The 69,486-nt window shown below is 45.6% G+C and overlaps 1 protein-coding gene across 13 annotated transcripts; it reads left to right on the top strand.

Annotated features, from left to right (window-relative positions):
* Positions 1 to 15,024: 15,024 nt before the first annotated feature.
* KTN1 (kinectin 1) lies at positions 15,025 to 68,151 on the top strand. Of its 13 annotated transcripts, none has more exons than XM_066189078.1 (43): positions 15,025 to 15,483; positions 17,211 to 17,348; positions 19,685 to 19,852; positions 22,128 to 22,258; positions 24,590 to 24,706; positions 27,087 to 27,227; positions 29,085 to 29,191; positions 30,511 to 30,643; positions 31,686 to 31,773; positions 32,075 to 32,241; positions 32,862 to 32,930; positions 34,528 to 34,565; positions 35,143 to 35,233; positions 35,465 to 35,533; positions 36,234 to 36,271; positions 36,388 to 36,478; positions 38,764 to 38,832; positions 39,908 to 39,942; positions 40,073 to 40,163; positions 41,538 to 41,606; positions 42,477 to 42,514; positions 43,171 to 43,261; positions 43,422 to 43,490; positions 45,029 to 45,066; positions 45,533 to 45,623; positions 45,727 to 45,804; positions 46,683 to 46,720; positions 47,422 to 47,509; positions 47,611 to 47,679; positions 48,044 to 48,081; positions 49,010 to 49,100; positions 51,055 to 51,141; positions 52,971 to 53,060; positions 54,069 to 54,149; positions 54,713 to 54,802; positions 54,886 to 54,978; positions 56,430 to 56,501; positions 56,944 to 57,027; positions 57,234 to 57,317; positions 59,558 to 59,641; positions 60,923 to 61,015; positions 65,603 to 65,722; positions 67,621 to 68,151. In XM_066189078.1, exons 1-42 carry the CDS (start codon positions 15,066 to 15,068, stop codon positions 65,705 to 65,707), a joined length of 3,960 nt encoding a protein of 1,319 aa, XP_066045175.1. In that variant the 5' UTR covers positions 15,025 to 15,065; the 3' UTR covers positions 65,708 to 65,722; positions 67,621 to 68,151. The 13 variants fall into 13 exon arrangements, with proteins under 13 accessions (XP_066045175.1, XP_066045170.1, XP_066045168.1 ...); XM_066189073.1 differs by having other exon boundaries at positions 15,025 to 15,588; positions 19,751 to 19,852; XM_066189071.1 differs by having other exon boundaries at positions 15,025 to 15,588.
* The last annotated feature ends 1,335 nt before the right edge of the window (positions 68,152 to 69,486 follow it).

Genomic DNA, 69,486 nt, shown 5'->3' with positions numbered 1-69,486 from the left:
TGTGGAGGCACAATTAGAACTTGCATAACATGGTCTGCAGTCTGAGGCATGTGAGAAGTGCTGGCGAAGGGGTTGGGTTTCAGAAGTTTTAAAGGCTTGTGAAAATTCTTGATCAGATGTTTCCATTACAATCCTGCCTTTTTTGGCCCCCCCTCTTCCATCTCCAAGTTTCTAGCTCTTTTCCTATGCTGTTTGTGTGCCAAAAGAAGAATTTTTTGGCTTCAGGTCTGGTGTACCTATTTCTAAGTAGATTTTTTTAATCTCTGCTTGGCATTACAGGCTACTGGAGTAATAGTTTGAGATGTAACTTAAGTTGGAGGCAAATAAGTTTAGAGCTATGTGGTTGCAGTGAAGTGTTTGTTCAATTCTTGCATGGCAAAGGAGGAGCAGATTGTGGGACAGCAAAGCGAAGGGAGTGAGAACCCAGAGAAGCGTGAGAGAAATGACCTCAATTACTCTGCATTTTTGTTGCTGAGCATTTTTAGGCCTTTTTAACAACCTGGCGTGTTCTTGAGTTCAGATCAGTGCTGAGCGTGTTGGGGCGGGTGTGTGTGTGTGCTTGTGTTAGGCCGTTTTGGGGGCAGAACTCTGGGATGTTGGGTTCTTGCCTTGAACTCAAAACTCTTCAAATATGCATTTCACTGTTTCCAGTTTCTTTAGGAGGTTCCTGCAGTCTTGGTCCTTGTGGTCACAAGTGGAAAGAACCAGGAAAACTTCAGGGACGTGCTTTGAACGTGCCTTTTGCAGGGTTCTCGTGTGGTGTTGCCCAGCTCAGAATTGCACTCTGTGTGGGGTTATGCAGGGAACTGGGACCAGTAAGGAGGGTTACAGCATCCCCTGGGATTCTGCTGCTCACAGGACCATTAGCAACCCTCAGCATCACTCACCTGGGGCATCAACAGCTGCATGAGGAAGGTGGTAAAAGAAAGCTCCTTCACCATGTGGCTCAGGTGTGATTCAAACTTTAACCAAGTCTGCGGAGGAGCTGGAGCTTTTTCCCTGCAGCTGGAGAGGAGTCTGGTCCTCTCCTCCGGGTGTTTTAAGAGGCAAATACTGCCTCGGGGTCTGCTGAAACGCTGCACTGATTCCTGAGAACATGTGACCTTCCTAAGCTGCCTGCCAGAGCCTAAAGGATGCGGGTGATGACACCACGAGATGACACCAGCTGTGTATCATTTCTTCAGCTGTGGGTGCCTTCAGCAGACTGGTCAATGAGGCACAGAGAGGTTAACAAGGTGAAAAGAAGCCTTGTGGGGAGGAATGTGTGGTGCTGCCGTTCAGGAGCACATCTCCTTGTTGTGGAAGGTGGAAGGATGGGATCTCGGTGGAGCTGTAGCCAGTGGAATTTTTGTTGAAGTGCAGGAGGTGTTTTGGATGGATGATGAGGTGAGCTCTTAGTGCTGCCCTCGATAAATGAGAAATGTGCAGTGTCTCAAAGGAGAGTAGAGAGAGGCCTTAACACTTCACCTGCCTCAGCAGGGAAACAACCACAGTTCATCAGCAATTTCTAAAACTTCATGTTGTGCTTTTAAATCGAGTTAGAAGTTCCTGCTCATGATGCAATTCATACTTTGAAATGCACTGGTGTAACTTGTATGGTGCCAGTGCTGCAGGGATTGCTTCCAAAGCCTCTTTTGTTCCTAAACCATTTTGAAACTTTATTTCTAACAGCGTTAACAGCATCATATTCTACAACGTGAGGGATCTGGCTTGGATATAGAGGTGCCTGTCTTTATGCCTTCATGATAATTTAGGATAAATGTTGAAGGACAGCTTTGCTATGGAGCAGTCAAACTAATTCATGTCTACTGTGAAAGTTTTCATGATGGAAGTTTGTTCAGCCTTCAGCTGGTGCAAATTTCTGCTGGAGCAGGAAGTCATAATATCAATGCTGTCGGAAGCCCCATCACCAGCAGGACCTTCTGTGGTCCCAATTCAGTCCTGAGCATACCTCTAAACGTTCCCTGTGTTTGGAGGGTTTGTAAGTAGAGTGTGAACAACGCTTTAATCTGGCAAATGATTTTGAATTTAATGCACAGTTGAAATAAAATCCAGCCCTCTTTGGAGGTGTCGTTCCTAATGTGACTATGGATTAAAACTCATTGATTGCTACCAGCAAAAGACTGAGATAAAACACAGTGCCCCTGCTCTATGCAGAGGCTACAGATTGACCACTACAGCCCTGAGCACCTTGCTGGATTGAGGATTGAGACTGTTTTCCAAACTTGCAGCCAAAATGCAGCCATGGCCCATTGCTGCCCATTTGTCCCCACGCCAGCATTGTCCTCTGGCTTCAGCCCCTCCCTGCAAGGTGGGAGCAGAGGAAGCTGGGCAGGGTCCTGTTCCTTGGGTGCAGTTCAGGGCAGCAGAGCTGTTCGTGCACAGAGGAAGGGAGGGTAGCAAGTAATGCCTGCTCAAGCCTGGCTGTTTGGATTTTCCAGAGTTTTTGTGCCTCTCTGACCCGCGACTGTGGTGTAGAGTATTAAAAGTAAAAATAGACCTGCTGATGCAGTGCTTACCAGGCTGCGTAGGCTGAAGAGGAGGCAGTTCCAGCCTCGTAGTACTCCCTAAATTCTAGTTCGGTAGTTGTGCATGTTGGTGATAATTTCATTTATGATACCTCAGTCAGCTTACAGGAACTTTGATTTCTCTGTGTTAGTCTCTGTTCCTTCAGTCATCCGGCCTGAATTGAAGCTGCCCTTTTAAAATCTTGGGGTTGAGAAACTAACTGCATACCCCTGAGTTTTAAACTCTTGGCACGTTTGAAAATTCATTATCACTGTGTGAACTTTGGTTGTTTAACTGATGGATACTTTTAACTGTTTAACTGATGGATACGTTTTTCCCCCCCTGTTCTTTTATTGTGCTGTGTGTGGTGGCAGAGAAGAAAGCTCTTCCCTGTTGATTCCTCTCTGTTTGCAGCTGAAGAATTAACAAGACTCAGTCTGGTGATGGGGTGCAGCAATCGTGTTTCACTCGCTGCTTTCTGATGCTCTCATTTAGCTACATCTGTGCCACAGTGACAGTAATTTTGATACAGCAATCACACGTTTTCTCTTTAGAGACAACTGAAATCACTCAACTGCGAGACGTAATGTGTGCACTAAATAATGTCTTGAGACTGCAGGTAGTTAGAAGAAACCACATGAAAGCATCTAGATCTGATATGATTCACAATCACTGAAGTTTTGATTTCCCTCTGAGCTAACAACTCTCCTCTGCCTTGCAGCCTGTTCCCAGTGCAGCTCAATTTCATTTTCCTCTAGGAATTCAGATAGATGAGAGTGCATCAGTCTGCTGCTGGCTTCTCCTTTTGTCCATTGCTGTTCAACAATAGGATTGTTGAGTCACTGAGAGGTTAACGAAGCCTTTTTTTTTTTTTTTTTTTCTGTCAGTGGTCCAACCTCTTTGTATAGCTGTGTGGAACAGCACACTGAACAGAAATAATGGGAAAATCTTGTTGCTGGAATGACTGGGGTTGTCATTTTGTGATACCAGGGTAAAGACCTGTTTAAGCTTCAGGCTTCTGGCTGTGCTACGGGGAGGCTGAGCACAAATCCCTCTGCAAGAACATTAAATATTAGTTCCTCTGTGTCTCCTTGCATCCAGCAGTGTTGGAGCAAGGGGAGGAAATCTGAACGGTTGCAGTCGGTTCAGCAGTAGCTCCCATTTAGTGTCCAGCATGGTTTTGTTACGAGCCTTTTGGGGTTTGGCATTGGAAAAAGGGTGAATTGTAGCCCTTAATTATGAAGTGTGGGAACAATTGGAGCTGGACAGACAGGCAGCAGTCCAGCTCCTCTTCCTGAGCGAGCAAAGCTTTTGTGCTCTGCCATCCCACTGCACAAATGACCGTGCCAGGCTGTTGCTGGATTGATTGGTTTTGATCCCTTTTAGGAAGGGGTTTGGAAGCTCTACTTTTGGGTTTATCAAAGTAGTCAGGCTCCTGCCCTGTTGCTCTAAGCATGCCTGTTACCGTGGCTGCCCCAAAGAACTTCGCATGGGGGGGGGGGGGAACGTGGGATTAAAAACCAGTTGTTAAATCCAGTTGAACTGGGACATCAGTGACTTGGCTGGTGTGGGTTCAGTGGCAAAGTAACTGCAAGGAAAGATGTGAAGGTGCTGTATTTTGTGTTTTGCTCTTGCAGGGAATGGAGAGCTTTGAGGGGGGAATTAAGCTTGGGATGGACGGCACGTGGGTGAGCTGTGACTTGCTGGATGTCACCTGGGACACTTTTCTTGCCCTATCTCTTATCAGCTTGTGGTTGAGGGCACCCAGCAGAGCAGGGTGGCAGTGGGATTTACAGGAATGTTTGCTGGTGGCAGTGCTCCAAGAAGCTCTCACCTTTTCCCTCCAGAGCACCTCTCCAGGCTGGGTTTTCCCTACAGTTCAGGCAAAGTGCACCTGTTATCACTCAGGCCTTGCTGCTGGCCCCAGCCGTGCCTCCTTTCCAGGCTCTCATTCCAGCAGAGCTCATGGTGAAAAATGGAAAATACAGAACTCCTCTTTGGGACACAACTTCACTTTTTTTTTTTTTTCTTTTTTATTTTCCCCTCCCGGGAGCTGCTGAGCCTCCGTGGCGGCTGCTGTATGCATGGCCCTGCATTCTCCTGTTGGGAATGTTAAAAATACCAGCTACAATTTTCCCTTTCCACATACCAAAATATATTAACGTGCTGCTGCTTTGATTAGTCATTTCCTCTTCTTTTGTTCCTTTCGCAACAGGGTAAAGGACAGCGTGTGCACACTTGAGTAAAATCTTGTCTGGTTAAGAAGTCTGAAGCTAAAAAGATTCTTTTGGTTAATACCTGTCTTTGTTGGCAGAAGAGTTCTGTTCTCATCCCTTCAATATTCTTTCAAAAATAAGTCCGGATAAAGTCACTTTTATGATGTTCAGACTAAGAATATCTTGGTGTGATTTATTTTTGTAGTGGAAAGAAATTTTAATATGAACAAGATTAATATTCTTGCCATGAATTGAATATATTCTTGCAGGAAGACCTTTGGTGATACACTGCTATGGGAATTTTTTTCCCAATCCGCTTATTTTGAGGTTTCTCGTCTTCTTCCTGTGCCATCACATTCCTCCTTCCCCGAGCTCCTGTGAGACCTCATTCAGCGTGGGTGGAAACTTGGTGAAAGCAGCAGTGTGACACTGTTGGGCTCAGTTTGGGGTAGTTCTGGCAGCCTCTGCACCTCGGGGTGTGGGGGTACAAAGGTTAATAAATGCAACTTAGGAGGACCTGCTAAAGTCGCCCTGAGCGACTTGCCCTCCTTTGAAGGCTGGGTATTTTTTGCTTCTCTTTTGCTTTGGCTGCCTTAGTGAGAAATCTGGGAGAAAAGCTTTAGCACCAGGTGGTCTGGAGGGCTGCGGAACAAAGTGGTGGCTTTAAAACTTCTCTTGTGTGTGTGGAGGAATTCAAGTGAATAAGTTAAAAAGCTGCCTGGAGAGTCTAGTTAAGGGCGAAGCTGAGTAGAGAATCGAGCAATAAATTAAGACCGCTCTCTTCTCGGTTATGTCCAAACTTTAGAAACACAACCCATAAACAACATGCCATCCTCTTTAGCAATCTGTCGTGGTTTTCCTGTCGCTCTGGCGCCGAGGGCGTCTGCTGTGCCCTGGATTCAGACGGGGCACAGCTTGTGCCTGCCCTGAGAGAAAGCTCTGCTGCTGGGGATGTGCAAAGCTTGCAGGAAGGGGATTTTACCTCTCCTGGGGTGCACAGGCAGGTAATACACTCGAGGCTTCTCCTTGGCTCTTTGCAGCTCTTGTATATAAAAACCTGGGTTTTTTTTTTTTTTCTTTTGTTTTTTTTTTGAATGAGCATTAGCCTCCCAGTAGTCGGATGCCGTTCATACTTTCACAGAATCTGCTCAGGCAAAAAAGAAAGGAAAAAAAAGCTGGACCAAAGGGCTTTGCTTCTTTTGTTTCTGTCTCCTCTTATTTTGCATTTATTTTATAAAATATTAGCAAGAATTCACAATACAGGAATGTATATTTATACAGTTATATTTGCTATATACACTGGGAAAGGGAAAACGTTTCATTCCAGCTGTTTTCTCTTTGCAGATTGCTGTGAAGGTATGAGAGGAATTTGAGTCCTGAGAAGCTACTGCTCATACCTGCTTTCCTCTTTTACAGCATCATGGAATGATTTGGGTTTGGAAGGGACCTTAAAAACCATCTCATCTCCACCCCATGCCGTGTGCCTTCCACTAGACCAGGCTGCTCTAAGCCCCATCCAAAATGTGTTTGAACGCTTCAGGAATGGGGCGGCCGCAGCTTCTCTGGGGTACCTGTGCCAGGGTCTCACCACCCTCGCAGCCAAGAATTTCCTTCCACACTTGGAACTGGATGTAAGGAGATGAAAGGGATGTAGCAGCCCTAAATTTCTCAGGAGATGATCTCATTTTTTTGTTGTTGTTGTTTTGCTCGGAAGTTGGGGCTCTGCCTTCTTTGTGAGCAGAGGGTGGTCAACTGCATCATTCCCATGGGTGCTGCAGACTTGGAGTTAAATAGAGCATGGCAGGGGTAGGTGCTGAATGAACATACTTACACTAATGCAACTTCTTCCTGCGTCAGAAGGGGATTAAGCTGTGTTAGAATGAGCAAACCCAGCTGGGCTCAGACCTGTATCTTACCTGCCCTGGCTTTTTAGGGACTGGTAGCTGCTCCCTGAGGCTTTCTGTGGGTCCAAGGTGAAGATTATACTGGGAATGTCTATTTATACAACAGCTGTCTAAAGGCTTTTGTTGGGGCGCACTGCGGCTTTAAAGCCGCGTGAATGGCTTTGTGTGTGGTAAAGCTGAGCTGCCGTGCAGTGTCACAGCAACCCAGATTGTACAAACCTCTGTGAACTTCCCAGACAGCTGATTAGAATAAAGACAGGTGTGGCCTGGTCCCTCCCTCCTGTCCAGGTGCTGGGCAGAAGCAGATTTCAGGTGTGGTTGTGTGTGTTTAATACTTTTGCCTGTCTGACCCAAGAGTCCTGGCTGGAATCTGTACCTGGCTTGTGCTTTTGGATGGGCTCATGCTGCAGGAGATCCCTTGATGCTCAAAAACTACACGACATATGGAACTGCTGCTCAGACTGGGAACCTAAACTCAGCTTTGGCCACAAGTCTGCTAGATTTGGCTCTCATTTGTAGTATTATTTTGAGAAAATTCTGTGATCTTTTTTTAATGCCTTTCCTATTTTGAGAAGTATCGCTTCCCAGTTCCCTGTGCGTGGAAGCAGGTGGCGATTGAAGAGCAAATGTCTGATCTGGTCCCTGCCTGCGTGGAGAGCAGGGAAAGGGGAAATGCTTACCCAAAAGCCTGAGCTGGCTGCTTGGGTGTTTAAATGCCTCTCAAATAGTTCATGGTGATGTGGGCAGAGCACGTCTGTACATGAATGCGTGAAGGAAGGAGCTGGGGAAGCCTCAGGGACTCCTTGGAAGCAGCGATGGGAAGATGCAAGACTTGCTGAGTAATTCCTGCTGGAAGAAAGAAACCTTTGAGTCTTTGCAGGCACTTTGGAAAAAGGTAGTGTAAAGATAACAAATTATCTTCTGACTCTGGAGATAATAGGTGTGTGTGTTTGTGTGTTAGCTGCTAGTGATTTAAAGGGGAAACTTGCAGTTTCGGGAGTCTGGTGGAGCCAAGGACGTTTTTTGCTGGTCCTGAGGCATGCTGGCTTTTATCCCAAGTAACATCCTCTCACAAATACTGCAAGAAACGTTTTGGTTTCCTAAGACTTTGCTGTGCTGAACAATATAGACTGATTTAGGTTGGAAGAGCCCTGTAAGATCAAGTCCAACCATTCCCTCAGTGCTGCCAAGGCCACCGCCAACCCGTGTCCCCCGGTGCCACATCTGCGTGGCTTTGAAATCCCTCCAGGGATGGGGACTCCACCACTGCCCTTGGCAGCCTGTGCCGGTGCCTGACCACCCTTTCAGGGAAGAAATTTCCCCTAATATCCAATCTAAACCTCCTCTGGTGCAACTTGAGGCCATTTCCTCTTGTTCTGTGGGAGCAGAGCCTGAGCCCCTCTGGCTTCGCCCTCCTGGCAGGGAGTTGTGGAGAGCGAGAACATCCCCCCGAACCTCCTTTTCCCCGGGCTAAACCCCCTCAGCTGTCCCTGGTGCTTCAAACCCTTCCCCAGCTCTGTTCCCTTTTCTGGACAAACTCCAGCTCCTCAACTTCTTTATTTTCTTGAGGGGCCCAAAACTGCCCCTGGGACTGGAGGTGCTGCGGCAGTGCCCAGCGCGGGGGACAATCCCTGCCCTGCTCCTGCTGCTATTCCTGGTATCAGTGCATTTGTGCCCATGCTTTGGTGAACCCAGGGGGGTGCTGCTGTGTCTGTGCAGGTTCAGGATATTTGTGTGAGCTGCCAGGGAGGAACGAGGAGCGTGGTTTTCCCGTGCCAGCAGCAGGTGTGCGCGCATTTATCCCCGGCTGAACGCGAGGCCGCTCGCTCCACTTTCACTGATGCTAATTCCAGTTCTGGGCTTTATCCTACAGCCCAGGTGGTTTCAGGGCGTCAGCTGCTGCCTGGTGAATCCCTGCCCTGCCTTATCTTGTAGGAACTTGCCTGAGCAGCCGGGCTGTGCTGGAACCTCAGGCGGGAGGTACCTGTGTGCTCCCCGCTGCTGGGACAAGATCAAGGACATCTGCTGGGTGCTGGTGGCAAGGGGCTGCAGCCATATTGTGCTCCCGGCTTCCTCTTGGTGCTGCTGCATTTTGTCAGGTGTTGGCTCTGAAGCCAGAAACCCCTCTGAAAGCGAAGGCTTTTGTTGAAGCAAAGCAACTCTTTCTGGAATTTAATAAAGAGCTTGTCTGTGTTAACTAACATCAAGCGACTGAGAGCAGACAGAGCCCAGCAGATGGTACAAACAGCGGCATGTTTGGAATGGAAAATATTTACCTAGAGGGGATTTGAAGCACCGAGCCTGTGCTCTGCAAATGGCTTAATTGTATCAGTGAAATAAAGTGGGAGAGCGAGATTTATTGATAAGTTTTGCTCTGCTCTTGCTGTCAGCACCTTGGAGGGGGTGTCAAGCACTGTTGAGCTTCCCTTGAACTGGTCTCCTTCCTGAGAAGAGTGGTTTTAACACCTGAATGGCTCGGTTGGTGTTTTTGAGTGTCTACAGCTTTCTCCTGTGGCTGCACAAATCATGCTGTCAGGGCAAGTATTGAAATGAAAAGTTCAAAGCTTGAAATGGTGTTTATTATGCTTCCCCCCCCCCCACCCCAGTCTTGGGTTTGGGAGGATTGGTGTAAACAGAGCATGGAAATACAGATATAAAACTAAAACTATATTCTTGAAAAAGAATACAAATATGTAGGTTAAATTTTACCCTGAGTAGTATGTGCAGTTTGGATGCCACAATATAAGAAGGTTTTAAAGGTATCGGAGAGTACCTAGGGGCCAGGGAAGTGGTGAAGGGTCTGGAGGGAAAGCCATGAGAGGAATGGCCAAGGTCACCTGGCTTGTTCAGCCTGGAGGGGATGAGGCTGAGGACAGATTTCATCCTGGTCTGCAGCTTCCTACAAGGGCAAGTGGAGGGGCGGATGCTGATCTCTTCTCCCTGGTGACCAGCAGCAGGACCTGAGGGAATGGCTGGAGCTGTGTCAGGGCAGTTATAGGTTGGATATTTGGAAAGGCTCTTCCCCCAGAGGGTGCTGGGCGCTGCCCAGGCTCCCCAGGGAATGGGCACAGCCCTGAGGCTGCCAGAGCTCCAGGAGGGTTTGGACAACGCTCTCAGGCACGGGGTGGGATTGTTTGGTGTCTGTGCAGGGCCACAAGCTGGGCTCATCCTTGTTGGGTCCCTTCCAACTGAGAACATTCTGTGACTCTCTTCTGTAATTTTCTGATCTGCCACTGGGATCAAAACTCACAGGTCCATTTAAACCTTCAGCTTTTCTGGCTGCTGAGTACCTCATGCCTGACTTTAAACTGTGCCATTTGAAAAGTGACCCGTGAGAAGATTGTGTGTGATCTTACTGGAAGCTGTGCCTTTTCTTGACGTAGGTGTCAGGTGAGGTTTATGTGCAATACCTTAATTCTCCTGTGAAAAAACTGCTCAGGCGCAGTCAGCTCCTTGGTGGTGTTCTCTGGACTGGGTGTTTTTGGGAAGGCTGAGGACTGCAGGGGCTCCTTCCTTCCCAGTGTGGCTCACCTGCTGAAGTCAGCCAGGTGTCAATGAACTCAAGGAAGTTTGATGGGCTAAAATCCCTGCCTGCTCCAACAGCTCTTTTGTGTCACATCGCAGCAGCTCTGCTGTTTTTTTTGTCTTGGGGCATGAAAAACCCATCTTGTTTTTTCAATAACACACAGCACTGCTTAAAAACCCCAAAACTAAACCAACCTAAGCTGTACTTAAGCAGTTTTCCCATATCCTGTACCGACACTGATGTTTAATGAAGTTCCCTGAGGTTTTTCTGGCAGCCCCCCTTCCTAGAGCTTGAGCCCAGCAGTGCTTTAGTCATGTAATACTGAACAAGTCACAGAGAGCTGGTTGCTCTTGCTGTGTGAATATGGAATAGGCATGGAGAGGCTGAACTTCTTGTTTAATTTCATACCTTTCCTGTGGCAGATCTGGCTTTAGTTGCCCAAGTTGCTGGGCATCATCTCTGGAAAAGCTCTGGGGGAGGATGAGCTTGGGAGTGAAGCTGTTTTCAAGAGGATCCTCTTTGCAGCTGGCTGATACGGAGCCGTGTCCCATACTGTGTGCAGATTAGGGAGAACAAAAATAGTGTTATCTCTTTGAGGAATTTATTGAATCCAGATACTGCTCTGAGGCTTCTTGCTGTGTTCCCTGTTGGGTGCGAGTTTGCTTGCCAGCTTGAGAAAATCCCAGGAAAACATCCCAATTAAAGGAGCTGTTGCCTTGGCTGAACCATACGTGGTATCTCTTAAACTGCTTAGTCTTTCAAAAAAGGCACCTTGGTACCTGTAGTTCCCCCCTTTCATGTTAGTTTTTCAAAGAGGCACAAATCCCTGAAGATGATGTGCATTTTGGGACCCAAGCTTTTCTAGAAGCCGTGCTTCTTGTGTGCTGGGACTAAGCTATGAGCGACTCATTAGCCAGATGGAGCTATAATTTATTTCTATTTTCTCAAGTAAGTTAATCCCCTGGACCTAAACTGAATGAATATCCTGTGAAATGTGGTATCTGCACAGGGTGAAACTTGAGATTTAAATTCAAAAAGGCAGAGAGGGGTGGGTTAGAAAATCCAGGGCAGTGTGAACTGGCAGGGGAAGTCAGGTGCAGGCAGTAATAGCCCACTGGAGTTCAGAAATAGTTATTTTTTTCCGTGGCACGGGCTGTGTTCAGGGAACAAAAGTGCAATTCTTTTGTTAAAGGCGGGATGGGAACAGTAAGCGGGTCTGTGCACGGCCTGGGACAGATGCAGCTTGTTCCCCTTTTTCAGAATGACTAAAGGGATGTTGTGAGGTCTGGAATTTACGGGTGAGACGGGAGCATGTCTGCAAGGGGGGAGCCTGGCACGGCTGCTGGCCTCTAGAAAACGTGATCAAGAGCAGGTTGAATATCAAATACGAATGGAAGGTGAGTATTTCGCCAAATACTTTGAAATTTGGATGTAGCTCAAGTCGCCGTGCCTCCGTAGGGAGGGGGAGTGCAGTGTGCTTGCTGCTGTGGGAGTGCCTTGGCTGGGATTGTGGGTTTGGGTGGGTGGGGAATCGGTGCAGCCGCCCTGGAGAGTTCTCTGAAGGAGCTGTAAGTGATAAAAGTCCCATTGCAGCACTTCTTGGGGGGGGGAAAGGCTTTTTTTCCTTTTTTCTTTTTTTTTTTTTTGAGAGAGTGTCTCCTAACCGGGGTGGTAAAACCAAATGGAGCAGTTAAGCTGGTAGGCGAAGGTGTGTCAATGTGGCATTTGCTTTTTTTCTGCTTTAATACGAAGAGTTTCTTCATCCCGTTTCTTTCTGCGTGGCATAGAATTTCCCCCCCCCGCCATTGATTGGTTCTGTTTTTTTCCTAGATGGCTTGTCAGTGTAATACAGAAAAATAAATGGAAATGATGGAACTGTTTTAGTAATTGTCGATTGTCAGAGGACAACAGGAAACTGTGTGTGAGCCAAAACACTGCCAATTTACCCCATGGCAAGGATGCCACTTTATAAAGACATTATGACAGGGGGTGGTGTGATGGATGTTGTTTTGTCATTCTGCGTAGAGCCAGCGGCAGTGGGATCCTCCTAGAGTGAGTTTTAAGTACCCTTGCTGGGCTGAGATGAGAAATTGGTGTATGGCCATCAGAGCAGAGCTTTTGCTTGCTGTTCCTGTGTGCTTAATCAATTCTAGTTACACCCTGAGACTTCTGTTTAGATTTAGGGTTTTTTTTTTTTTTTTTTTGAACTGTGCTTCCATGTGAAGAACTGGATTTGTGTATGGAGTTCAGAGATCAGCTCTACCTTCCTCTGCTCAGTGTTTGGGGTGGGAAGGTCCATGTGGCTCGTGTTTGGCTTTGCCCTGATGAGCAGGAGGGGGACAGGAGCAGGAATGGAGCCTGGGGAGGCTCTGGACCTCATCACTGCAGTGTCATGCTCCAGATCTGGGAGATGATCCCGTTTTTGGGGAAGTGCAGGGAGGAGGGAGCAGGGCGGGGGACGGAGTCTGGCCAGAGCTTGTCCAGCTCTGAGATCAGACCTCAGCCACTCCAGCACTCATTCCCCACCCCGACTAGCTGCTGTAATTATGTATTTATGGCTCCTCTGGAAGCAACTGTAGCTTTTAAGCGTGTCTCCCCTCTCTCAACAATCTCTTTGTGGAGCATGGCGTGCCTCGATGGCCATCGTGCCCTCCTGACCCTGGAGCCTTGAACCTCTTTACCAGCAGCACATGTCCCCCTGAACCTGTGGTTTGCCCTGAGCATCTGGTGTCAGATGCTGGGAAATGTGCAGGGACTGACAGGGTGTGACTGTCCATCCCATGAGTTCATGGCTGGCTCCGTGCTGGTGTCATCAGCTGGGCTGTGCTGGGCTCCCTGTGCTCGGGTATCGTAACTGTTGCGTTAACGTATTGTAATGATCAACTTAATTACACTTGTGAAAAAGCTGCTTAATTACATATTTACTTTGGGGATTAGCTTTTCCCCGTAAGCATTCAATATTGACTTTGGCTGAGACAAATTTTCAAGATCTGCTTCCTTCAAGAGATGACTAATATTAGATCACTTAGTGCGGGGAGCTGGGTTTATCAAGTAGCTGTAATTAATCATTTTGAAAGCTCCAGCTTAGTTTTGAGCATCTGTGCTTTTTCTCCCCAAAAGACAAGCTTTTCTTCCCATCCCTCTCAGCCCTTCCAAAACTTTCTATGCTGGATGTAATTTTAGACCCTGTAATTGTCAGTGAGCTGTGTGCATGCAGAAAATAAATACAAACTGGGAGGAGACTTAATGTTAAGACAACTGGTGAATAATTAGTGTATTGAAGCCTTAGTCTTTTATTTGGATAACTTAATAGCCAAATTAGAGTTCCCAAGCCTCGCTTTCTGTGCTGCTCAATGCACTGTACAAATATATTATCACAGTAACCCCTTTCTGTCCAGAAATTATTCTATATAACAACTATTCCCTCTTGAGCCGGAGCCAGACTCCGCACCGAGCTCTCTGCAGTGTGGCAGGATGGCACAAGCCAGTTGGTGAGAGCAGCTTCCAAAACAGTCAGGAATTGAGGTAAAACAACTTTAAATGAGTAAATCTTCTGCCCAGAGGCAAGGAGAGCCTGTCCTCTCCTTGCACCACGCAGTTTCTGCGTGGACTTTATTCCCTGTGCCCTCGGTAGGCACATCTGTTTTCATTTTTCAAGTGGCAGTGGAAATATTCCGAGAAACCCGGGTTAAATCCCTCGCCTTTCATTCCCAGGAGGATGGGCGTCCCAAGGGACACTCGAGTTGAAGAGTCATTTTTTTCTTTTGTAAAGGAAAATGTAGTTGTGGTGTGCGCTTCCCATGATGGGTTTTAAACTGAGTTGGTGGATTGGGAATTGCACTTGCCTAATTAGTTTGGATTATGTCTGGATTATTTTTTTTTTTCAATATTGGGTGGTGTCTGGTTTTTTTGGGTTTATTTTCCTTCTTGGAACAGACAGTCTGGAGAAGATTTGGATTCTTCCTGCAAAAATCCAAGTCTGTTCATAGCAATCAGTTGTGAAATGGGAAAATCTGGCTTTTTTTAACCCCAAAGTTGGGTTTTTTAACATAGTTTTGACTTTTTCTTTAACTCTGTGGTTCCTGCATTTTAAAAAAGAAAATATATATAATGTTTGGGACAAAAATATTGTTTTCAGCAAATTATCCTGGAATCATCTGGTCTGTATAAGTGCCCTGGAAGTTTTATCTTTTGAACATCACATGTTCAAAATAAGTAACAGATCTCCCTGTTTCTCCATAAACGTATGGAATTTTTGTGAGTGTAAAGCTGGGTTTTAGACTTCAAAAAGCAGTTTTGAAAATACCTGATTCTTTATGGGTGACTAAAATTCGGGGCTCTCTCCTGTCTTCACCTCATTCCACTTCTGAAGCTGTCATAAATCTGGGAACAAAAGGAAGGTGAAATTTAACTCCCACTTGCCAGGATAAGAATCTTATTTCATGGAGAAAAAAAAAAAGAAGTGGTGTTCTGCATATACTGGTGGCTTACTTCACAGCCTCTGGAAGTGCTGTCTCATGTATTTCCGAAACCAAAAGCTTTAACTTTATGGAAGTGATGTGGGAAGGAAGAGTGAGGAAGATGAAGAAAAGCAGGGGAAGGGAATTATTCTCTCCCCAGATCAGCAGTCTGGCTAACTGCACTTCTTCCCATCCAGACCAACAACTTCGGAGCGAGTGGTAAATGATTCCAGAAGCTGTTCCATGGCTGATGTAGTTTGGTAATTTTATTAAAGCTACTTTGAGGCTACTCTATGACAATGAGAAATTTTCTTTTATTACTATAGTTGGTGGAGGAAATAACGCTGAGGGAAAAACTGTTCAAAACCTAATTTTTCTTTTTTTTTTTTTTTTTCTCCTTTCTCCTATAGGTTTTTTTTTTTTTTTAAATCATAGCTAAGAAAAAAGCACAATGGAGTTTTACGAGTCCACCTACTTCATCATCCTCATCCCTTCTGTGGTTATCACGGTCATCTTCCTCTTCTTCTGGCTTTTCATGAAAGAGACTTTATACGACGAAGTCCTCGCCAAGCAGAAGCGGGACCTGAAGTTCCCGCCCACCAAGGCCGACAAGAAGAAAACCGAGAAGAAGAAGAACAAGAAGAAAGAGGCTCAGAACGGGAACATCCACGAGTCTGACTCGGAGAGTGCCCCTCGGGACTTCAAGCTGTCTGATGCCCTGAGCACGGATGAGGAGCACGTCGCTGCCGTCCCCCCGGGCGTCCCTGAGGCCCCCGCCGGCCTCAGGGAGAGGAAGAAGAAGGAGAAGAAGCACAAGGCCAACCAAGATGATCACGTAACTAAGGACTCGGAAGGATCCAAGTCTTCAGGCAAGAAAGTAGATCCAGTCCCTGTTACAAAACAGCCCACTCCACCATCTGAACCAGCAGCAGCTAAGAAGAAGCCTGGGCAGAAGAAGCAGAAAAATGGAATGGGTATCTGATGTTGCATATGCTTCTTGCACAGAACGCCAAAACTGTGTTCTGCTTTTTTGCAAGGCCACAGAGTGTCTCTCACAACTGTTCTGCCTGATCTCTACGGGGCAAAGCTCCCTTCTAACCTTCTCCTTTTTTACGAGCTATTGCTTTTTTTCCCCCCCTGTTTTTCATCTGGCAGCAGTGCTCTGGTTTTCCTCCTCCCTTCCTTGCTTTCTTCTCCCAAAGATGAAGTGAAACAGAGTAGCTTGTTCCTCTGCTTTGCTCTGTGGTTTAGCTGCTTTGCTCTCAAATCCAAATTTTGATTACCTGAGAGAAGTCAGTAGATTTTTTTTTTTTTTCTCTGTGCATTCTGAGCCAGGCTGTGAAAAAGTGGAATCCTAAGAGTGGTTGCTCTGATAAGGGAGGGCATCTCAAGAAACCTCACAGCAGTCTGCAAAATAAATCACTATATGAGTGCAGGCTTAGTGCACAGAGAGGTGTTTGGTGGCTGATTCATGGATTGGTGGTTGATTCATTGCTGCCCACCTGCTACACCTCTGTAACTGAATAGAACTGATGCTAAAACTGGTCTGGCTGTTGTGACTGAAATATCCAACCTAGAACAGACCAAAAACTCTTCAGAATCACTTCTGACTGTCTTGACCGTGTCCTCAGCAGATGACATGTCTCACTGTGGTTGTCTTGACTAGGAATAGAAGTGAAAAAAAAGAATAAAAATACCCAGTTCTAGAAATAAATGGAACCCAAGATATTTGCAGATCCCCTTGTGAGATGCAGGCACAGCAGGTCTGCACAGGGAGTGAGGAAAAAGAATGACATTGCTGCTTGATGTGGTAGATTTTTTTCTTTTTTGGAAAAAAAAAAAAACGGGGAGAAAAAAGACCCACCCACTACCAACAGAGAAAGTATCCAATCTTGTTTGTGGGTGTTCTCCAAAAATCTCTGTGGCACAGTTAAAATGTGGTCTGCAAGCACAGTTCTGAGGGCAGCCACAATGAACTCTTATCCTTGATTACAGGAGCTGACACCAGAGCCCTGTGCTGTGCGTGTCACCTCTGACAAGAATCTTAATATAGCACAGGCTGTCCAAAATGATAAAAAAAAAATCTCACTAGAAACTGCATTTAAAAAGAACAGCTCCCTAATGGGGAAACACTTATTTTCTGCTTCTCACAGTCCCAGTAGCTATTGGGGGTGTGTGTTTAAAGTGCCCAAGTGGGTTCACGGAGGGGTAAAGTGCACTTCTAAATAAAAAACTAATATGGGTAATATGTGCTGTCTGCTCTGTCACAGTGAAATCTGGATTGGAGTTGTTAAACTGTTCCTTGCATTGCCGTGTGTTCCGCTTGCACATGAGACTCCTGTCTTAAAAATCACTGGGTGCTGTAGCTCTTGACTCTGCTAAACCTTCCTGTTGCTTTGGGGTCTCTCCTGATCTGGGAATTGTGCGCGTGAGTCTCTGTGTGTGTGTGTATATGTGGATAAATTCATGTTCTGATTTAAAAGGTGTGAGTTTGTTTTCCTGGGAGTGGAGAATTTGGTTATTACAGATCTGCTGGTTGAAAAGTAATGCTCAGAATATACAGAAGAGCATATATTGTCTCAATTGTCTGTTGCAGATGATCAAGACAGTAAGACTGATTCTGTTGTGTCTCCTGCCAAAAAGCAGGAGCCAGTGCTGCTCCACCAGGAGATAAAACAAGAAAATGTGTCGGGGAAGAAGAAGGTCTCTGCAAAGAAGCAGAAGGTTGATAATGGTAAGAATTCAGTCTGTGACGTTGCTCAGTTAAACCTTTTTGCCATCCATGCTTCAGTTTCTCTTCCTTTGGAAAAGGAACTCGTAGAATAGTAACTCTTTTGATTTGAAAAAGCAGGAATTCCAGGTAGAAAAGATGGCTGAGCCTGAGCTCCTGTTGAATTTTATGAACATCTGGTACCACTGGAGCATGAGATAATGAATGTTGTGAACCTTTCTGGGCTCTCTTGGATGCAAACATCCACGCTTGAATGAGGAGTAATGTGCAGACTTAGAGTAAAAGCTGAGCAGGCTCTGTGCAAGGCATGTCTGGCGCTGCTGCAGTCATCTGCCCCAAACAAGATTGCAGTTTTTTTCAGCCAGTTGCTTTGACCACATTCCTCTCTTATTGTCCTTTTGTTGGCTGGCTCTTGCTCCAACATAAACTGTTCATCTTTGCTGTCAAGGCCTTCAGTGTTCGTCATCCCTTGTTCTCTGCCAAGATGCTGCTTCTTGTGTCCTCTTGGCTCACTGTGCCTCTGTGTGTGTGTGTTTTTCTCTTTTTTTTTTAATTTTTTTTACAATGAATGCTGTTGTGTCTGGCTTTTGGACACAGTGTGACCATGAAGTTCTCTGAGGCCACCTTGTTAGCTTGTCAAGTCTTTCTCTGCTGGGGCAGCTCTGAAGTTGGAAGCTCAGGGGCTGCTTCTGGAGGACACACTGTTGCCCACTGTTCCCTTTAAACTTCGCTCAGGTTACCAGGGTGCAGATCTGCACTGTAGGGTTCCTGTATAGCTGAAAAACTCCTGAATGGTTCCTGGAAAAAGCCTACTGATGGGGAACTTAGCATGGCATCACCTTTTATGGACGTTCTTTCGCTTTTTCTGGTGGAAATGGGTGCATTGTACTTTTTTATGGGCCATATACTTATCTGTACGTGGCAATAAATATCAGTGCCAGCTCAGCCGGCAGCAAAGCTGAGCTGTCAGTGCTATAGGGCAGTAACTCATGCATTATTTGAATGCAAACTGTTTTCTTTTCAAGCCAGCTCTCCCAAATGACAGAATAAAAATGAGCTGTGGTGGCCACCAGGACTGGCCAAGACATGACTGTGGGGATTTCATGCTGCAAAATGTCTCATTGATACAAAAAAAGGTTTTGAAAGGAGGGAGAAGTTAATAAGGAGAGAAAGGGAAAATAAGAGGAGAGCAGCTGGAGTAGCTGCTGGTTGTTTCTGCTAGAGGAGAGCTCTCCTCTCTTCTGAGCTTGCAGTGGACCTGCAGGTGTTTGCTGGCTGCATAAGTGGAGAGACACCAGGTGACACAAAAAGGTCCATCTGGCCTGTTCTCCTCCTTTGACAGCAGCCAGAATTTAGGAGTGTTTTATAGCTGGCTCTCAGGCAGCATACTTGTTCTGCACTGATGCCCAGAACCCTGCATCCCACCCAATTCCTCCTCTCTCTATGCTGCTACCTGGCATCTGTTGTCCATCAGCCCTGCAGTCTGGGCTGGCTGGGGCAGTGATTTTCCTTTTGGCCCATGCTCAGCCTCTGGCATCCTGCAGGCAGTGTGGAGCAGGAGCTGGGCAAGCAGCAGCTGCAGCTCTGGCTGTGCCCCTTGCCCCGGGTCTGTCACTCCTGCTCTCCCCTCACCTACTTTTGTCTCTGCTGAAGAGCTCTTTGGGCAGAGGCTGCTCCTCACCATGGTGATCCAGTGGTGTGGGAGTGGAGACCTGGGGTTGGGCAGTACCTCTGGGTAGCTCTCTGCATGTTAATGATGCCCAAGGCCTGCTCTGACAGATGAGAGATCTTCATTAAGTGCAGTGGAGTCTACGTGCAGAATAAGCTCGATTGCTGCCCTTGCTGCGTGTTCTGCCTAAGTGGTTGTGTTCACAGGTGATGTAATCCATGAAAATGCTGGCAGTGAAGTGCCAGCTTTTAACAGAATAGAGACAAAAGGCTTTACTCATATTTTAGGGATGCTGAATGATTTCCTTCCTGCACAGCCACAAGTAAAACCGTCGCATTGATGCAACGTGCAACTTTCTTACTAAAGTGAAATGAAAGTCAAATGGGAAGGTTCTTCTGTTCTTCTTGTTAAAATGCTGAAAGACAGCTTTGGAAGTAGAAATTTAATTGAAGCTATTAAATTACTATGCATCAGAGACCTTTATTTAATGGACTTACCTGAAGACCTTTAATGAGTTAAACTGTGAAGGATAGTAGAAATGGAGAGTATAACTAACCATTGAGGTTAGAGATGCTTTACTTCAACTCTTAATATGTTAGGCACCTTTTCTAAAAATGTTGGTGTCAGTTATTACAAAGCTTTAACCCATCCTGTGGACTTATGATTACAGTTTTGGTGGATGAACCTCTTATTCAAGCAACTACTTATATTCCTTTGATGGATAATTCTGACTCAGGCACTTTGGAAAAGCGTGAGCCGGTTGAAGTTGTAAAACACAATGTGAATGAGGGCATCCAGAAGAGCAGTGGCAAGAAACTGAAGAACGAAACAGATAAAGGTAAGAAACTGATCATTCAGTCTGTTCCTGGCACAGCCTGCTTGCAGACTTCAACAGGGAAGAGGGGAGGGGGATCCTCTCTGATGTCATGTGAGGAAGGGATCTGGGGAGAACATTTGTGGCTGCAGGATGCTCTTCTTGTGTGTGCTCGTTTCTGCCTTGTCTTTGGCACTGTGGAAAGGGCTCTGTGCCATCTGAATCCTTTCAGCTCTGACTGGGCTTTTGTGTCCCCAGTGAGCAAAGGGGTGATCACAGACCACACAGATGCAGCGAGGGAGTTCACAGTGGGGAGTTCAGACATTGCTCACAGGGATGGACTCCCAACCCAGGGTGTTCAGTACAAGCTCTTGGAGTCTGCTGGAGGCTGGGAGGGCAGCCTGCATGCTCTAGGGCTGTTCATGGAGCTATCTGAGGCTGACCCAGTGCAATACAGAGTGACCTGAAGCAGATTGTCAGTGGAGAGAGTCTGGCAGTTTCCAGGGAGACTCCTGAATTTTCCCTTCAGTGCAGCTGGAATTGGTTGGGACAGGGAAACTTCCTTCATACTCTCCCACAAATGCCTGGAGTGATTAATGAGCATTGTGTTCCACTCCGAAGCTTTAAATAGGCCTCTGACCATCTCAAAGCCTGACAAACTTACTGAGCCATGAGGTGAGACCTCAAATTTGTGAGCAGCCAGAGAGAAGCCAGGCAGCTGAGCAGTGACACCCAGCTCAGGTTTGGGCAGAAGGCTGATTCTTCAGCACTGCCTGGTCACTCACTTTACCCTTTGGAACCTCTCTTTTTCAGTCTTGTCTTCTAAAATCCCCCCTCAAAAGCTTCCTGGCAGCTCTTTAATTGGATTCCCACATTCCTGAGGCTCCTCATGTGCTTCTGGCTCAGTGGCTGCACGTTACTGTCCTGCAGCATCAAAGCCCCTCACGTGCAGCCGTCCCTTCTCATTTCCTCTGCACGCTGTGACCTTCTCCACGAACTCCTAATTCTCCTGTGTCAGCTGGGATTTGCCCTCCCGATATAGAAATCTTGCCCTGCTCTAATTGTAAGCTCCTTGGATGCGAGGGCAAGGTCTCTGTGCCTTCAGGGAGCGCAGGGCTGGGGCAGGTCCTGGCCCAGCTGTGATCAGTTCCAGGCTCACCGGGCTGTGGTCTCAGGATCTTGGCATATTCCTGGAAACAGCATCACTGATGATGTCAATGCAGCACTGATGTGAGCCGAAGTGAAGGCTAAGTTGGATATAGGACTAGGAGAGAGTGTGCTAGAATTCCTCAGCACTCCCTCCCCATGCTCTGTCATTCAGTGATTTTATGCTTGATAATTTCTTTTAGGGCATAGTGTCACTGCTGCTTCTTTGTTCTTTGCTTATTTCTCCGACAGATCTTTGGGTTTGATGTGTAACTTGGTTTCAGGGGCATGTTTAGCACCTGTGGTGAGAAACTCAGACCTGTCTCCGTGTTCTGTGGGACAATTTCTGACCAAGCATCACTTCTAAGCTTGTGCTTTTTTTAATTTTTCCCATCCCTTCACATACTTTTGGACACTGGTGAATATTTGGCAGAGGTATGGGGTGCCTTGGTCTTGTGCTCCCAATTCCTGGAGTCAGAGGGCCACCTAATGACCTGTCTGTGAGCAGCCTGTTTGTGAGCAGTGTTTTCTGTTAGAGAATAGTTCGGTTGAATTGTCTTTCCTTGTGTGGGTCTTTTTAAGCACTTGGTCAGCCATTAAAAGGGATCTAACTGATTTATCTTCCTACTGCTGAACTCTTCTTGCAGCAGTTCCCTCAATCTAAATTTGGAAGTTAATATTTTTGTCTTCCATATACTGTAATCAAAAATGTGCCAGTTTTTAAATTAATTAACTTCTCATGTGCATATTGCTTGCACAGCCAGGCTGTCCTCCAAATTGAGAGCTCAGTTTAAATTACTGTCATGATACACTGGAAAGGACTCTTCAATTTTTCACATTTATGCTATTTTTCTCCTCCAAAAATCTGTGTTATGCTTTGTCTTCTTGCTAGCAACACTATAAACGTTACCAACTGTGCAAACAAAGTGGTGGGATTTTCTCTTTTCCCAAAACTATCAGCTGGCAGATTGTTATCGGGTTTAAATTGGAGAGATGTTGTTTTTGCTGAATGTTCATGACCTCTTGCTTCTTGGCATTTCAGACTGGAATTAAACATAATGCATAATGATACCCCATCACATGCTGTTTCAAGGCAAAATAAATAATTCTGTATGGAGTCCAAAGTAAATAAATCCTCCCTTCTGTGTTGCAGAGAATGCTGAAGTAAAATTCAAGGATTTTGTAACATCCATGAAGAACATGATCTTCTCTGAAGACGAGGCCCGTTGTGTAGTGGAGGTGTTAAAGGAAAAATCTGGTGCAATTCACGATTTCTTGCAAAAGGTGAATGACTGTGGAGTGTGGGGGAAATTCAAAACTTATTGAACAAACAGAAATTGGAAGAGGTGCTGTCAGATCAGCTCTGTCAGCATTCTGTTGTGATCTGGGGACTCTGGAAGACTCTCTCCTCTCCTGCTGCTCTGTGCTTGCCTTGCATACAGGAATGAGCCTTTGAGCTGCCATGTGCCATGCCAGGGGTGGCTCTGGCCACTTGGAAAGACCAGGAGACCAAGGAATAAAGCAGGAATTCTGCTGCTGACTCGTGTGTGTTGGCACAGGGAGGGATGGCCAGTGACTTTTGGGAGTGGTCTTCCCCGAATGCCTACATAGGATAAAGCTGTGGGAGGAACTCAGAACAAGCTGCTGTGGCTGTGCTCTTCATCAGCTGATTCTGTGTTTTGCAAGTCTATACAGTGTAGTTTGATTTCTTTGGATATTTTTCATGGGATTGTAGGGCAATTCAGGTTTGGAGTCCAGCCTCATAACTTCAAGCAGGACCAGCTCTGAGGTCAGCCCATACTGCTCAGGGCCTTATCCAGTCTGGATATCTTGAAGCCTGCAGGGAATGGGTCTGCAAAACCCATCTGGGCAACCTGTGCCAGTGCTTGGCAGTTCTTTTTAATTCTTGTAGTTAAGACAGAAGAGAATGATGTCCACCAATATCTTACCAATGCAGAATCACACAATCCTTGGGGTTGGAAGGGAGCTTTGGAGGCCATCCAGTCCAAGCCCCTGGCCAAGGCAGGGTCAGCTGGAGCAGGTGACACAGGAATGTCTCCAGAGAGGGAAACTCCATCTCTTCCCTGGGCAGCTGTTCCAGGTCTCTGCCATCCTCCAGGGAAAGCAGCTCTTGTGTTTTAGTTTGTGGCCATTGCTTCTCGTCCTGTTTCTGGGCTCACACCTACTCCTCCCTGCCATGACTCACTGTGGGTGTCACTTTGTGCTTGTCACATCCCGTGTGTCACACTTGGACTCTCGCAATCCTGAGTTCCTCTCCAGACACAGTACCAGAAATGCAGAACTGGCCTGTGTCAGTGCAGTTAATGCAATGTATCAGCATAACAACACAATTTGGGCAGGGAGGGGCTTCAGGAGGCTGTGCAGTCCAGCTGCCTGCTCAGAACAGGTCCAACACTGAATTCTGAGCAAGTTGCTCAGGGTTTTGTCCAGTTGGATCTTGAAAACCTCCAAGGACAAAACTCAGTAGTGCTACCCTTGGAATGGAGTTGCCTGTTGGAGCAGCCACCCTGCTTGCTCTGGTTTTTTTTTTTCTTTCTTTTAAAGGAAGGTTTGGTGTTAAAGGTGAACCTTTAGGATGAAAATGAGTTCCTGGGTTTGTATACAAAAAAAAAGGGAAGTTTTTTGTAGGTGGAAGTGTGAATTGTGTTCTCTCTGTAGCTCGTGCAAGTCACTGACAGTGTGGTTGTACTGCAGGCATGCACATTACCACTAAAGGAGAATTTCCAAACAAATTCAGGGTCCGTTTATGGTACTGACACTTCTTTCCTTCTTCAGTTATCAGCCTTCAATGAGGGAAGTCCAAGTAGTCCAATCTCTTCCTCAAAGCAGCACCAGGTCTGAGGTCAGCACAGGCTGCTCAGGGCTTTATCCAGTCTGGGCTTGAAACCTTCAAGGGCTGAGACTGCACAACCACCCTGGGCAACCATCACACTTCACTGGGTCCAATCTGAGCACAAACACACAGAATTTGTGCTCTTTATGGCATTTATTTCATTTGTAGGACTAGTATGCAAGTAGCAGGACCATGGGGGTTGTCCCTCTAGGTCTATTCCCTGGAGTATCTCTGAAACTTTGCATCAGTGTGCCAACAGAAACGTAATTGCATCAGCTGGAGGCTCTCCTGGGAAGTGGAAGGAGATGCCAGATCCGTGTTTTCTTTTCCCTTTGTGGTGAGATATTTCAAGCAATTACATTTGTTGGATTATACCTGCTCTGAGCATGCACCAGTTGATCTTGGAAGTCCTTCCCACCGCAGCTATTGACTGATTCAGCATCCCTGCATCTTTTCCCATTATTTCTCTTAATGGCTGTTCTTTATTTTCCCCACTGCCACCACAGCAGCTCTCTTCCAATGGGAAGCACCTTAAGAGCCCATTTACTCTCTTAATTGGTTTCCATGCTTTGCAAATGCATTTCTTTGCCTGGTGAAATGGGATCCATTAGTGGCAGAGCTGGGAACGGTGGTGCCACGTGCACCTTGCAGATGGAAAATTTGGGGGCAGGAGGGGGTGTTTCCTCCTCTCAGGTTTGCTCTGCTGCCTTTTAGTGTGCTGTGCCACTACTTGTGGTTATTTTTATGTCATCCTGCTGCAGGCCAGCAAGGCTGAGACAGCTGCAGCTCTGCACCAGCTCCAGGACAAGGAGAAGATGCTCGCGGCGATGAAGGAGGAGGCAGCTGTTGCAAAGGAGCAGTGCAAGCAGCTCTCCCAGGTAAATGTTGAGGTGTTCATGGGCATGGAGAAGAGCATGGAGTTGTGGGACTAGCAGCCAGCAAATGCTGGTTTACTGAGTTTAGAATAAGCCAAAAGGTGGGATATTTTTACTGAAAAAGCTTACCAGGACACTACGTTTGGTTTTACAATGTATTTATGCAGTTACTTTCCAGTAGTTTTTCCAGGGAGTTCATTTACTGAGACTTGTAAGCTGAGCCTGTTTTTCTTTTCAAATGGTTACTTTTAAAGCACTTCCTTCACTGCTACGAGACTGTTCTGTGGATGCAAATATTAAATGTCTTTCCTGCAGTGCGGTTTTAATTTGGTCCATATCGTAGCATTCACGCGCCTGTGTGCTTCTAGGCACAACAATCATTGGTTTTCTTCAAGAAGGAAGATACAGAAAGTGCAGACTGCTTGCTTAGCCCCTGGTGCAGCTCTGATTGCTTTGGAGTTGGATGCTGATGCGTCACTGTCAAAACCAGTTTATAAGAATTTGCCTTTTTATGAACGTTTCAGAGGAAAACGGTTACGGTAGACCAAATAATGAGGCAGATACAGACTGAATTTTGGAGTCTTGGGAAGAAAGATTTATGTGTTTTGGCTGGTCTGGAAGCACATGAGCATTAGACTTGGGCACAGAAAGCTGAGTGGCCAAAGGTTGGGAGCAGAGTGGCCAGAGGATGCAGGAGTTGGGAGCCTTGGGAGATGAGAAGGGAAGAAGGGAGTGGGTATTGTGCACGGTCCTGTCAGGGCACAGATGTTTACAAGTGGGATCAAGAGGTTTGGGATAGTCACTGTGTAACTGTAGGGAGAAAGGGGCTTGTAATGTGTTTGGAGGGAAAAAAGAAACTGGCTCAGGACTGCAGAATCAAATTGGAGAGAGGGAACTGCTGCTGAAGGAGCAGAGGGAATGGTTGAAGGAATCTGAGTGTCAGGAATGCAGATGTGGTCGGGGAAAGAACATCTGCAAAGTGGTGCTTGTAAAGGAGAGGCAGGAAGTGTAGAGAGGTAGGAGTCACCAGGGGTTTTTCCCATCTGGACTGGGGAGGGGAAAAGCTGGGAGAAGATGGATAAAAGCTGCGTTGCTGAAGTATCAGAATAAACAAGGGATAAAGCTCAGCTTGACTGATAAAAGCTCTTATCTTCCAGTTGATGTGTTTCTCTGAAAACACTGTCAAAAGCTAAAGGTGCTTTAAGGTGCAGAACAATTCCTGGAGGGATCTTGATAAAGATAACACCTGGAGAGGATAAATGAGAGCAAGAGCTGAGTACCTCAAGACTCAGGGCTATTTGGCCAAACACATACTGAAGAAAAGTTTATCTTCCCAGGATCTCTGGTTCTGCCCTGACACGGGGTAGCTGAGTTACTGAGAGCTGCAAATGAATGGTGGGATTGGTGTAGGATGGAGGAGGCTGCAGTGTGTCCAGATGCTTTTCTTTTAATTGCATCTTGGTTAAAAAAAAAAAAAAAAAAAAAGTTTCAAGCTGTCTGTATTGTATTTGCAGAAATGCCTTGGAACTTGTTTGATCTACAGGACAGAATAGCTTTTATTTAAACTAAAAGGTGAAAAAGACTATAATTACTCCAAAGAGATGGAAGGTATTCAGGCTAATAATTTAGAGCACTTGAATTGTGTCAGGGCTCCCTGGCAGTGTTAGGAGCTGTGTGGCTGGAAACACCTGAAGCTCGGGTGGTACAAATTCCTATTTGTGTGATGGGAGCTGCTGAAAGCTGCACTTAATGTTTTTGCTTACTACAGCAAGTGCATTTATATTGCAGAGGAGCAGCTCTGTGGATTTCTCAGGTGTCTGGGTTGAATTACTGGCTAATAAAAGATTCAAAAGCAATGTGTATTTTCATCTGAAAGCTCTAATATGGCATCATGCTGGTGGGATTCAGGGCTTCTCTGGCCTTTGTAGTGCACTAATAGCCCATCTCCTGTGGCAAAGCTGTTGGCTTTGCAACCCGCTGCAAAGCAATTATTTTGTTCTAAAGTGCTCTATTTTGCCACGGTTCTTTACCTGTGTTCTTCCATTTTGCTAAACCTGGGATGAAAATCTAAGCTTTGTCCTCTGTCATATCAGTGGTTTAACTTGTTAGGACTCTGTGATTTGGCCAGACCTGATAGAAATAAGACTCCCAGCTCTTCTGAGACAACGCAAGACCAGTGTTTAAATTGGGATTTGTGGTGTTACAGGATCAGCATAAGGTTTGGGAAGTTTGGTCTGATTCTGTAAATTTGCTGAGCGAAGATTTGACGCTGACTTCTGTTTGATACACACTTGCTGTGTTTTTAGTTCTCTTAAAGACTCTCAGCCTTCAGAAAGCAGCAGTGGGTGACTTGTTTCCCTTTTCCTGTCACTCCCCACGCCAGGAGCTGGTTGCAGAGAAGGAGAGGAATGGTTTGCTCACGGCCAAGATGCGCGAGCGCATCAACGCGCTGGAGAAGGAGCACGGCACCTTCCAGAGCAAAATCCACGTCAGCTACCAAGAGTCTCAGCAGATGAAGATAAAGGTAAATAAATGCTTTGCCAAAACTGCTGGATGCTCATGCACGAGCAGATGGGTGCTGGGAAATCACCGCAAAACTTTGTGGCAGCTTGCTGATTTGAAAGAAAGGCAGGGAGTTCTCACAGGTGACTTTTGTGGTGTGTAAAGCCCAGTGCTGGCCTAGTTACTTTTCCTTCCTGGTGTTCTGCTGAATTGTTATTCAATTAAAGTGTGAAGTCTAATTGAAATACTCATCTTAAGGGAGCCACTAATGCTGGTGATCATTTAGCAGCAGATAAATGTCTCTGAGATTATAGTACAGAGTGACAACATAGCATAATACACATGAAATATCATTGCCTGAGGGAGTGCTTTGCTGGAAGTATTTGAAGAGCAGCCACTCGTATTTTGTTAAGACTCCTGTTACTTTGTATTGTAGTTGCTTTATGGAGTGACCTTAGGAGGGTTTGTTTCATCAGATTAAAGAGTTTAGCTTAGAATTTTCGAAGGAAAATGGCCCATCTTATGCTGAGATTTCATTCTAGTCATTCTTTCCTGTGTGGATGTCACAGCATGAAGCCCAACGTGTGAACTTCCCAACTTCAAAACTGTATTTTCTGTCTTGGCCCTTTGGAGAGTAGCATCTGTGCAGTTCTGGAGCAGAGGAAACCTCCTTGGAACCTGTGTAGATAACTGGACAAGGAGAGGGTCTTGCTGCTGGCTGGGGAAGGGGGAAGGAGACCTGGGCACACCTGGGAGACTTCAGCAAGTGCTGCTGTCTCAGGCTGAGCTGGAGAAAGGAAATACAAAAGATCCAGTTTGGTCCTGCTCCCTCTGCTGATGTGCTGCAGCATGGCAGAGGAACTGAAAAAGGTCACAGCTTCCAGATGGATGGGGTTTGCTTCTCTTGGGATCTTGTTGGCATTAAAAAACTAAACAGGTGAGGAAAAGAACCCCCAATAAATGTCCAAGGCCCAGCTTGTTACATTTGTTGGGGCAGAACTGGAGGTGACTGCCCTACAAGGGACTGCTCCCTGCTGCTGTGGTTCTTACACAAACATTTATTTGGATTTTCCAGTATAAGAAATGCTCACTGATGAATCAGCCACTTGATGAAGCTGCGTTTTGGAATGGTGTCAGCCATATCTACAAACTGGCACTGATAAAGGGAGAGTGTTGTGTGTGCTTGAGGATTTTCAGAGCAGACTTTTGGGCTCCAAGACCAACTCTGCTGTGTTTGCATATACACAGTCCATTTTTTCTCCTTTAGAGAAAAGATTCCTGTCTTTTGATTTTGTTCACACTATTCTGAATTGTTATTAGGGCTTCTTTTTGCCTCAGTTTGGAACCTTCCTGAAAATCAGGATATAAGATGAGGACTAGCCTTTTGCAGTTTGCCTGCTAAAATCTGAGGATTGTTAGTTATTTGTTGCTTTTCCTGGTTTATTGAAAGGAACAGCAAGTGAGGATTGTCTGATGATAATTCACAGGACATTTGTTTTATTTCCCTTCAGAAAAGCAATATATTGGTATCCAGTTGATAGATATCCTAGGTTATGTAGCTGAGCTATTGGTATTCTGAATAACATTTACATAGTCTTTTAAAACAATAGAAAAGGTTGCCTTGATAAGGCTGATGCACTAATATAAAAGGAAACCTGTGCTTTGATTTGAGCACGAGGGTCTCAGCAGCACAGTTTAATTTAAAAAATGGTGTGTGAGGAAGGAGCAAAGCTCCCCCTCTTTAAAAAAAATCCACTTAGTTTTATGTACTGAAACTATTGTGATACCTTACCTATTTCTACAAGCTTTTCTTTGTTTGTTTGTTTTTATTGGTCCTTAGCTTAATCTTTTATGGAATTGATCTTTCTTTCCCCATCAGTTCCAGCAGCTCCGTGAGCAGATGGAGGCAGAAATAAGCCACCTGAAGCAGGAAAATGGTATCCTGAGAGATGCTGTCAGCACTTCCACCAATCAAATGGAGAGCAAGTATGTTGGCAGCTATTTGGAGCTCTGTGTGTTTTTGAGCCTCCCCTGAAGAGTTGTTCTGGCTTCTGCTTCTTTTGTTTCCAAGTCCTTGGCTGTCTCTGAATTAGTGGTTAAGCTGGGAACACAGATATTTCGGGCTGGACAGGTAGCTGGTGGTGTTTGCATTGAGCCAGGGCTTTCAGAACAAATAATTACCTTTTTTTTTTCAACTTGAAGCCTGAGCTTTTAGGCTGTGGTGCTGAGACTTTAAGAGAAAGAAGTGCAGCAGTGCTCAGGCACCTGTGGTGTTTTTGGCAGGCTGTTCATCCTTCCCTGGGGCTTTAGGAGAGGTGCTGGTTGTGGCCTGTTGGGAGAACTAAACTTGAAATATCAATACCCTGCAGTTACTGATGCTGCTGGAGTGGCACTTGGATTTATCTGCTGGTGGTGCAGGTGTTTGGAGAACCAAAAATTGTGTTTTGTGAGTTATGACTTGGGCTGCCCCTGTGCTGGCAGGGAGGATTTTGTGCCTTGTGCAGCTAAAAGCTGAGCACCCTGGTTAAGGTGTATAGGAGACAAAACTGACGCATTATCCTCTCTCAGATATTTGTTACTGAACGTCATGTGCTCAGAGAATGGTGTGGAACCCTCGTTTTAGGTGTCCTGTTCATTTAAATGAAACATCATTATCTTTCAGACAGTTATCCTGGAAAGGCTTTGACTCAAGCAAACCTGAGATAAAAATGAATTGCTTTTTACTTGCTTAGGCACAAAGGGGAACCTCTTAAAATTCTCCCCTTGGGCTGAACGAATGCATCATCTCTCCCAGCTGAGAAAGTGCATCAGATACCTCCATAAGTTAATAGTGAGGCCAAGGCCAGGAGGCAACAAATATCCTGAAGAAATGTGTGCAGTTTGTAGTCCAGGAGGAGCAGTCCACAGCAAGCCTGAGATCCATAATCCTGTATGGCAAGAGGAAAAGAATGGGAATTTCGATGTGAGGCCTTTCCTTGTGCTGAGCCTCTTTAGTTTACATCAGCCTCCCCAAACCTTGCCAGGCAGCTTGCAGACCCCTTCAAGGAGCTGATGCTTGTGGCTTATTGCTGACCTTTTGCTCCTGACCCTGCCTTGTAGCTACTGAACTTGTGCTGATGACCGGGAACGACGGTTTTGCAGCTGTGGCCAGGAATACCTGACGCTCATCCCTTTCCTAGGATAAAACAGCTTTGTGGGGAGGGGGGAAACACCCCAAACCCACCTTGTACAACCCTTTGCTTGCAAATATAGGACTCGGTGTTGACATTTGAGTAGCAAACCCCTGTGGGAATGTTTGTTTCCAGGCAGTCGGCCGAGCTGAACAAGCTGCGCCAGGACTACGCGAGGCTGATGAACGAGCTGGGGGAGAAGAGCAGCAAACTGCAGCAAGAGGAGCTCCAGAAGAAGAATGCAGAGCAGGCAGTGGCTCAGCTGAAGGTGCCTGGGGTTTTCTCTGCCTGTCAGGTTGTGCTCAGGGTTTTATCTGAGCCGGGACGTGAGGCGTGTGGGAATTGCTTTAGCTGCTTGTTTCTGGTAGGCTCAGCCAGCCTAGGGGTTTGTTTAATGTTTTTATTCAGTGCGCTGGGTTTTGAGTGATTACAGACCTCCCTGTGAAGTGAAACTTACCTTCCAGGTAAATATCTTTTCGACATCACCAGTTAAGCTTTTTATTTTGCTTTCTGTGAGAGTACATTTCCAACAGGAGTTGATACTTCAGAGGCATTCATCCCAATGGCACTGGCCTGGTGTGGCTTTTATTTGAAGCTATATGCTTTTGCTGAAATGCGTGCTTAATTTTTAAAACAAATATACTTTTTAAAGAGTTAAAATGTAAGTGGACAAGCTTCTGGATGAATCTCTTTCCATTTCTTTGGAAGAAAAAAGTGTTTTGCTTTTTTTTGTAAAGAAGAGAAGGTGTTTTTCCTTGATTCTGGATGAATTTTTGTTTCTTTAAAAGAAAATGTCTTTTGCTTTTTTTTTTTTTTTTTAAGAAAAGAAAGTGTTTTCAGGTAAGAATGTCAATCCAGAGCTCATGATTTCTTTAATATTTGCAGTTAAATCTTACATACCAGAAGTTCTCCCTGCCTTTTTCCCTGGCAGGTGGAGAACTGGTATCTAGAGTTGAGATGTTTTAATTACTGAATGCAGATTTATGTGATGCTTGGCTGGTCTGGCTTCTGGTGTTAATTCTGAACTATCGGGGCAAAGATGCTACATTTTAATATTACAGAAGCTATTCTGTTAAGAGCCTATAATGAAATCCTGTTCACAATTTGCCTTTCAAATTAATAGGCTAAACTAGTCTAGGAGGAGGATTACAGAGCACTCTGTCTCTCTGATGTGCCCTAATGGAAACAAGAAACAATTTCACTTCATTGCCATATGTTTTGGGAATAGCACTGAGGAGATGCTCTCTGAATGCTTCAAAAATAAATTGAAGGTTAGACTTCTTTTCATCAACTCTTTCTTCAATGTGAAGGTCCAGCAGCAGGAAGCAGAGAGAAGATGGGAAGAAATCCAGGCTTATCTCAGGAAAAGAACAGCAGAACACGAAGCTGCACAACAAGGCACGTACCACAGAATTCCCAAATAATGCTTACTGCAGTGAGCTGGCTGTTCCCATTTGTTAAAAAAAAAAAAAAAAGGCATTATTGAGCAAATGCCTTAAATAAAGCTCAGGTGAAGTCAGCCCTGCTTCAGCACCCTTGGGGAAAATGTTTTGGGATCCCAGGTAGTCTGAATGCTGATGGGGGAGCTGAACCTTGTTGGAGTGAGGCTCCGAATCAGCCTCGCCATTTACAGTGAAAATGATTTCCCCCAAAGTTAAATATTGACTTCTGAATTAAAATCCTGACATTTCTGCTACAGATGTGCAGAATAAGCTTGTGGCCAAAGACAATGAAATCCAGAGCTTGCACAGTAAACTTACTGATACAATGGTGTCAAAACAGCAGCTGGAGCAGAGGATGCTGCAGTTATTGGAGGCTGAGCAAAAGAGAGCTACTGAGGAGGACTCCATGCAAATGCAGGTGCAGGTAGTACTGCTCAAGTGTTTCAAGGGTTTGGGGTTCTTCCTTTCACTTTGTGTCTGTGGAAACACAGAAATATCCCTGAAATGCTGCTTTAGTGAAGCTTTCCCACTGAATAAAGCATGAAAAAACCCCTGCTTATGAAGTGAGACCTTGTGTGTGGTGCTTTGAGGAGGTGTGGGGCCACCTCACACCTTGAGAAGCACTTGGGGCAAGTCAGGAAAAGGTGCTGACCCCATTTCCCAAGCTGTGGAAGGATCCATGGTGTGGGGAACACCCTGGGAGAGCAGCCAGGAATCTTTGATGTTTGTGTGATCTCCCTGCTCCTGGCATCAGGCGGTGAGAGGCAGCAGCATGGACATAACTCTTGAGGGCTTCAGGGAAACCAAATGGATTATGGTGGAGCAGGGAATATTTTTCCTTGATTCAGAACAGGTTCTGGTGCTTCCACACCAACTGGTTACTTGTAGTGGGGAGAAAAAAAAAACCCAGCATCTTTTGTAAAGTGTCTGACATGTAAATGCTGAACTGTTCTTACTAACATAATCATGGCTAAAAGCTAATCCTAGCAAAAGTCGAGTAGCTGCAGATCTCAGCCTGCTTTTCTTTCTGTGCTCTCTTACAAGGAGCTGATAGAGCAGAATGATGCTTTGAATGCTCAGCTTCAGAAGTTTCATTCACAAATGGCAGCCCAGGTACAGCATGTTCTCAGACTTTCTTTTGTAGTCATGACTTGTGAACTTTCATTGAAAGTAAGACTTTTTGTAGCTGGGTGTGAGATGTAATGCTGAAAGCAAGAGAGTTGTTAGCATCCTCTTTTCTAATGTTCCTTCAACTGTTTTAAAACTTTAAGCTTCTTTTTTTTTGGGCAGGGGAAATCCACTTATTTCCTCCCATAGTGGCTTTCATTTCTAACTAAAGGTTATAGTACCTTATTCAATGTTTTTTTTCCCTATAGCTTTGCATGTCTACAATTCTGTCTTTTGGTTCTTTTGGTCTTTCTGCAGTCTTCCTGTGCACCACCTGATTGTGCTTTTTCCCTTGTGGTAGCTCCTGTATCAAGCTGTCTGTTCATTTTAGTGCTGATTTCTGTGCAGAAGCAAAAAAAAAAACCAAACCAAAACAAAAAAAACCACATCAAAACCCCACCAAACCTGCACAATGCCTTTCTCAGTTATTATAATCTTTAAAATTTTGGTTTGACTTGTTTATTTGAGACATTGTTTCTGTTGTAAACACTGTGTAAAGCGTCTGGATCACTAGAGTTGCCTCCATGTAGAGGAAGGTCACAGAAATCAGCTCAGAAAGGCTTTGGGGGCACAAGTGGAGGCTGTTCCTAAGCAGTTGGGTGCTGCCTTCTTTTAATCACAGATGTGCTTGATGGAATTTGATTGAATTCGACATCAGGCTGAAAATCTGGCTTTGCTTGAAGTGCTTTAACCCATTGGGTGGAGAGAGTGAGAGAAGAACCACTCTAGATTCACAGCATCTTCATGGCCTGCTCCCCTCATCCCTTTAAGGGCTTTGGAAATAAATTCCTAGGGAAATTTTACATTTTAGCTCTGACTTATAAAGGGAGGGTGCTTGGTGGTGTGTGCTTTCCCCAGGTAGTCTCAAGTGGCCATGAAAATTCAGTGGGTGTGAAAATAACACTTTGGAGAAGTGAGTTGGGGCTGTGTCCTGCTCTGGATGTCAGGGGTGATGAAACTCTTTTAGTTATTAAGAGGAACTGGAATTGTGAGCATGGAAGTTCTGTCACAGTCTGCAGAGATCCCTTGAGGCCTTCAAAACCAGTGTGGTGGGTCTCTCTTGCCCTGTTGTGTGTGACAGCCTAGGGGCAGGCTTTTTCCAGAGGGAAAAAATGCCACTTGCAGATTTTGTGGTGCTGTTTCTGTTCACAGCACAACTCCTGATACACTGTGCAGGGTTCTCTTATTTATTTATTTTATTTTATTTTTTAAATTTGAGTGGTTTGTTAGCAGACTCTCCCATAAAGCACTTAGTTCCTGGGAGGGAAATGCTGGTGAGCCCCATGGCTTGTTTGAATCTAGTAAAGGGCAAATAAGATAAGAGAGGTCTTTTTTCCCTTCATGTTGCATCAGGCCAGAGGGGAAGGGGCACTGGTATGTGCTGGTATTCCTTCAATGTTCCTTAGCCAGGAAATAGTTGGAAGCATCCTGTGCCAGTTTAAAATAACCAGACAAATGCTATTCCTGGCTCAGTGGAGATGAGGATTCTTCAACTTGCTTTACTTCCAGTTATTTGATTTGTTTTTTTTTTTCCCTCTTGCAGACCTCGGCTTCAGTCCTGGCAGAAGAACTTCACAAAGTGTGAGCATCCATTTCCTCTGGGATTTGGGAGGTGTTGCTGCCTTTCAGTGCCTGCCACCTTCCCTCCCCTCACATGCAGAGCGTTTGGGAGGGACTGGTGAAGGAAATGTCGCCGCCTGTGACCAACTTGGGAGCTGGGAAACCTCTTCCTACGGATTTCCCTTCCGTGTCTGGCCTCAGGTTTGGGGTCTGCTGTGGCTCTGAGCTGCAGAGAAAGCAGCACCTCCTCTGTTGTTTATCCCTGCCTGTGTGCAGGGTCAGTGCAGCGTGCAGGAATGTGCGTGACAGTGAAGGGTTGTTGTCATTTGGGCTGTGGGGCTGTGCCAGGAGGTTTCTCCCTCTGGGAGATGGGCTGGCAGTTGTGTTTCAGAGCTAGGGAATGTCTCATAAAGTTTTTGGCAAGCAGACAGCATTTAAAATGGAAAAGCTTTTGGACTCAAAGTGTACAGTCAGCAGGATTTGGTGTGGGAGCTGGACTAAAGGGCCGAGGGTGTATTTTGGGTTTAGCCTGATGCTCCCTGTGCCTCTTCCATCCACATTTTCTGTGCTGATCTGTCGCTGTTTCCCCCTCGTGCAGGATTGCAGAGAAGGACAAACAGATAAAGCAGATGGAGGATTCATTAGGCAATGAACGTGCCAACTTAACCAGCAAGGAGGAAGAGCTCAAGGTATAATAAAAGCCTGTGCAAATGCCAGCTGACCCAGTCTTTGTGTCTAGTAAGAGCCTTTTCAGCTACAAGTCTGCTCTTCTAGGCAAGGCCAATGCTAGATGCTGGGAAAGCTGTTGATAAGAGAACTTGAGGATTTCCCTTCAAAAAATCCCCTGAAATTTCGCCCTGGAGAGTGAAAGACTATCTGTGTATGAACTGCAAATACATTTCTTTTCTTCCTTCCTTCAGGTCCTACAGAATATGAACCTCTCCCTGAAATCAGAGGTACAGAAGTTACAGGCTCTGACAAATGAACAGGTGAAGTTTTGATTTTCCTCCCTTCCCAGTACCTATTCTGTCATAAATGCAAATGCAGATCTGTTGGCTTTAAGCAAGCTCTGCTTAAGCACATTAATGGTGTGAGGCTTCCGGATTGGGCTAATATCTGATTCCCTGAAGTTCTTAGGGCTGGAGTGGGGCCTAATTCTTCCCCCTCCTTCACCAGCAAAGTCTTGTACATGGCTATCCAAGTTCCTGCAGCATTTGGCTTGGTTGGTTTAGATTTTCAGGCACTCAGAGTGCAGGACACTTCCCAGCTGTAAATAGGCAGGTCTGGCATTTGCATACAAGATTCATAAACATCTCCCCAAAAAACCCCCAAAGCCCACAACTCCCCCTGCCTCACCGCAGTGATGTTTCTAGAGCCTAACAAAACGCTGTCCCTGTGTTGCTGCTTATGTGGCCTGCTCATTACAGAAGTGGAAATGAAGTGTTTAATTAGAGATAATCCCAGTTGTCAAATGAATCTCTTGGAGATGGGTCTTGCCTTTGCGTAATTGCGTGCTTGTAGATTGGTGTTGTAAAAGTGCAGGAAGACAAGCTTACCCCTTTCACTCTTGATTTCAGTCATGTGCTGGGAGGCCAAATGACTTGTTCTAGCTTTTTAATATTGTGGAATGAAAGGTTGATTGAATCATGTGATGTATCCTAAGTCTGTGTTAATCCTCTTTATATCTAGGCTGCTGCTGCACATGAGCTGGAAAGGATGCAGAAAAGGTAAATAGCTCTGGGATTTGATAAACAATGTTTATCAGTCTTTTATGTTCTTTTCAGTGATGCTTTTTGTAAGACTTGGACGGGGAAATGTGTTTAACTGTTCTGTTGTGTCTCAGCATTCACATGAAAGATGACAAAATAAGAACTCTTGAAGATCAGCTTCGAGAAGAACTCACTCAGATTTCAAACACAAAAGAAGAATTCAAGGTAAGATACAGAACAGGTGTTTTTGTGCTTGTTTTCAGTAAGTTTTCCAGTCTCCAGAGGTCGTGGAGCAACTGTAGAACAGTGAAATAAAACTGACCTCTGAGTGCTAAGGAAGATTACAGTGCTGTGTTTGTAAGGCTGGAGCAATGTGGGATGTCACAGTAGTAGCAGCAGGCTGTGCAGCACAGTGAGAGGTGGGATAACACAAGTTAAGTGCAGTGTCTGCAGTTGTGGAGAGAGGGAGGGCTTTGAATTCTGTAAGAGGAGGTTGTACAGTAAAAACTGTTGTGATTTCCCTGCATTCCACCTGCAAATGTGTCTTTCAAGGACTTGGTGCTGGTTTTTTGGAGCCTTCGTTGCCTGGATTATCCTGCCAAGCCTCTGTTTTCTGTCAGGCAGATGTAAAAATGCTTATTTTAACTCTGCCTCTTTCCACGTTTTCTCAAAAGGCGGCAGCTAAACTGCTGAAGCTTTTGTTCTGCCATCTGGGGTCTGCACAGCAAAGCTGCTGCTTGTTTCTGGGTGGTGTGTGCAGAGAGAGCAGCTTAATTCCTCCTTGCCCTCTGCCACCTTGGCCTTTTTCTTCTGAACTTGGGCTGTTAGAAAGAGCCCTGCTTCCCGAGAGAGGTGCTGACTCCATCCCTTTAACTCCTTTAAAGCCTGTGGTGGGTGCTGCTGCTCCTCTGATGTTTCTGGTGTGAGGTCAGTCCCTCTGAACCTCCCACTGTCACCTTGGGGAGTTTGCTAGTGAGGAACAGAGCGAGTGGGCAGTGGCAGAGGCAGGATGCTTTTGTAGGAGAAGCCTCTGGAGTCTCCTGGAGCTCTTTGAAGCAGGTAGTAAACTTGATTCTTGTATTAGAGTGACACTTTCAAAGAGGTTTTGATGAGAGTCGCTTACCAAGGCTCTGTAGTTTCTCTAAGCTGTCAGAGGATAAGAGGGAAGAAGTTTGTTCAGTTAATGAAATAGGAAACGAAGTACAATTTCAGTTGATTTTTGGAATAAAGCTGTTGACTGAATCTTCAGTGTAGTGCGTGCTGGGTCACAGGTGAGTAAACGGTGTGGAAAGGGGAGTGGGAAGAGGGGGCAGGCTGGGGTAAGTGGGCAGGTCTCAAGTTCGTGACACTCTCAGGGCTTTCAGTGTGGTGGAATGTTATAAAATAGTAGGTGAGGTGAAAATGAATGTGAGAAGGAATATGAGAGCATCCTTTTAGTGTGGTGGTTTCTGTAGTAACTGTTACCCAGGAAAAAGGCCTTAGAAGTGTTGTGAATGGTTATGTGCTGTAATCAATTCAGTGCTAAGTAATGGCAAAAATCACCTGCAGGCAGTTCCAGCAGTTCTTGGGAAGTGAATAGAGAACTGAATGCAGATCATCATCATCGTGATGGTGCAGAAATCCACGGTGTGCTCTCAGCATGAATATTATGTGCACTGCTTTCCTCTCTTTGATCCCAAACAGAAACCAGACCAGTGCTGTTTAAGTGCTTCCACCTAAGGAAGTGCTGCTTTTTTTCCCAGGCACATGAAAGAGGGAAAAGCCAGGTTCAAAACAGAGCAATACATCTGATCCTCACTGTTCTTTTCCCTTCCTGCTCCTGTTTTCCCTGTAAGGCTTTGGGGCTGGAGCACAGAGCACGGGTCCTGCTTTTCACTTTTGTAAGGCACCAAGCAAGTCTTGCAAAAGACAAAAAAGCAATAACAGAGGAGGGTTTTAAAATACTGTCTTTTAAGAGCTGCTGTGACCGTTGTATGGAGCAGGAATGCAGGAGGAGAGGCAAAGTCTGTTTGCCCTTCCCACCCACCTCTTCCCAGCCTTCGGTGGGACCAAGTGTGGGAGCTGTGCAAACCTCTGTGCTGCTGGACTGCCAGTTCCTTGCTGTGCATTGAGGCAGCTGAAGGGAGCTCAAAAAGGGGCTCGTGGGCCGTTTGCTTGGCCAGATGAGTGCTTTGTTAGAGGCAGTTATCAAATCTTGACACGATGCTGATGCTGCTTTAGGAGGAAAATGAGGGTTTTTTCTGAGCTGCTCACATTTGGTCCTGTCTGGTTCTCTGCCAGGGAATAAAGATGGTAACAGCTGATTTTCTCATGAGAGCATAAGGACAATACTTCTGTCCTTAATACAGTAAAGCAAGATAGAGATGGAAAGGACTCTTTGTAGTCCTGTAGCTTCCAAAGAACTCTCTGTAATGACTTCTGTGCTATTTAATTGCCTCTTTGCCATTATGGAAAAGCTGTATTTCAGCTCTGCAGTTCTGAACTGATAAAATGCCTCAATTTTCTTCCAGGTTCTGAAGGATCAAAACACAACTTTGCAGGCTGAAGTTCAGAAGCTGCAGACTCTCCTGTCTGAGCAGGTACAGCAAGTGTTTGCTGAGCTTTTATCAAATATCTCCTGTGCTTTTAATTTATTCAGTATTTTTTCTTAACCTGGCTATAGGCTGAGCTGGTTGATGTCAAAACCTGATGCTTTTTTAGGTATTTTCTATTCCATAGAGGGTCAAGTAAGGCAGTTGTGACTGTCTTGTAGACCTAGTCAAGAGTGTCTGAATGAAATCTGGGGCATTTTTTTCCACTCCTGAAGACTCATATAGCTTAACACAAGCAAGAACTTATTTCTGCAACCACTCTGACCCTTGGAAATAGAAAACTCTCTACATTGTGGTGTCTTTTGCTTCCTGTTCTGTATTTTTGCCCATGGCTCACCTGCTGCAGCCAGGCTGGTGCTCACAGGACGCTGCAGGCTCAAAGCTGTTGTGTTGTTCAGCTCCATCTCCTTTGGGATGTTCTCTCAGAGAGCCTGTGGGAACATCCCTGACTTTGCAACATTGTGGAATGAGAGAATTTTCTGAAACACTGGGAAAAGACTGGCAGAACAGGAAACTTTCCCTGTATTCCTGCTAGTCAGGAGCTCCCTGTCTGGAACTGCTCCCTTTCCTCTGGTGGAGGACCAGATTTGCAGCCATTTCTCCCCTGGCTGATCTGGTGTCCTCCTGTCTGAAAGACTGCAGGTGATTTTTCTTGGAAGCTGGTTAATGTTTCCCATCTGGTCTCTCTCTCACAACGTGGTGGTGTTGAGAAATCATAAATGTTCTGCTGAGTGAGCCTCGGGTGGAGCTTGTGGTTCTGATAAATGTTCAAAAAAAGGCAGATTCTTCAGGTACTGAGCTGGCTGCAAGTTCATCAGTGTGAAACCATCAAGGCATTTGGGCTGGATCTGTCCCTCCCCTGAAAGACTGACTTCTTTCCAACATCAATTTTAGACACATATGCCATGAGGACTTTCTTCCCCTACTTTGTTTTCCTTTCTGTATTAGTGTTGTAACCAAGCTTCTGATTAAGTTGGTGCTTTCCAATTATTTGCTTTTTAAATCTCAAACCATTATTGAGCCAATTAATGATGGCCCTATTGTTTTGTTTTTTTCTTTATAGACAAACAAAGACTTGATAGAGCAGATGGAAAAAAGGTAAGAAACTTTGTTTTGAATCAGAGGCTAAAATAAAGATTTTGGTGGCAATGAGGTTACTGTTGGTAGCTAAACTGCCTTCAAAGTTCAACTCCATTTTTTTCCTTAATTTTCACTCTTGCTTTTTCAGCATGAGAGAGAGGGATGATAAAATCAAGACAGTTGAAGAGCTGCTGGAGGCAGGACTCATCCAGGTGGCTACGAAAGAGGAGGAGCTGAAGGTAAAATCCCTCCTCTTATCTTTTGATGGAGAAATAAAGCTTAGGTGCTCTTGTGCAAGGTGAATGTTGGAGTGCTCGTAGTTCAGTCTGAATTCCTTCTGAATAGGAAAAGCACCTTGTGGAGATGAGGTTAAAACCTTTTCTGTAAGGTAGACTAAGCATGAGCATCAGAGGGGTAGAGTAAGTGCTTCTCTCTGCTTAGTCTAGGGCAGATTTTGCTAGGATGCCCTTTGGAATAATGGGAATATATTTCTGGAGCTGTACATTTGGTTTAATGTCCAACAAGTCTCCCTTTAGGAAAGGGTGTTTTATAAAAACTTGGTATTATAAGACTCCTGGAGGTTTTTTTGGCTTAGTTGATAATCTGAAGGGTTAAGTGGATTATAAACTAGTGACATTTCTGGGATGGTGATCAAGTTATTTCCTTCCTATTTATTTATAAAGAAGGTAATGATGAGAAGCCTGGAGAGCCAGTACAGAAATCCCTGTCTGTCTTGAGCTGGCTCTTGCTGGAAAGCTGTGTCCACCTGGCCTAGCCCAAGACAAGATTCCCTTTCTTAAGCTGCCTAAATTCCAGGGGCATTGCTGTCACCCCTGTGCTGGGGAGGGCTTGTAAACCCTGAGGTTACTGAGCAGCCAAAGCTGTGAGCACATCATAGACTCCTTCAGGCTGAAAAGGCCTCTGAGATCCAGTCCAACCATTCCCCAGCACTGCCAGGCCCATCACTAAACCACATCCCCAAGTGCCGCATCCACATGGCTTTTAAATCCCTCCAGGGATGCTGGTGTTTGGCAAGTTATTTGTTTGAAAAAATACTTTACAAATTTTTAATAATGCTGACGGTGATGTTTAGATGATGTGATTTTTATTCTTATAGTGCCTTTCTGTGCAAAGGCACCTCTGAATTCTTGTGTGTTTTGGATGTTATTATTGACTCCAGAGTAGGATCTAGACTGTTAAAGCCCCTGATATTAAATAATTTTTATTTGTATTCCCAAAGTTGTGAGAAGCCTGTCAGTGGGAAAATCCCAATATTATGTAAATACATACAAATAAACGGGCTCTCCAAAAGATGGGCTGTAACATGATTGGTTGCATTTGTTTTTCTGACCTCTCTGCTCAGTTCCAGCACTCCCACCTTGCTCTATAGCTGGGCTTTAATTTCCCATAAATCGGTGTCCACTCCAAGTTATCCATGGTGAATAATTACTCTGTTGAATACTTTGGCTCCAACAGCTGCAGAGGGGGGTCTCTTTCAGACTTTCAAAGTCTTTCACTTATTCTAAAAGAAATTACTTTTCTGTCAAGCTTAACACTCTTTTTTTTCCCCCCCGCAAATGAGGCTTTCATTATCTGTGTGTCTGCTTTCAAAGGCCCTGCGAACAGAAAATTCATCTCTGAGACAAGAACTTCAAAGCCTGCAAATTCAGCAATCGGAGCAGGTAGTACTTTTCATCTAAAACTTTCATTACACCTAAACTAAATCTGAAAGAATCTTGCTGTGGTTGCAAAAGTCAAGGGAAGAAGGTGGAGATGCCTTTGAAGCCTGTTGGCAAAGCGTCCTGTTTGCTTTCAGCATTGGTCTGGGAGCTGATGCTTCTGTCAAATATTTCCTTTGCAGAAGTGTCAGAAGCAGGGCAGATGTACAGGATGCAGTCAGTGCTGGCTGGGGGTTGGTTGGAGTTTGCCGTGCCCTGAAAGGGATGTGGATGTCCTTTTCCAAAAGCCTGGAGCAGCAGGCATGGCTGGCAGGCAGCTTGCGCTGCCTCAGCTTCATCATGAATGTTGGAGCTTCCCAGTGTCAACCCACACTCTGCAGGTGTCACTTCTCCCCCTTCTCCATGTGTCTGATCAGTGACACTGTCACAGTGTTGTCACTTTTGATGTGCTGATCAAGAAGTGCCTTTCCTTGACATCCAGCTCTGCTTGGACACCTCAGGAGGGCAATTAGTTCCTAGAAAATCATTTATGCAAGAGGGGGAGGCATAGTGACCCTGAAGAGATGTACAGCAGTGTCAGCATGAAAGGGTAGCTGATGAAATGCTGGTCTTGAGCCTCACCCTCTCCTGGTAAAGATGGTGTGGGTTTGCTTTTGTTTTCCTGGAACTTGCAGCAAGGTTAGTATTATTGGTTTGCCAGGAACTGGAGACTGACAGCTAATTTTCTCAGGAGCAGCCAGATAAATAAAATCATTAGGCTGCTACATAGTTCATCCAGTGCCAGGGAGCTCCAGCTCTATCCTCACCTCTCAGCATTCACAAATTGTATTGCCCTGTTCTGTTTTTCCTAAGATGAAGCTCTGTTTTTAACAGGTTTCCTTCCAATCACTGGTGGAGGAACTGCAGAAAGTGTAAGTTCCTGCACAGATTTAATTTCTGTTTGTTAATTCTCTCTGTCTTTATTCCACGACCACAAGTGTATTGCTTCCCTGAAATGATTGGCTTTTAACTGGGTGAAGTGTATGTGTGGCAGGAAGCATTTTCGTTTTTGAAACATGTCATGCCAGATCAATACCTGCTGAAAATGCAGTTGCTTCTCTGCTAAGCAGTTAATTTCATAAACCTGCCTTTGACTAGGTGAGGAATTGCTCTGATTTGTCAGATAATCATTTTTGTTCAGTAGGCACTTTAAAAGGACTGGGATTGTACCCTGTGTGCGTGTGTGTTTTAAGTTGATAAATACTTTGCTGGAATGTCCAGTGAAGGCTGATTTTAACTGTGTGTCATTCCAGGCACTCTTGATATATCTTAATTTGCATTTTTTTGACTGCGATAGTATTGATTTTAGCATGTGAACTACTGGTTGTACAAAGCCAGCTGGTTCTGCACTAGTCCCAGTCTTTTTCTTCCTGTTTGTTCCTCCTGCCTGGTCCCACTGTGGATCCCTGAGGCTGGTGATGGGATGTGATGGGATGTGATGTGATAGCAGAACCAAATTTTGTTTGTTTGCTTGAGTAGCACATTTTTTTTTCAGCCAGCTAATGTTGTTTCTCTGCTCTTTTTTAAGGATCCACGAGAAGGATGGAAAAATAAAATCAGTGGAAGAACTGCTACAAGCTGAAATCCTCAAAGTAGCAAGCAAGGAGAAGACTGTTCAGGTATCTCTGTGCAATCCCTGCCTTCCTTTCTGTGTTGATGCCACGACCACATTTGTTTGTTACTGCCTGGCATTCTACAGTGATCAATTTGTAGCATCCATTATTTGTGGCGTTTTTGTGTTTCCATTGTCCAACCCTGTCTTGTTTTGTCATTGAAAAGGCTTTGACACAGGAAATAGAGGCTCTGAAAGAAGAAGTAGGAAATTCCCAGCTTGAGATGGAGAAACAGGTAAAATACTTTAGTGCCAGCAGTGTGAACCAGCCTTGCCTTGGATGTGCTGCTCACTCGTTTCTGTTCTGGTGTGTTCTTTTTCACTGGTGAATGTTGTTGGGCAAGAAACTCTTTGATGCTGGAGCTACACTGTTCCTGGCTATAAAGCCATGGAAATGTAGGATAACTGGTGCTGTCCTTCAGAAAACACACACCTCTGGAAGCCTGAGCTTTTTGGGCTATTAGTATGAAATTTGGCAAGAGCTGCTATAGCTTAATGCATTGCAACATTAGCTCTGCCTGGGCACACTGTCCCTGCAGTAAACGTGAAATCTTGGGACATCCCTGGGGGATGGCAACTTGGAAATTTCAAGTGCTGTAGTTACTGCTGCTGTTGTTGTTGTCTTTCCTATGTTGCTGGACCAATACTACAGGCCCAGATTAATAGTATCTGGTTTCCAGGTAAACCCAAGAGTGTTTTTTTATTCCCAGTGCCCAAAAAGAGTTCAATCTTGGCACAGTGAGTTTTCCTTTAGCTATCAGGAATGCAGGGATGGAGAAGTATGGGCTTTTTTGGCATGATTGCCGTCTGGCATCCAAAACAAGGGAAGCCCACGTTTCCTTAGGGAGCCCATTCTGCAGGCAGCTTAATCCATCGTGCTGTCAGGAAGTTTGCTTGTTTGTGTGGGTTGTGTTTTTGGTCTGCACTCTTTTCAGTCCCTTTTAGCTGCATTCCAACATGTCACCCCCTTCTCAGTGTTAAGAGTTTTGTCCTTTTTAGGCAAAGCTTCACAGAATGTGTTTCCGTCTTGGGTTTTTCCTCCGAAGCAAATTTCCAGGAGCTGAGGGAGTTATTTGTGTGCATTTCCTTCCCTGGAACTGTCAGAGTCCAGAGAAAAAAAACCAAAACGTTTAGGTTTGCTGTTTCTGGAATGGTCTGTGAGGGATTCTTGCTCCAAAGGTGATGTATCTGTGCACCTTTTGGTCTCCTGCAAGCAGAAGAAAGATTTTTGGGGACATCTGAAAGTCCTGTCATGTTGTAGAGGACTGACAGATAACTACTGTCAGGCTTTTTACACAGCATTCAAAAGTAACATTCCCACTCAATCTTAGGTCTTCAATCCATATTCAGGCCTTAGAATGGGAATTTAAGGGAATGCTGACTTTTCAGGGAGCACCCAAAAAGCTCTTCCGTATGGGAAGGTCTCAATGGCCAGGCGTGATCTCTGTGGTTGGAGCTGCAGTTGCCAGTGAGACGATGGTCACAGCCCCTCTCTCCTTCTTCCCCTGTGTCTCCTGTGGGCCTGCTTGTTCCCATTTGCACTGTTTCCTTTGCTGCTCTGGAAGTCACAATTTAAATGTGGGGAATGTCAATAGCTGGAAGACACTTGGTGCCTTGTAATTTAAAAAAAAGTCCATTTATGCTTCCTGCAATAAACGGTGCCTATTTTGATAATGTCTGATAGCTTTTCCCTGTGTTTCTTCATAGAGCAGTTTTTAGCATTTATGTGCCTTTTCCGTGTGCGTTGAACTGAAGTGCTGATTATTTTCTTTAGGTGACAATAACATCACAAGTCAAAGAACTTCAGACTCTGTAAGTGCAGTTGTTAATGTCTGGTCTGCCCTGGGCACCCCTTACTGACCCCTTAAATCCAAGTCAGGCGGGAGGGATGTAGGCAAGGCATAGTGGAAAACCTGCTTTGGTAATACCTGAGCTGTAGGGGTGGGGAAATGATCAAGTCAGTCCCTTGTATCCCCAGCTGGGGAGGGGCAAGGAAGTATCTTTGGATGAGGAGAGCACACATCTGTGAAACTCCCTGCAGTGTGTCAGCACGGAGTTTGCTTTCACCTAATGAGCAGTGCCATTGATCAAGGGCATCTCCTGCTAACCCAGGCTGAAGTGGAAGTGTTCACACATTGATTTTTAGTAGGTGGATTGTGCTTGTGCCTTTGATCACAGATGCTGCTTTTGTTAGGTGCTGCAAAGCATGGGATGTTTTATTTTCAGGTGGATGAAAGAGCAGGGGGTTTATGCTGTGTGTCTGTGTTCACTGGCACAGGTTGAAGGGGAAGGAAAAACAGGTGAAAACCATGGAGGCCTTACTGGAAGAGAAGGAGAAAGAGATTGTTAACAAAGGAGAATGTCTGCAGGTAAGCTGTTTTGATATTCTGAAGGCAAACAAGTTCTGTTGCAGCATTTCTGTCTGGGAAAAATAAATTCATGCTTCTAACCTTGCTTTTTATCTCTCCAAAGGGTCAGAAGGATACAATTGCACAATTAACCAGTAAAGTTCAGGAGCTGGAACAACAGAACCTGCAACAGCTCCAACAGGTACAGCCTGCAGAGTGGATGTGGTCTGAGAGTGCTGCTTGCCTGAAGAGGAAGCTGTTTTTTTCTCCTCTACCTCACACAGAGGATTTGCATTGGCTGCAACTTAGAGATGTTTTAAATCCTACTTGACTAAGCTGTTTATAGTGCACAGAGCCCACTAGTTCAGCTGTGTTCATCCAAAACAGGTTTGACATGGATAGCAAGTTCTGGGAGGTTTTAACTGGGGTGATACTGTGCATAAAGAGGAGCTTTGGTGGTCTGAAAGCCTTGGAGCTCACAGACAGTCCCAGCTGTGTCCCAGCCACCTCCTCTCCAGGCTGAAGCAGCATCTCTGCAGGGCTCTTGTCATGCAGGAACTTTGGCTGTAACTGAACGTAGGAGAATCTCTTGAAGTGGTCAGGCTGTGCTGTGATTCCTTCCTGCCTTGTCCTGGGGCTGGAATATTTTGGCTTTTGATTTCCTGCCCTGGACTTGAGAGCAGACAACTGGACAACCTCGAAGCCAGGTGTTACTTAACAGAAGAATTTTTCCAGTAAGGTGGTATTCTGCTCAGTTTGGATTTTTGTTGATGGTAAAAGGAAGAGACTGAGTTGAACTTTTCTTTTGGGTGGTTGTCTGGACATGGGCATTTATCCCAGGGGAAAGATGGAATGGAGAGCAATTGGCTGGTGTGAAGCTTGGGATGCTTGGTGTAAGCTCTGTTTCTGAAATCCATTATGTGTTTAGCTATTCTTGGAGCAATGCCTGATGCAAAATTCCTGGTATTTCTTTGGCAAGTGTCTTGCAAGCTGTGTGTTGCCCCTTCTCGTGCAAAGAGCAGCTGTTAATTTGAAAAATTAACTGTGCCATCAAAATGAGAACGGGAATTACTTTTTCAGGTACCTGCTGCATCCCAAGTCCAGGACGTGGAGAACCTGTGAGTATGCAGAGTAGCAGTTCCTCAAGTGCCTTCTGGGAACATGCATTGAGTTTATCTTCGGTTGGAATGTTTGAATTGGTGGCAGGAATTTCATGGGCTTTGCTGAAATAAGCTGTTAGTGCCGGCGGCTGGAGCGCGGCTGCTGCCGTGCCTGGCGTCCCTGCCCTGAGCTGTGCTGCTCCCACACTGGGAATGTGCACCCAGGGCTCTATTAACCAGTGGAACTGCTGCTGCTTCTCGTGTCTAGTGCTAATTTCTCCTTCTGTTCAGCGTGTTTAAGGGTTGCAGTGCCTGTGGCTCAGTCGGTAGCAGCAGCAAACAGATCCGGTTTGTGCCATTTTCAGGCTGAGATGCAATAGCCAATTCTCCCGCTCCTGTTTGATGGAGAAATGCTGCCAGGCTTTTCCTCTGTTTTGACTCTGCTTGGTCTGGCTGCTCCAAGTCAGAGGAAGGTTGTGTGAGGCTGCCAGAAAGGGCTCTGTCTTCAAAGCAGCTCCTGTGACGTGCTGCTCTCCCAGCAGAGCTCCAGTACAGCCAGTGTGTGGTACCTGAGGCAGCCTCAACATACAAAATATATTTAACTTCTGCTGAACAAACTGGCCCAGTTTGAGTGTCTGTCCCTTTTTAGCAGAAATTCTTTAACTTTTTTTTCCCCTCACTTTAACCCTTTCTCCTTAATTTCTAAACCATCTTTGCAGGTTGAAAGGGGAAGAACAACTGAAGAAGTTGAAAGCTATGGTGGAAGAAAAAGAAAGAGAAATTGCAAACCAAGTAAAACAGTTACAGGTAAAGTTTTGATAGAAACACCTTGTGTTGAGGAGTGTGTGTATTGTGAGTGTGTATCTCTATTTATACATGAGTATGTATTGCCTTTTTTCTTTCTACAGGATGTTCAAAAAGAAAATGAATCTTTCAAAGCTCAAATACAAGAATTAAAGCAGGAGAACTGCAAACAGGTACAGCTTCCAATTGCAATGTTCCTGAGTGAAGTCAAAAGCGGATGGTGGTAGTTTGCAGGGATGACATAGAAAACCAGGAGTTGTACTGCCCGTGGAAATCCAGGGGCACCTTTGGGGTTGGGTTGCACTGAGCCAGCTTTTCTGGCTGTTGCCTATCTGTTCCTACTTTCTTTTATCATGTGGGTTTGCAGCCTTGTGCTCTTTCTTCTGCCTGCTGTGTTCCTGGCCAGAGGAGGCTGCACAGGATTCCCTCCAAGGCCCAGAGTGCAGCTTTCTGCTGTTGCAGCAGTGCCTGGTTAACAGGGCAGATCCTGGTCTTTGCTGCTGCTCTGCTCCTGACAGATCTCTGATCTCGTTGTAGGCATCTCTGGCTGTCCAAAGCGAGGAGCTTCTCCAAGTGTGAGTACTGCCAGGAGTTGAATGCATTAGAGAATTGATTGAGTTCACTTAATTGCTCCGGAAATTTAGAAATAAATGCCAAATGTACAATATCAGAGTATGTGAAGTGGCCAGTTTAAAAAAAAATTAAATTACTGTCTAATAAAAGTTGAGCATGGGAGATTCTGCTCACACTGCTAATCCTCAGGTGTAATCTCCTGCAGACAGACAGTGCTGGCAATATGTTGCGCCCACCAAAGAAGCAAGCCTTGATTGATGTTATTTTGAATGCACGCCAGCTCAGCTGTATGGCTGAAGATTTAAATGTTGGTGTTTCAAGCAAAAGTGACAGGCTTTTTTTTTTTCTTGGAACTTCAGCTTAGCAGAGGGTTGTTCCTATTATAAAATCATCCGGAAATCTCTTCCAGGGAAAATCTCGGGTCAAAGTGTGTTATAATGTGAGGCTGAAGCACATTAAATTACTATGTGGAAGCTAATGCTATATTGTGCGAAGCAAATTGCCACTGTCATACACTTTTGGCTGGCTGAATTATTTGTCTTTCAAGTTAAATGACTTACAAATTGTGGATTAGGTGCGTGAAAGGGAGCTGCTCTCCTCCAGCGGGCAGTGCCTGCTCTGTGGTGTTGTACTGGCGTGGGCTGGCTGACTCTACCCTCAGCTAATGTGTTGCCTTCCCTTGGCCTTGATAAATGTGTGCAGATGCCTGTAGTAGGCAAACAACAGCTTTACAATGGCTTTGCTCAGGCAGAGTGGCTCAGGGAGCAGTGGGAAGCAGGCAATGCTGCCAAGTCAGTGAAAACAGCTTTTCAGAGAGAGCGTGGTGCTGGAAGGGGAAGGCAACTTAGTGTGTGGGAAAGGGTGTCAGTGCTTCAGTGGAAATTTCTTCAATGTCTCCTGACTTGTTTGTGGTTCCTTTTGTTAATTCAGGGTTGCAGGCAAGGAGAAGGAGATCGCCAGTCTCCAGAGCGAGCTCGCCTCTCAGAGAAATGCTTTTGAGCAGCAGAGGAAAAAGAACAACGTAAGGAAATTCTTCCCCCACCACCCCAGAAAACCCCCCTAAACAGCCAAACCTGTGTTCCCAGCACTCCCTGAGGCCTGGGGCATTTTGCAGAGAGCGTTTCTGACAGCTGTCTGCTGTTTTGTGTCCCTGGGCACTCCTTTCCTCTTAGGAGTGACTCAGCACACCTGACTTCACTGCTCAGAGTTGTGTCAGCTCCTGGACAATTTGTTGATTGGATGAGAGGAAGGAGACTTGCTAGGGGACACATCCCACAGCAAGTTCTTGGATTTGGATTCAAACCTGGTTAACCTTATTCAGAAACATGTCTTTTGCCAAGGGGAGGGAGGCTGGGGGGAGGAAAGGTGCTGTGCTCCGACAGAGTTCTGGTCCTTGTGTGTGGACGTGGGGGTAGGGATTACCTCCAGGGTGTTCAGATCTGGCTCTTCCCATTCCTAAGAGTGACTAATCCTGATCTTCCAGAGGAAGTGAAGGACTGAGCCTCACAACAGCTGCTGATGGTGCAGTCTGGGTGGTTTATAGATGGAATTAAAGATTGTATCTTCCATCACAGAGCTGTGGAGTTACTTCCTTGTAATGCATTACCTGTGCAGGGCAGGGGAGTGTTGCCTTTTAAGTTATATGGAAGAAAGTTAAAATGCAGGGTGTTTATCTCACCTGTCTCTCCTTGATACCCTGTAAAATCCAGTGAATACCAGGCAATAAGCTTTATTTCTTAATAGTCAGACAATCTAAGGAAAATGCACAAGGAAAATATTGAGAACTTTTGAGCAAGCAAGGAGTGCTGTTTAAGAGCTGAAATAAAGTCGAGAGGAAGAGGCTGAGTAGTCTCAGAAGACAGCTGAGGTGGAAAGGTAGAACAGAAGGACTGTTTCCTGTAGATTCTCAAGGTCTGAATACCCTTTGTGCTGCAGGCAGAAATCTGGCTGCTGCCGAAGGCAGACCAGACCTGTAGGCTCCAGCTTTTCCTCAGTTTTATTCAGTGTTGTGTTTATACCCTGTGAAAAGCCCTTAGGACTGTGGGCAAATAGAAGTGGTAAAGTAAAACTAATGTGGGTGCTTGCTAGGCTTTTGATGAATTTAAAGTGCAACCTTTCCAAAACAGCCCTTTGCTAAAGGAGGTTTGCTCTGAGGGTTGGAAGAAATGAAATCTAAATCCCAAGCACCGTAATCTCCTCGCTGCAAGGCCCCACCATCCTTCCTAGAGAAGGGCTGTGAGGCTGCTCTTAGAAGAGCTCTCAGCCTCTCACTGCGTTGTGTTGACATCTTGTGGAGTACACGTTTGATGACCTCGCCAAGAAAGACACAGGAGCACGGCACCGTCACCTTCCCGGGTGGATCTGGGATGTGCTCACCCGTGCTGAAATCCCAGAGCCTCCCAGGAGGGCTGGTGAGCACCAAACCAGTTTTCTGTGGGTGCACTGGAGAGAGCTGCAAACCCTGAGCTGTGCGTTCCCGAAATCAGCAGCGGGTTTGGGCTGAGCGAGGGCTGGTTGCAGGATCAGGGGCGTAAATGTGCACACCTCCATGTCTCCTGGGTCCATGCTGGGTTCTGCACTGCGACATTCCTAACACTCTGTTGTGTAACCTGTGGTTTGGTGTCTGTGTTCCTCACTACTTTTGAAAACTTCCCTCTTTCTTCTTACAAGTGCAGTCAAAGTGTGGGGTCGCTGTAGTGATAACGCTCTGCAGTAACACTTGCATCAGTTTTGGACACGGGGGCAGGTTGGGCAGAAATTGGCATCATTTTTCCCCCCCCTTCTTTTCATTGAGACTCTTTGAACATCACACTTGTTTTTGCTAGTGTATGTCACAGTCCCCAGCAAAATCACCTTGCAGTAAGCAGCATTTAAATGCAAATGGTGGAATGTAATGCGAAATATTTCTCTGAAGTAAAAGCGAAAACAGTTTGAGTATTGGCTGAACTGAAATCATTCTTTCTAAAAATGATTAGGACCTTCGGGAGAAAAACTGGGAAGCAATGGAAGCATTGGCATCAACTGAAAAATTGCTGCAGGACAAAGTGAACAAGACTGCCAAGGTTGTAATGTTGACCGCTAGAAATGATGCGTTAAGCTAGAAGCAGATCTGCAGCTCGTTTTTTAAGTGAAATGGAGACATTTAACTTTTACTGCAGTTTAAGTATAATCTCTTCTGAGTGATCATTCATATACTTTCACCTCTGCTTCTTCCTGTTGTCTTTAGGTTGTTTGGGTTTTTTGTTTTTGTTTTTTTTTTGAATGGTTAGTTTGTGGGCATGCTGACTTTTGGTTTCTGTTTGCATAATTGTTAGAGCTGTCGTGAGTTGTTTCTGGTTTGTGGGGCGCTCCAGACTAAAAGCTGTGCTGGTGAACAACCTGCTTTCTTCTGCTGGGCTTTGGCTGTGCTTGAACAAATCTGTTGGACCTGGGAAGAACCAGGACTAAATTATTATTATTGAAAAACTTGGGAGCTTCTCAGAAAAATGGTGTGACCACAGCTGTGAATTTCCTCCTTGAAGGCACGTGAAGCTTGACAAGGGTCTTTTGGACCAATGTTCAAAATGTTATGGGGGTCTGAAATGCCCTGAATAGAGCTTGTGTTTGCTGTGGGCTTGACTCAGTGTTCATTGCCACTGTGCAGAACTCAAAAAAAAAAAACCAAAACAAAGCATCCAGCTAAGTCTAAGAGCACCAGTCAGGCAGGCAGGAGCAGAGGAGCTCTGGTTTGGGGTTGTGTGTCTGTGTCTCCGCTCTGTGCTGGCCCTGCTCTGGCTGTGTGGTAATGCTTGCCTGCTTTCTCTTGCAGCTGGAAAACTTCAGCAAAAACAGCCTTTTGCCACTTCATGGTGGCTCCCAAATTGCTGCCAACTAATGCACTCAGCACAGCCTCACCACCTAATGTCTCCTGTCTGTTTCTGTCTCTGAACCCGCTCACGCCACCGATCCCTTGCAGCAGAGGAACTCAGAGCAGCCAGGCAGTAGCACTGATGTCAAAGGGAAGAACAGTCCCAAATAGCAGTGAAGGATTTGGGCTGAAAGCTGCCCCTTCTGTGCAGTGTTTCAGGCTTTCTACATTCAAGTTTAAACGGGAGCCCGAGTGTTGTATGGCTAAACTAACCCAATCTGCCACAAGCACGGCAAGCACGTGTCCTGTGGCTGCTCTGCTTTGAATGTTAAATACATGTAAAAACAGATCTGTGGTGCCTGTGGCTCTGGGTATTTATATTTGCAGAGCACTAACAAAGAAATCCTGGAAATTGTCACACAGCTCTAATAATTATCTCCCATTGCATCCAGGGTTGGGAAAAGAGGATGTAAGTGGCTTCCTCTTAAGTATTTAAAAGTAATGTTTAAAAGTCCTACTTTCTTGGCCTGGTTCAAATGTGCATTAACACAAAGTTTCCTTTTGACTTTAATTCTCTGTGTTTGATGTGATGTCGTTACCTTACGGTGATTTTTTTTTTTCACACCTGAAATGATTTTAAAAGTACGTATTTAAAAAAAATAACAATAGTTGATTGACCAAACTGTTTGATTTTGAGCTCACTTAACTTGAGTGGCAGGGCTGGTGTGATCTGTGGCTGCAGTTACTCAGCACAGTGCAGTTTGTGTTGTGGACAAGTGAACAGTGGTGTAATTTCTCTACAAACAGGCTAGATTGGAGGAGGACTTCAGAAAATAAAAGCTTAAGCCAGAACAAACACAAAGGCCAAATTCTGAAGCAATTCAGTGCCCACTTCTGAAGCAATTTACTGGCAATTTTAGGGACTGTAGCACCTTTCTCACTTAGAAAAAGACTGCCTGGGTTAAGTAAATTGCTGCAGGCAGAGGAGAGGCTGTTGGCAGGTCGGTGGTGCCCAATCTCACCTGTGCCCTCCTCTTGCTTTAGGAGAAGCAGCAGCATTTGGAAGCTGCCGAGGTGGAGACGCGCCAGCTCCTCCAGAAACTCTTCCCCAAAGTCTCTCTTCCTTCCAACATGGTAAGAGAAGTGACTCTTCTTCCCTTCCTGCTGTGAGTCAGGGAGCTCTGCTCCTGCTGTTCTGGAGTGTTTCCCCACAGCCCCTCTATATCCCAAGGTTTTTGCAGTGGGGTGAGAGTATCTCTTGCTGGTGATGCCTGTACTTGCACAGCGAAGCAAAGCTGCAGATAAGTTGCTTCAAGAAGTGCTAAAAGAGCAAAATAAAAGTTATTGGCTTGTGGTTTTTATGCCCCAACATCTGATTTACCTGTCCGTGTTACCTTGTGTCTCACTGAGACAGTAAATTTTCAGGGGTGGATAATGCCTTGCTGTGTTTTCTCACTGTCTGGCATGATGGGGATCTATATATTCCCGACCTTTCCAGAGGAGCTGCAGTGCCTCAGTGACAGTTAATACAATTTAGAGGGGGTTTATTTTCTTCCCAAGCACCGATTTCCAATTTTATGTTTTTGGTGGCTTTCAGTGGTTTGCAGGGAAAATGCCCTGGGTTCACGGAGTTCATATGGGGTGAATAACATCAAGTGAGCCTGGAAAAATGGGTGCATTTCATTTATAATTTCTAGAGGTTTTGAATATTCATATTTAAAATTGTTCCCAAATGTGCTAAAGTAAAACCAATCTTTAAAAAGACTTTCTGTAAGGTTATAAAGCAACCTTCTTAGAGTTACACAGCATCTGCTGGAAGTGCTCAGGGATTTTGGGAAAGGTTCCTTTGAATCTTCAAATGCTTATGCAGAGCCCTGACACTTGCAGGGAGTCCTCCGTCACCCAGCTGTATTTCAGCTCTTCCAGGCCCCCCTGAACTGTGTGTGTGTCACCACCTCGTGCTCCTGGGCTGCTGCCAGCTGTGTGTAGCACTGGCTGAACAACAACCATGGGACTGTGTGTGAGCTCCAGGGACTTGGGGCACTGAGCCCCTGCTCCCTCAGCCTGCAGTGGGGAGGAAAATGTCCTGAGGAGAGTTTTCCTGAGGTTATCCTCAGCCTAAACTGAGTGCTTTCCCAACAGAGCCACAGCGAGTGGATATGTGGGTTTGAAAAGATGGCTAAAGAATACTTAAGGGAGGCTTCAGGATCTGAAGATGTCAAGGTAGGCACAAAAGATGGACAGTTGGTGTGTGGCATAATGTGTTTGTCCAGTATAAACCTTACAAATTGTGCTGGGGGTTGGGAAGTTCAGGTTCTCAGACAAGTCACAAGAAGATTGTTTCATATTAATTCTGGAGTGGTTTGAGTTAAAGATCATCCAGTTCCAACGCCCCTGCCTTGGCCAGGGTGGCCACTCACTAGACCAGGTTGTTCCAAGCCTCCTCCAGCCTGGCCTTGAACACTTCCAGAGATGAGTCAGCCACAGCTTCTCTGGGCAGCCTGCTGTTTAGATATTTGCAGAAATGTGTTTGCATCTTTGATAAGTACCTCGTGGAACTGTGAGTTCATGAAATTGCAAATCCCCATTCTCTTGTTTAAAGTAACTCAAAGTTTGTGATTGGGCATTGAGAGTTGCGGGTGAACACTGCACGTGGCTGATGTCTTTTCATGGGTTGGAAAAACAGACCTGCCCAGGAGTGATACCAGCTTGTTGAAATAAGATGAATAGAACTGAAATCCTTCCACTGAGATGTGACTCTTGTGATGCCTTTCCTCCTTTGCCAGGCTATGGAGCAGAAGTTGAAGGAGGCTGAGGAAATGCACATCCTGCTGCAGCTGGAGTGTGAGAAATACAAATCTGTTCTGGCAGAGACAGTAAGTGGGATGCCTGGTCACCTCTGTGATGTTGCAGCTGCCTTTCTTCTGCTGTGAGCTTTCAAATCCCTCTGTCTTCTTAGGAGGGGATTTTACAAAGGCTACAGAGGAGTGTGGAAGAGGAAGAAAGCAAATGGAAGATAAAAGTTGAAGAATCACAGAAGGAACTTAAACAGGTATTTCTGAAGTTGTTTTTTTTTTTTCCTCGGCAGCCAGGCAGGTTCTGCTTGAAGTCACAGAGGGTGTCTGAGCTCTGTGAAGGCAGGTGTGGAACAGCCCTGGCTGCCTGGTTTGATGTGTGCATGACCAGGGGATGAAAAAGGTGAAGCCTGCAACAAGTATAATAGGAATGATTCCTCTTATCAATGATATTTTGGTGCTCTGATACTTAGCTTCATGTCAAGGCTGGGTTTTCATTTTTGAAGGAATGTATTTCCACTAAAGAGACTGAAAAACGGAGGATTTTCTGGTATCTTTAGATTTGTGTCACTATTTCGGTTTCCATTTGTACAAAAACAAGAAAAATAAACAGCGCAGGTATAAAGTCTTTTACCATTTTGATAAGTCTCTGTCACAGAATCACGGTTTGGTTTGGGGTGGAAGGACCTTAAAGCTCATCCAGTTCCAACCCCTGCCATGGCAGGGACACCTTCCACTATCCCAGGTTACTCCAAACTCCATCCACCTGGCCTTGGACACTTCCAGGGATGGGGAGTCCTTTGCAGATGTTACAGGAAGCAGCCAAATAATAAGTAATAATATTGATGTTGATGGGATAGAAAGCCAAGGATTGAATGTACAAGTGTCCCATTACTGTGCCCAGGAATATATATTTTTCTGATCCTGGTAACTTGGACTCTGTTTTTATTGAGCACGTAGGGTTTTTTTCCAATTATATTTGTCAGCAGATATGGACTTTTTGTGCTAAAATTGAAGTATCATAGAATCATAACAGTTTTCTGAAAGCTGTTAAGGTACTGCTCAATCCATTATGGTCAACTAATTACACTTGAAATTGCCTGCAAAGCTTTCCTTTTAGGAAGGCTCTGTTGCTAGCAAAAGTGGGAAGAAAAAAAAGGCTTTTATGTTTCTTTTCTAACCTAGAATTAAAGTAGGTCAAACTGCTTTTTTGAAAAGTAATTTCTAAAGTATCTCTGCTTAGTAAATTTGAGTGCCACTGTGTGAGCCTGGCAGCAAACAGATGATTTATAAACATCTTGTTTGAGGGGCTTATAAAGGCTGTCAGATCTGGAGCTATAGATGTGCTGCCATCTGCTGCACTTACACAGCCCCAGACAAGGCTGAAAATGCTGGGTTTGGGTACGTGGATGGTGACTATTCCCAGTCTGGGAAGGATATGTTCCTTACCATGGCTAATGGACAACTGGATTAGTCCTTATATTCCAAATCTTTCAGGCATTTGTGGGCTCTCAACCTGTCAAAGAACTTGGGCTGGGAATAGGAAGGAATGGTGTAGACTCAGTAAATTGAATTGAGTCAACATCCGATTTTGTTCAACCACTCCGATTCATCCTTAATATTCTCAGATAATTTCTACAATCTTGTGTGTTTATGCAGAGTTTGTCTTAGACCAACCCAACCAAATATCTTTATCTTACAACTGCAGATACGTTCCGTGGTCACGTCTTTGCAGCACGAGGTGGAGAGGTTAAAGGAAGAGAACAAAGAAGTTGAAACTGTACGTGCAGGTGGTTTTTTCTTCTTGTCCTTGAAGCTTTATGTTGTTCAAACACAATTTAGGCTTGTGCTGTAAACCTGAACTTCTCTCCTGCCAGTGGCACAGCCTGTGCTGCAGTTCGACCTGAGCCTTTTGGGGCAGTGTTTTTAAAAGGCAGAGAAGCTGGAAGGTTGTTCTGGTTTTTACTTCTGTACTCACCCACTGGGGCTCTTCCTTGTGAGACTGAGCAGTTCACTGCTTGTTGACAATCATGGGCTTGATTCTTTCTCTTTTTATCTTACTTTTGAGGTTTAAATCTGCTCTGTGCAATCACTGGGTTTGAAATGCTCTCTAAACGTCATGGAATATTTGATAGAAATTTACAGCCAGTTATAAATCAAGCAAATGATACTGCAAGAAAGCACTGAAAACATCTGTTTTAACTCTGTTTTTCTGTTTCTAGCTTAAAAAAGAGAGAGAACATTTGGAAAGTGAACTAGAAAAGGCAGAAATAGAACGATCTACTTATGTTTCAGAAGTCAGAGAGGTAAACATAATTGTCCAAGCTGTACTTTTTAAATTTTTTTTCCCTTTTGGTTACCAGTTGGCTGGCAAACTAACCTAGTGCTTAGCCCCTGTGGCTGAGGAGTTTGTATGCTTGTGACCTTAGGGTAGAGCAGCACACTAATAACTGAGCAGAAGAGAACGGGCATCCTAAGGAGACAAATCCTAAAATTCTAAACTTCATTTCAGCTCAAAGATCTCTTGACTGAATTGCAGAAAAAACTTGATGATTCATATTCTGAAGCAGTAAGACAGAATGAAGAGTTAAATTTGGTAAGAAGCTTGTTCTCCGTTGGGCACAAACCAGGCTCCCAGCATACGTATGAAGCGGAGACTTATTTCAAATCCTGTCTGTTCTGCTAACCTCTTCAGCTTGATATTTTTGTCCATTGAAATCATTTATGTAGTCTGACTTTTACAATTTGTCTCTTTTCTCTGCTCCTAACAATAGCATGTCTGGTTCTTAAGACTTCTTCCCCAAAGTCTGTAAGACTTTCATTCCTGAAACTTCTTGAGAAGATTTGCAGTGTAGGCATATGCAGCAGCAAATGTAATGTCCTTGGAGCAACAAAAGTGGTTTCACTGGAGGATTATTCTCTGGTGGAGTTTTTTTTTCTTTTCTTCCCCAAAGCTTTTGAGGATGCAGCAGTGCTATCCGTGCTCTGACTGTGCAGAGCCTGCTCTGTGTGAACAGAAATTGGCCAGAGCCAAAGTTAGATTAATTCAGAGTATTCAACCATTCAGCTGCTGACACCCTGCTGTGGCTGAATGGCTGTGCTGGCTCGGTGCTTGCATGTGTTACAGCGTGTTTGGCTAGAAATGCTTCCAGCCAATAATGCTCCTATAGCAGCTCTCTCAAGAAGGACTTGGATTAACAGCATAGACCTAAGGATGCATGGTTTTCCATTTTGAGCCCTTTCCCTTCTCACTTGTTTCAGTGACCTGTTTTTAAGGCTGCAGGAGCAGTCAGAGCCTCCCTCTGCTTGTGTTTGGCCAGTGCTTTCCTGCTTTTGGGCCAGAACTGGGGAGGGTTGTCTCTGTCACCGTGTCTGTGGGATGATGGGACAACCAGGCTACTGCCACTGGTGTAACTGGGTTGAAATGGTTGATGTAGAAGAAGAACCGCCACCACAGTAACAGTCTGCTCGAGTTAATGGCACACTAGCCTCAGCAAGTAAAGCCTCTCATTCTGCAAGCGAGGGAAATGGGAATTGAATGCATATCTTGGAGTTAATCAGTAAACACCAACCTCTTTGAGGCAACAATTTATTATGTCTGTGCACAACAAGAGCTTAAAAAGCTGAGCTCCCTGCTAGGGCAGCTTGAGTGCAGCGTGAGGGTGCTGTGCTGGTGGGAGTGTGAGGATGTGTTAAACAAGCACCTCCATGCAGCTGGCTCAGGAATGCTGTCCTGAGTGTGTGTGAGTGGCTTTTGCAGGAGGCTGAGGAATAGAAATGATTTGATTTCAGAATAGGTTCCCCGCTATTTAAAAGGTAAGCGAGGAGAAGCTGAAACTGCAGAGGAGCTTCCCCAAAACGTGTAAGCCCAGCATTCACCAGGCCAGGTGCTCCAGAGGGGGAAGCCTTCCAAGGGAGAGACAAAATACAACGTGTAGGTTTGGAGTGGGTGAGAATTCAGGGCTCTGAGTAGCCCGTTGTTCCCTCCTTTAATCTCCTGCTGGCTTCCAGGAAGATTGACAGCAGGAACAGTGAACATTAGCACAGCACACTTCAGAGGCACAAATCCAACAAAATTGGCACTCGAGCTCCTTGTTAGCACTTCTGTTTGAGGCTCAAGCCTCAAGTGCTGTGGCTGGTTCTGTGTGCTGTGTTGAAGAGCAATCAAAATATCCTTTAAAAAACTGTGTATCTTTTGGAAGGCTGCAGTTTAAGTACTGACTGCAGCCAGTACAAAGTATTCATCCCTCTTGACTGAAATAGTTTCACTTTTTTGGATTGAATCTAAACACAATCGACAACTTAATATCCCCCTGTCAGTGATTCATGCCTTGATGTGCCATTAACAGACTGGTTAAGTCAACATAGTTGTAGTAAGTGGTGCTTTATTAAGATGACAAGTAGAGCTTTTTAGTTTATTCAGCAGTAGAGAGACTATTTAGCCTGCTCTGGGAAGATGACAATCTTCATTTTTGCATATTTGCCGTGAATTAAGTTGGGAGTCTGGGCTGACTCCTGTGATAAGGATGCCGGAGAGGCTGATGCTCTTCCTGGAATGGATTTGCCAAGTTGAAACCACTCATAAGGAAGCCAATGCCAACCACGTTTTTGTCTTCTGTAGTTTCCATTCTTTACCTTTATCTTTACAGATGGAGCCTGTCTTCCTTGACTGTCCTTGTAAACCTCATCATACATGTCGACTAATCCAGTGTGTGCAGTAATTGTTAGTAAATCTTCCTCCCTTTGCAGTCCATGTGCACTGGGTTAATCCCTGGGACAGACAGATGAGATCTGTGTGTGTGAGGGAAACTGATCTGCTTTGTTACTGTTTTGCAGCTGAAAACGCAGCTAAACGAAACACTATCGAAACTCAAAGTTGATCAAAACGAGAGAGAAAAGGTAGCTGGTGACTTGCCCAAGGTAAGAAGAGACCCTCAGCAGCTGCACATATAAATGTTAGCAAAACCCCTCAGTGTGTGTAGTTTTGCAGTGCTGGGAGTGGTGATTTGAAGGAACTTGATCTGAGCCGCCTGCCTGGTGTGGGGTATCTTGCTCCTCTGGCTGGGACTGCAAGAGCTCTACCTGCATGTCTGCAGAAATGATAAAACTGCAACTAAAAGCTCTGTTTGCTTAATCATCCTTCTTGAAAGACTCCCCTGTTCATGATCATTTTATGCCAATAGGAACAAGTGGTTATCTGGGGCTGACAAATAATCCTTGATTTAAAAGAAACCCCAGGCTAACAAAAAGCCCATCCCACAGCCCTCCACCCACACTACAGCCTGAGAGTTTTAAATCCAGTCTCAAATGGCGGAGGGTTGCAAGCTGGTTTGTAAAGCATCTGCCCTTTTGCACATGGTGACTTATCCACTCTAACCCAGGAGACTGCAAATCCCAAAAGGTAGATCAGTGCAAGTGTGATGGGACAAACAGGTAGGCTTCCTCTGCTTTTCCTCAATGACTGCTCTTACAAGATGGGTTGGAGTGGAAAATCTTGAGGCATGAGAGGTCTCAGCGCTGTCTGTCACTCCAGAAACAAAGCTGTCATGGGAGAATTGGTAAATGGAGACAGGAATAGCCTGTGGAGTGTCTGGGCTCCGGCTCCAGACTCTGCAACACCTTGTTCCTTCAGCATCATAAGCAAATTGGGCTGAGCTCTTCCAGGACTGGAGTGGGAAATGCTCTTGGGGGAGCATGTCTTGTCCTGCACAGGGACAGGTGATCACAAAAGCACTGGAGGAAGTGAGAAGCTAAAAGAAACCTGCTATAATAAAGAATTTAAAACGTTTTGCTCTGGACAGTTATGTTGGGTGTTGACATACAAAGGCAGCTGTGCTGATGTCCATGGCATATTCTCCATAAATACAGAGCTGAGTTTAGGATTTTGGAGACCTGCACTCCTGCTCTTGTGAAATTTACTGCGTGATTTTTACCTGATGACTTGATGTGAGACTATTAAAGCTTCCCTGCAGGATTGCTCTCAGATGCAGACAGGCTGACATGCAACATGCTGATTGTGAGGAGACATGTCAGTCTTGGCGAATGGGTTGGTCCCTGGAGCAAATCTGGCATAAAACAGATTTCCTCCTGAACACTGATTTCCTGTGTCTCTGGTGCTCTCAGGGAAATGGGGGTTTGCAAATTGTTGTGCCTTCCCTGTGTCTTCCTTTCTTCTTTTGTTATAACATCTTTCCCTTCCAGGCCCAGGAGTCTTTGGCAGCTCTCGAGAGGGAGATTGGGAAGGTTTTTGGGGATGCCAATGTTATTGAAAACAGCGACGTTTGCACAGACTCGGTGAGTGTTTCCTGCACCTCGTGCTCCACACAAATCTCAGGAAAAGTGGCAACTTTGGGAAGTGAGGTCCAGCAAAGGAACAGGATGTTTGCTGCTGGTGGCTGATTGGGGCTTTATGAGGATTCCAGTGCTACAGCTTGCCAGGGTGTCAGGGATTCACTGGGAATTTTGCTGCCGTCTGGATCGTGACCTCCTTCCTGTGGCTCAGATTTGCAAGGAGGAAGGGGAGAGATTCTGGGTTTTTCGTGGGTTTTTGGTTTGGTTTGGGCAAAAGTGGGGAGATCCCCAGACTTATCCCTTCAAGAAAAGAAAAGGGAAGCCAAAACTAACCGTGCTGATGGCTGAGTGGGCTGAAAACACTGTTGGGTTGGCCCTTGCTGACATCACTAATGCCAAAGAAAGGCAGTCTTGCACAACCTGTAACACTCAGGCAGAGATTCTCTTGCCAGAGCATGGTTCCTTCTGCTCTTCTGCAGCTGTGGCCAAGAGCCAGGACTTGATTTCAGCCCGTTCTGGCTCCTGGGAATTTGTGTTGACCTTGATGTGGCCCAGCAGCAAAATATTGCTAAGATGAGCTTCCGCAGGGAGCAGCCCTGAGTGCGGTGAGTGGGTGGCACTCCAGACTGCTGGTGTTCTCTGTCCTCCAGCAGAGGCATTCCAGCTTTAGGGGCTGGGATTGGGTGGGCAGTTTCTCACACTTTTAGGTGACTCCCCTGAGCCTGTGGGTTGCTGGTAGCACCTTGCTTGTGGAGCCGGTGGTCAGAGTGTTGCCCTAAAGACACCACCTGCACAGGGCCTTGGGTTGGGGCTTTGTCACTGGCTTTTTCCGTCCCTGGGTAAAGGAACTTTCACACCAGCCCTGGAATAGCTTTCCAGAAGGCAGCTGGGAAGGGGAAGGCTGGAGGAGATTCCCTCCCAGCTCAGTGGTGTCAATGGAACTCAGTATCCATTTTCTTCTGAGGGACAGAGTGGAAGGAACCGCTGTCCTTTGAGGGGGGAGAGGAGCACTTGCTGACAGGACAAATAATTTATATCTAAATCCTTTTAGTGCTGAACCTAAGTGGCTTCATCAGCTGCAAGAGGAAGCTCGGGGTCCTCTGAGGAGAGCTGCAGAACAGCCTTTGTTGTCATTAGCAGGAATGAAATGGCTTTTCCAGGCTCATCAGTCATGGATGCTGATGGACCCCTGCACTGGGCTCGCCGTGTCTGAGCTGGAGATGCAGCTGGGCCGGGGAGATTTCAGATGTGCCAACCCTGGGAGCTGATTCCTGGAGGATGGGGAGGGCTGCTGAGCCTTCCCTGTGTTCCCAGGGGGAGGCCAGGGGTTTCTGGTGCCAGTCAGGTGCTGTGTGTCGCTGTCTGCAGCAGGCTGGAGAAAACCCCCCTGAGCCAATGCCCAACTCTCTGCTGTGCCCTCATGGCTTGTCCTTGTGGTGCATGGGGACAGTGATGCCATCAGCCATGGCATTTGGTGGCTGGTGGTTCTGGTCACCCCCCCTGAGCTGGACTGTCATTAGGTGTGCCCTGTGGTAGCCCAAACGAGCTCGTTTGTTAATTGCCTTAACACCCAAAACCCCTCTGGCTCTCGCATTGCTCTGCTCTTGCTGCACATGGTGGAGCCCAGGTTTCTGCCAGAATATCCATGGCTTTATTCTAAAGAGGAGTGTGGAAAAACAGTCCTAAGAAACCTGCAATTAAGCTTTCATTAGTAAAAATACATTAATTGTCTAAGCAGCACTCTTGACAGGTAGCCATTGGCAGAGGCTGGAATTAGAACATTATCTTTTCTCCAAGCCTTTTCTGCTGCCTTTTTTTTCCCCCTCATTTTGAGGGGAGAAAAGGAAACTGTCTCCCCAGAAGCCTAAAAACCCAGCTCAAAATAGCTCTCAGATCAAAAAAGAAAGTCTTCCAGCCACTTCCACCTAGCAACAGTGCCTCTATTTTATTTTTTTTTTAATGAAGGACCTGAAAACACATGCTCAAAAATGAACATATTTTGTTCCTTCTGGGTGCTGGAACCAGCCCACAAAATTGAGAAATGATACTTGCATAAACCCTCAAACACACTCAGAGTGTTTTCTTTAGACTCCTTTTCTTTCTATTTAAAAATAGAGCATTTGGGGTTTCTAATCAGCTGCTTTGTCACTTATGGGACCAGCTGATGACTAAAGGGGGCTTTTTGGTGTGCTTTAAGGAAGTCATTTATATTCAGCAGCTTGCTTAGGCACTGAGCTTATTTTGAGGCTTATGTGAAATCTAATGTGCTTTTCCCCCCAAATCTCAGTGCAGAACTCTCCATCACTGGAAACTGGAAATGCCATATGTGTGAAACAGCAGAGAGGAATCTGTCCAGACTGTTCAGCTCCTGTTTTAGCTGCTGGGTCTGAAATCACAGGGGCTTCCCCGCTGCCATCCTCTTCCTCTCTTCATCCTCGTGTCCCAAAGAAGTGGAGTCACAGAGTCCCAGAATGGTTTGGGTTGGAAGGGACCTTAAGGACCATCCAATTCCACCCCTTGCTGAGGTTGGGGACACCTCCCACTATCCCAGGTTGTTCCAAGCCCCATCCAACCTGGCCTGGAACACTTCAGAGATGGAGCAGCCACAGCTTCTCTGGGCAGCCTTTGGCAGGGCCACCCCAGCCTCACAGGGGGAAGGATTTGTTCTGTATATCTGACCTAAATTTCCTCTCTTTCCCCTGAGTCATGGAGAGCACAGGGCTGGGGCTCTGCAGTGCCTGTGTAAGGCAGCTGTGCACTCCTGGGTTAGCAGGAGCTGCAGGAGGACTGTGCTGAGCTCAAATCCATTGGGATCTAGTCAGGATTGGCCCCGGGAGGATTGGGGATGTGTCTTTAATTCATGAGTGAGCACTGCCTGAGATTAGTGAGGTCACAAACCAGAAGGGAGATGCAGTAAATGAGGGTGGGAGGAGGAGCTGTTTCCAGAGAGGGGGCTGGGAGTGGACTGGAAGGCTCCTTCCCTGCTCCTGCTGGTTCTGTGCTGCTGCCTCACTGCTGGTCGGTGCTGGATTAATTCATCTCCTGGGCTGCTAATTGCCTTTGCCTTTCCACTTCCATCAGTCTGTATGAGACTGCGAAGCCAAGTCTCAGACTTGACAGACCTGATTTTCTACTTTAATAAGGGTAAAACAGGTTAAGGCTACCCTAATACAGATCCCAGTGGTTGTTTTGGTTTTTTTACACTAGAAAAATGTTTACCAGTTGCACAGGAGTAAGAGCTTTGCTGGAGGTTGTTTTGTTCTCTTGTCTGAGCCCGGAGTTGTTTCTGTAATGGTGCAGGTGCTTGAGTTTGATTTACTGCTCATTCTGCATTTCCAGCCAAATGGGAGCAGGGAAAATGGCCCTCTCTGAACTCCCTGTAATTTCCCCTGAGCTCTGGGGAGAGATTTGCACCCGCATTATGCATCAGTCTCATTCCGTGGGTAACACCAGAGTGGGGCTGACGGATGCTGAGCGCCTGCAAACACCTCTGTGCTCCTGTGGAGAACTGGCTACTTCTGCATTGCTGACACCATGGCAGAGTTGCTTATTTTTAGCTGCTCAGTTTCAAGGAAAAGCTCTCTCCTGCAGGTGATCTGCATGTCTGTGTTCTGAGCTGAATAAGGAGCAGGAAGGGGTGTGTTAGATGTGGAGTGCTCTGTGTGTCTCTGGAGGAGTTAATCAATAAAGATAATAAAACAGGGATTACACAGCACTGTTAGCCCAGCAAGGCTGACAGGCAGGAGGGGGAGAGTCCATCTTCAGCTGTGACACTTCCTGATTAATAAACTGTCGAATTCCAAGGAAAAAGAAAAAAAGGCTTTTTTTCTTTTTTTTTTTTTTTTTCAAAACACAAGCTCAGCATTTTAATTTCAGCACAGGAAACTTTCTAGCTCGTGGTAGCTTTCATTTTTCCTTTTCTTTGTGTTTTCTGGTGCTTGGACTGCTTTGTGAAGCCCTCATGCAAGTCCAGATGTTGCTGGGAAGTGGGAATTTCCCAGGGGTTTAGAGCAGAGGGGGTGAATCCATGGGATGGCTGTGGGTGGGGAAGGCTGTGCATCTCCAGGCAGTTGTTCCAAATGCTGTCTCACAGCTGGAGCTGCCTCGGGCTGGGATACTGGGTACTGCTGAGGGCACCATCCCACAGGTCCTCAGTCACACCCAGTCCTTGGTGGCCCAGGAGTTTTGCTGCTGCAGCTGTGGGGTCAGAATCGTCCCTGTGCACCCCAGCCTGTGTTACAAACCACGTCTGTGGGGAGGTTCAGCCAGGCTGGTGGGGATATAACCTTTGAGGCTGCATCAGCTGTGGATACCAGCACAGTTCCTGGAAGCAGGGAGTGCTGGAGTCCCAGGGAGGGCAGGAGTTGGATGTGCAGGTGATTCCCTGCAACAGGAAAGGGCTCCTTGACTTTGAACCATGTTCTCCTTAAACGTGGCCATAACCCTCTGACTGACAAGAATTGTTCCCATCTGCACAATGAGTTGTAATTTTATACAGAGGATCTAATTCTAGGCTTTCTTGGTAATTAGATTGTAAATGAGTTTTTAATGATTTCCTTTTTTTTTTTTTCTCCCCTTCCCTTCTTCCAGGAATTGAGTGATAAAAGGCGAAACGTGGGGGTGAATCTTACCCAGGATGTGGGTCATCTCAAGAAGCTGCTGGTGTCAATAAGCCAAATGCTGTCAAAGGGATGAGGGCACTGCAGCCAGGTGGGTGTGGACAGTGGCCCCCCAGTTCAGCTCTTGGGGAGGCCACTGCTGTGTGATGGTGGGACTCTGTACAGAATGGATTTGTAGAGTGACGCTGTTTTACACCACAGTGACACAGACTCCGAGCTTCAGAAGGCTGAAAATGACTCCTTTGTTTCTGGGATGTGTCTCCTTTTTACACTGTTCTACACAGACCAGTTCGATTGGTGAAACAAAGACAAACCTCTTCAATCACACTGGTCAGAGCAGAGGGACATCAAGAAGAAGTCCCTCCTAGGAAAAGGAATGAAAACATAGTACAGTTACAAAAACACTTCTCTTGTTTACAGAAAATTCCCTGGGAAAAGAATTTCAGAAAACCAAAACATCTCAGGCACGAAACCAGGGCTACAGTAGAGAATTCTCAAAACTTGACAGAAAGCTCACATAGTTTTGTGCATATGTGTGCAAACTCTGAGATATGGTGTGCTGACTTAGAAAGGCCATGGAATAGGACAGACATTGTTGAGAGAGAAATTGAGCTAGAAACAAGTTTCAAATGATGACCTTGCAAATAGACTAGATATTTTGGAGAAATAGAACTACAAAAGATTTACTGTAGTAAGATCCATGTGGGGTATTTTTGAATTATTAGCTTGGAAGCATTAGCAGCATTCTGTGGCAAAAGCTGATAGGCCAAAAAACACTTACAATGTATTGTAATTAGGAAAGGGTTTGGCTTCTGATTGTGATAGTGTGATTTGTAACATCTGTACCATCTCACCCTTCTCATGAGACTGAAAATGGAATAAAAGTCTTTAAAATGCCTCTCAGGCACCGCGTCTCTGGGTCAGAAAAAGTTTTTCTGACTGGACTTTGTCCGAACTAACAACTCTCCTGTCAGAATATGGGACTTTTTAGAATTAGAGCACAGAATCAGTGAATTATTAAGGTTGGAAAAGCCGTTCCCCCAGCTCTGCCAAGGCCACCACTGACCATGTCCCCAAGTTCCACATCCAGACAGCTTTTAAATCCACAGATGGAGATTCCATCACTGTTCCAATGCCTGACCCTGATAACGCGTTCAGTGAAGAATCTTTTCCTAGCACTGGTCCAAATTCCCCATGCAAATCATAAAAAGCTTGTGGTAGGCGCTGGATTTGCTCCTCTCTGGATGCACACATCTATTAGCTGAGACTAATCTTGAAGTCCCCATGTCCCTCCCACTCCCTGCTACTTCCTGCAGCAGGTTCCCCCAAGTTTTGTTCTCCCAGAGCCTGTGCCTTTTTTTTTCCCCTCTGCTCCACCAGCAAGCTGTCTGCGCTTTGGTGCTGTGGTTGCTTTAGGATGGAGGATATAAAATAACCCCCAGCAGTGCCTGGCTGTGGGTGCCTGCAGCATCAGCCTGGCATGAGCTCTTCATCCAGTTACAGACACGTGGACAAGGCTTTAATTTGAATAAAAATAAACAGCCGGCTTGGAAACCTGGGCCTTTGTGCTGATGAAGTTAAATGACCCAGAGTTAGCTGAAGTTCAGACAACTGGAATTCTTAAGGAAGCAGTTGCAGATTTGGGTCTAAACTGGGAACTGTCTGTCTTGGGAGGCAGCTCTGAACAAGGAGAGTCAGAGCTCCCTTTCATCTGCTGAGGATGGGGACTTGTGTTCCTGATTCGGGTGGTTTTTATGCTCCTGCCTTTGCAATACAGGGGACAGCAGAGCTGGTAGGGGTTACCTAGGTGTTCAGGTGGGAGGGAGGTGCTGCTGCACTTTGGCCTCTGCTCTGGGAGGCTGTTCCTGCTCAGCCTCCACCACCCAGGCTCATTCCCCTGGGCTTCTGACACCAGGAAATGCAGGCAAGGTGCTGGATTTTCCTTTGGAGGCTGCTCCTCTGACCTGGTGATCTGTGTTTCTCTTGCAGAGTGAAGTCACGGGGGAATCGTTCATTTGAGGATAGCAGAAGGCATTGTATTATATTTTGCCAAATTAAAGCCTTATTTATGTTTTCACCCTTTCTACTTCGTCAGAAACACTGAACAGAGTTTTGTCTTTTCTAATCCTTGTTAGACTACTGATTTAAAGAAGAAAACCCAACTCTCTAGACACCTCCAGAGCTTAGTTTTATAATAAAAACAAACCTGTTTGGATAATTAGACCTTTACATTCCTGGAGAGACAGTAAACACATAATCTTTTTATCTTATTTTGCTCAATAAAACTTGTTCAGAAAACTCCAACGTGGTAAAGTCACCGATGGGAAATGACATTTTAATACTGATGTTGTACACTGTTTTACTTAATTACGTTTCTGGGATTAGCTGCCTCTGACTTCAACCTCAAGTAAACACTCTTTTTTTTTTTTTTTCTTTTTTTTTTTTTTCTTCTTTTTTTTTTTTTGGTTGCTAATGTAATCAGTTTTTGTAATGGTGTCAGCAAATAAAGGGATGCTATTATTCAAGGTGTTCCTGCTCTCTTCTTTCAAGTGAATTTGGATGACTCAGGTGAGGTTTCCGCCTCTCCCCTCCCAGAAATGAGCATCAGGCTGCACCCACCGTGTTTGGTTTTGGGCAGAGGAGGAGGCGCCAGCTTGAGAAGAGGCAAACCGGGGAGGTTTGGCAACTCCAGAGCGCGTTTTTGTTCTGAAGAAAAGCCATTAGGGTTTTAAAAAATACAAGAAACCCCCATCAAAGTGCCATGTAAATTGTGGATGTGGGTCATGCGTTGTCTTTGGGAAAGGTCGGGGAGGAGGAAGAGCTGGAAACATTGGCTGTGCCAAAGCCAGTGGTGAGCAGAGTGTGCCCGTCCCCAGCTCCACCCCCTGGATGGGAGTCTGGGATGAAGAGAGTTCTGGGAGAGGGTTTGGATGCTCTGCTACCTTGTGCTTTGTTGGGAACAAGCGTGGGGAGGGTTTTTGATGGGACAGGATTGTCGTGGGGAGGTCAGGTGGCCCCTCCTCTGTGTGTCTCAGAGGAACCTCTCAGTCCTGTGGGATTCTGCAGTGGGCGAGGTGAGGGGTGGTTTGGTTTTTTAGAACACTGGAGGACGTGATTATCCGAGGGAAGGCAGTAAAGCAGGGGCCAGTCGTTTATTGGGGGTTAATTGCAGAGGTGAAACAGATCAAACGGCTCACCCTGAGCTGTTCACACTCCCCTCTGTGCTATTTTTTAGTTAATATTTGACCTTCACCAGGCAGGAGGTAAAGAAGCCTCTTCCTTACATGGTTCCAGTGATCTGGATCATGCCAAGTCCTGCTGAGAGCTGTGAAATAGCTCCGAAGAGGGAGAAAAAAAAAAAGGAAAATGTGGTTTCCTCACAGCGGGAGCTAACCCTGGTCTCCAGCTGTGGCCACTGAAGTGTGTTGTGTTCCACGGAGATGTCATTCCATGGAGTTAAAACCCAAATGCCATTAGCCTGACTTGTTGTCGGTGTTTGATGTAGAGAGTAGAAAGACATTCCTGCAACTGCAGATCCGAGGAAAACCTGAACGCTGAAGGGTCTCCACACTTGCCCAGGTTGGGGTCAGAGGCTTTAGAAGGTGTCTAAACACCTATTTTGGGGCATAAGTGACAGTTTAATGGATCCATGCACGTTTGGCTGGTTTAAGAGCACAAGCCCGGAGCTTCAATGGTGATGGTTTGGGCTGGGGGTGTCCCTGTGGCTCTGATTCTTTCCTGCCCCTCGGGGGACTCCCCTTGGCCACCCATGCTGGGAAGCTCCTCTGAAGCATCATCCCGAAGGGAACTGGGCTCTGCAGGTACAAGTGATGTCCTTTTTTTCCTTAAAAAGGT

This window comes from Chamaea fasciata, unplaced genomic scaffold, assembly GCF_029207755.1.
Source record: "Chamaea fasciata isolate MVZ Bird 193981 ecotype frontalis unplaced genomic scaffold, bChaFas1.0.hap1 SCAF_7, whole genome shotgun sequence".
NCBI lineage: Eukaryota > Metazoa > Chordata > Aves > Passeriformes > Sylviidae > Chamaea > Chamaea fasciata.
This window is presented reverse-complemented; position numbering and strand designations above follow the sequence as displayed.

Bases quoted from the DNA above. Each gene is read 5' to 3' on its own strand.
- KTN1 (XM_066189071.1), top strand. From the start codon at position 15,066: ATGGAGTTTTACGAGTCCACCTACTTCATCATCCTCATCCCTTCTGTG. The intron at 31,774-32,074 runs GCACGTACCACA...TTTCTGCTACAG, and splicing joins ACACGAAGCTGCACAACAAG to ATGTGCAGAATAAGCTTGTG. The intron at 43,491-45,028 runs GTAAAATACTTT...TATTTTCTTTAG, and splicing joins AGCTTGAGATGGAGAAACAG to GTGACAATAACATCACAAGT.